Source organism: Myotis daubentonii, chromosome 11 (genome assembly GCF_963259705.1).
Source record: "Myotis daubentonii chromosome 11, mMyoDau2.1, whole genome shotgun sequence".
NCBI classification, from domain to species: Eukaryota; Metazoa; Chordata; class Mammalia; order Chiroptera; family Vespertilionidae; genus Myotis; species Myotis daubentonii.
In genome coordinates this window covers 19,650,972-19,713,236 of record NC_081850.1, presented here as the reverse complement: position 1 = coordinate 19,713,236, position 62,265 = coordinate 19,650,972, and the positions used below count along the sequence as shown (strand labels likewise).

The following is a 62,265-nucleotide window of genomic DNA, read 5'->3' as shown; positions in this document are numbered from 1 at the left end:
CACAATAATCAAAATTAATATCAGGTATATAAATGCTATAAAAACAAATGAATTCTCTCACCAGCCACTATGCCGGGGTCCAACCCCAGCGGGTCCAGGGGTCCCCAAAGGTGTGGACGGAGTCGGCGAAAAAGGAATGTCACAGAGGCAGCGTTCAGTTGATCATCATAGCCGGGTTCGCTTGTCAGGGTCTCCAGCCAGGTTCTGTAGCCATGTTCCCTCGCTAGGTTCTCCAGCCAGGTTCTGTCTGAGATCTCCAGCCAGGTTCGGTAGCCAGGTTCTAGTCAGGCTCTCCTGCCAATCTCCGCAGTCAGGTTCAGTCCAGGATCCCTTGCCATGTTCTCCCGCTAGGCTCTGTCTCTAGGCTCCGAGGCCAGTCCCTCTCCAGGATCCTCCAGCATGCTCTCTCCAGCGAAGTTCTTCTGTCCCTAGAGAACGTTCTGTGTAGGTTCTGTGCCTAGGCTCTGTCTCTCTTGGTCCTGTCTTCCAAGCCCTGTCTGAGTTCTGTCTCTTGCTGTCTTGTTCTGAGTTCTGTCTTCTGAATTCTGTCTCATGAGTTCTGTCTTGTTGATTCTAAGTTCTGTGTGTTTCTGTCTTGTTACAACTGTATTTATACCAGTTGATTCAATCCTATCAATCTCTATTACAAAGGTTAGGGCGTTTCTTATCTCCATTCCAGGGAGAAAAGATTATGTAGTTTAAGCATGATTGTTCGTAGTTAAAGGGATTAATTACCCGCCTGGCACTTAGTTGAGGGGTTTTATTCCCTCCCTAACTTCAGGGGAAAATCCCTACCTGGGGATTCAACCTTTCTCGGAGAGGTGACTTTGGTTAAAACACAGCGCCAAGAAGGTGAGCAAACATATTAAGAACCGTATGCCATATATGCCAGGTCCCTTGAAACAGCAAGGATGGACCGGCTCCCGGCAAATTCCCCCTTTTTTATTTTTTAAAAGCAAGCATTAAAAAGAAAAACCTGAAACGCTCTCATGTATCCATTTTAAGAGTAGGATTGGCGCTTTCTGCTATTACCTGAGTCCTGATCTATCACCCCAGGGAGAGCTTGCCAATCCTGCACTTTCCCGGGGTGGAAAGGCTGCAGTGGGGTTAAGGATAAGGCTCCTTGGGCCTACCTTCTCCCATGCCTCTACATTTACCTTTCCGGCACCTTTCCTTCCTCAGAAAAGCATGGACATATTTCTTGTATAAAATGTTCTGTCTGACTGGGAGTAACCTTAATTCCTCTGCTAACAAGCATATATGTTAAAAGATCAATACGGAGTCTTTTTTCTTTAGACTCAGTATGGCACATCTTCTTAATCTAAAGATCAATACAGAGTCTTCTTTCTTTGGACTCAGTATGGCACATCTTCTCAATCTAAGAATCAATACAGAGTCTTCTTTCTTTGGACTCAGTATGGCACATCTTCTCAATCTAAGTTCTGTACTATCCACCTTCTTACCCTACTTATCCTCTATAGGGGGGTCTGTAGCACCCTGGTGGAGTCCTATCCGTCCCGAGTGTGGGGGTTCTCAATGGGGGAGGGGGGCTTACCTAGGGGAATCCTGTTCCAGGGATTCCCAAAGGTGTGGACGGAGTCGGCGAAGACTATCCACCCTCTTCCTACGGTGGAGTCCTATCCGTCCCGAGTGTGGGGGGACTTACCTAAGGGAACCCTGTTCGGGCGCCATATGCCGGGGTCCAACCCCAGCGGGTCCAGGGGTCCCCAAAGGTGTGGACGGAGTCGGCGAAAAAGGAATGTCACAGAGGCAGCGTTCAGTTGATCATCATAGCCGGGTTCGCTTGTCAGGGTCTCCAGCCAGGTTCTGTAGCCATGTTCCCTCGCTAGGTTCTCCAGCCAGGTTCTGTCTGAGATCTCCAGCCAGGTTCGGTAGCCAGGTTCTAGTCAGGCTCTCCTGCCAATCTCCGCAGTCAGGTTCAGTCCAGGATCCCTTGCCATGTTCTCCCGCTAGGCTCTGTCTCTAGGCTCCGAGGCCAGTCCCTCTCCAGGATCCTCCGGCATGCTCTCTCCAGCGAAGTTCTTCTGTCCCTAGAGAACGTTCTGTGTAGGTTCTGTGCCTAGGCTCTGTCTCTCTTGGTCCTGTCTTCCAAGCCCTGTCTGAGTTCTGTCTCTTGCTGTCTTGTTCTGAGTTCTGTCTTCTGAATTCTGTCTCATGAGTTCTGTCTTGTTGATTCTGTTCTAAGTTCTGTGTGTTTCTGTCTTGTTACAACTGTATTTATACCAGTTGATTCAATCCTATCAATCTCTATTACAAAGGTTAGGGCGTTTCTTATCTCCATTCCAGGGAGAAAAGATTATGTAGTTTAAGCATGATTGTTCGTAGTTAAAGGGATTAATTACCCGCCTGGCACTTAGTTGAGGGGTTTTATTCCCTCCCTAACTTCAGGGGAAAATCCCTACCTGGGGATTCAACCTTTCTCGGAGAGGTGACTTTGGTTAAAACACAGCGCCAAGAAGGTGAGCAAACATATTAAGAACCGTATGCCATATATGCCAGGTCCCTTGAAACAGCAAGGATGGACCGGCTCCCGGCACCACTAGAGTGAAGAATGCCAGGAAATACAATGTAGAGCAGTAGATATGCTCTACAATTGACTGATAGACATCTAAGTGCAAATGTCCATTGTCAGTAGGATATATATTTGCCATTTATAAGAAATGCCGACTAATCCGCAACCAAGATGGCGGCATAGGTTAACGCCAGAGATTGCTGCCTCGAACAACCACTTCAAAAAACAACTAAAAGACGGAACGGACATCATCCAGAACCACAGGAATGCTGGCTGAGTGGAAATTCTACAACTAGGAGGAAAGGGAATATCATACCCAGACTCAGAGGAGGCGCAGTGCTGAAGTGAAATACTCAGGTGCGGAGTGCGCGCGAGCGGGCTGGCGGCGGAGGGCGCGATTGTTGTTTTCAATCGGGAGGGAGTTTCAGACTCTGAGCTCCAGATCCGGGTCTGTCTGGCTTCGGTCGGAACTCGAAGGCAGCTTTCTCTCCGAGGTTTGCAGCGGTTGCTGGGACTCTGTGAGGCAGAGCCCCTAGGGACGGAACTGAGAGCAGCCATGTAGATCCCCACCCTGTAGATCCCCAGGGACCCGCCCCGCCCAAGCCCTGTGCAGAGCCATTTGCCGGATAGCCTCAGGCAAACGCTAGATTAGCACCGCCCTAGAGATCCAGCACAGAAGCTCTCCCACTGCAGACACAGCTGACTCTCATAGCCAGTTAGCCTGGAGGTCAAATCAGCCCCGGTATTGCCGACAACAATCAAGGCTTAACTACAACAAGACTGCGCACAAAGACCACTAGGGGGTGCACCAAGAAAGCATAAAAAATGCGGAGACAAAGAAACAGGACAAAACTGTCAATGGAGGATATTGAGTTCAGAACCACACTTTTAAGGTCTCTTAATAACTGTCTAGAAGCCGCCGATAAATGTAGTGAGATTCTCAAGAAATCTAATGAGACCCTCGATGTTGTGATAAAGAACCAACTAGAAATTAAGCATACACGGACTGAAATAACGAATACTATACAGACTCCCAACAGCAGACCAGAGGAGCGCAAGAATCAAGGCAAAGATTTGAAATGGGAAGAAGCAAAAAACACCCCAACCAGAAAAGCAAATTGAAAAAAGAATCCGAAAATACGAAGATAGTGTAAGGAGCCTCCGGGACAGCTTCAAGCGTACCAACATCAGAATTATAGGGGTGCCAGAAGATGAGAAAGAGCAAGATATTGAAAACCTATTTGGAGAAATAATGACAGAAAACTTCCCCCACCTGGTGAAAGAAATAGACTTACAGGTCCAGGAAGCGCAGAGAACCCCAAACAAAAGGAATCCAAAGAGGACCACACCAAGACACATCATAATTAAAATGCCAAGAGCAAAAGACAAAGAGAGAATCTTAAAAGCAGCAAGAGAAAGAAACTCAGTTACCTACAAGGGAATGCCCATACGACTGTCAGCTGATTTCTCAACAGAAACTTTGCAGGCCAGAAGGGAATGGCAAGAAATATTCAAAGTGATGAATACCAAGAACCTACAACCAAGATTACTTTATCCAGAAAAGCTATCATTCAGAACTGAAGGTCAGATAAAGAGCTTCACAGATAAGGAAAAGCTAAAGGAGTTCATCACCACCAAACCAGTATTATATGAAATGCTGAAAGGTATCCTTTAAGAAGAGGAAGAGGAAGAAAAAGGTAAAGATACAAATTATGAACAACAAACATGCATCTATCAACAAGTGAATCTAAGAATCAAGTGAATAAATAATCTGGTGATCATAATAGAATCAGGGACATAGAAAGGGAATGGACTGACTATTCTTGGGGGGGAAAGGGGTGTGGGAGATGCAGGAAGAGACTGGACAAAAATCGTGCACCTATGGATGAGGACAGTGGGTGGGGAGTGAGGGCGGAGGGTGGGGCGGGAACTGGGAGGAGGGGAGTTATGGGGGGAAAAAAGAGGAACAAATGTAATAATCTGAACAATAAAGATTTAATTAAAAAAAAAAAAAAGAAAGAAAGCAAGACCCATGGTGTCCAAGGGAAAATGATATTCCTCACGGGGAAGACAGCCCCCTGGTGGCCAACTGTGACAAAGGCAGCCTCCAAGAGGAGGGCAGGCTTCTGGGAATTGGAGGGACCAGAGTTACTCCACTGCCAGCAAAAAACTTGTTTCAATTGTCAGAAAATTCTACTCTTTAAAATGATTTAAAAGGAATGTTCTCTACTTTTCCTCAGAACTTAAAGTCAATCAGTTCTATGGACACAGACCACACTGGCGATGTCATACAGAACAATATGCAATCCACTGGCATTTGAAGTGGAACTTGGAATCCATTACCACCACACCCTCTCTGCTCAGTGCTCTCATGCCACAGCCACTATGGTTCATAAGTCCCATGTCCTTTACTATCCTTGCCCTCTGTTAAAGGGCCCTTCCACACAAGCCGTTATCTCCACGCCTTAAGGTTTTGACCTTGGATTCGTGGTACCTTCCAAATAATTCATTGCTCCACACTGATACTGCATAATAGTGATATAAAAAGGTTTAATGCAAATAGGGAAATTGAGAAGTTTCAATGAGCCATTTCAAAGATCTGAGAACAGTGGTTAGACCACAGTTAGCATGCAATAAAATTTTATCAATTACTGTAAAATATTTATATAATTATTATTTAAATTAAGAGCACACTCTTTTAGGATCATCCAATTCCATTTCTCTCAAATCCAGATTTCTCAAGGCCATCTTCTCCGAAACTGAGTGGATTTATTAACTAGATCCAGCACCCAGACCAGGGTTAAGGTCCACTATGCAGCCAGGGAGGGTTCCGTTCCAGCAGTGGGGGTCGAGGTCTCAAGCTGTTGAGAGGTGGTGGCTGTGAGTCTTCCCTTCTGTCCTCAGAGCTGACCACATGTGGATTAAATAGCACAGTGATGGTGAACCTATGACATGCGTGTCAGAGGTGACACGTGCTGGGGTCCAACCCCAGCAGGTCCAGGGGTCCCCAAAGGTGTGGACAGAGTCGGTGAAGAAGGAATGACACAGAGACAGTGTTCAGTTGATCAGCAGCCTAGCCAGGATCTCTAGCCAAGTTCTGGTCAGGATCTCCAGCGAAGTTCAGGTTAAGATCTCCAGCCAGGTTCTGTGTCCATGTTCTCTTGCTAGGTTCTTCAGCCAGGTTCTGTAGCCATGTCCCCTCGCTAGGTTCTGTCCAGGTTCTCCAACCAGGTTCGGTCACCAGGTTCTAGTCAGGTTCTCTTGCCATGTTCTATCTAGGTTCCGTAGCCAGGTTCTGTCTCTAGGATCTATGGCCAGTTTCTGTCCTGGATCTTTTGCCATGTTCTCTCCCTAGGTTCTGTCTCTAGGTTCTGTGTCCTGTTGTCTTGTTACATCTGTATTTATACCAGTTGATTCCAATCCTATCAATCTCTATTCCAAAGGTTAGGGTGTTTCTTATCTCCATTCCAGGGAGGAAAGATTATGTAGCTTAAGTGTGATTGTTCGTAGTTAAAGTGATTAACTACCTGCCTGGCACTTAGTTAAGGGGTTTTATTCTCTCCCTAACTTCAGGGGAAGATCCCCACCTGGGGAAACAACCTTTCTCAGAGAGATGACCTTGGTTAAAACACATAGCACTAAGGGGAGCAAACATATTAAGAACAGTATGCCATATATGCCAGGTCCCTTGAAACATATGCTCTGCAGATGTTCCTTCCCTGCAGCGACTGTGTCAAGCAGCACGGATGGACCGGCTCCCAGTAGACACGCGAACTCATTTTTTTGGTTGATTTTTCTTTGTTATATGACATTTAAATATATAAAATAAATATCAAAAATATAAGTCTTTGTTTTACTATGGTTGCAAATATTAAAAAAATTTCTATATGTGGCACGGCACCAGAGTTAAGTTAGGGTTTTTCAAAATGCTGACACGCTGAGCTCAAAAGGTTCGCCATCACTGAAATAGCCGGAAATAACATGACTGGACACAGCCACGGAGGGTTCCGTTCCAGCAGTGGGGGTCAAGGTCTCAGGCTGTTGAGAGGTGGTGGCTGTGAGTCTCCCCTTCTGTCCTCAGAGCTGATCGCATGTGGATTAAATGACAGGAAATGACATGGCTGGTCACTGACCCAGAAGGTCCTCTTCTCTGAGCCTCTGGCAGAGGCAGCCCATCCCTGCCTTGGAGGAGCTCAGGGCTGGCTTCCCCCTCCCTCTGCCACAGCACCAGGGACCCTGTGTGGCTGCAGTCAATTCTGCCAACTGACGCTTTGTCCATTTGTCAGCAGAAGCCACTTCCCTTCTTTCACTTTTATGACATGCAGAATTCTATTAGTTTTAATTTTGCCCACAAACAACTGTCGATTTTGCTTTCTGGGTAAGTCGTAATGAGAAATAAAAAGTCGCAAGACGTGATAATTCTAGAGAAAAATGGTGAAGTCCCTTTGTCTTTCTTACTTCCCTTGATAGGAACCTCAGGATGAAGTGGAAATCATGTCAGAGGAGCCACACAGGCTGTGCCCAGGAAACACTATGTAATGAGGGTGTTGTTGTTTACATTTACAAGGAAGCATCAGGAATAATTACGGAAAGAAGGCGGTTCCTCCCTGACTTAGTCGCCTGAGCCTCACTGCCCTGCACCCTGAGCGTGAGACAGAGCGGGGGGAACAGAGAAGCCCAAGAGAAACGCAGACTGAAGGGACAGCTGAAGTTCACAAGCTTCTGTTCTACAAGTTTCTACTGAGAGACGTCACTGAATCTCCGTGCCCAGCTGACAAATCCTGAGCATAATGTGTTCAATAATTTAAATAGAGAATTTAATCATAGAAGCTGCACTTGCCAAATAAAAATTATTGGCCTCCTGAAGATCAATGATTGCAAATGGATACCTAATTCCCCCATCGACTTAGATAAAAAAACGTTTGCTGTCAGCGCTGACGGCTTGGGACATCACTGACACCTGGGTGCTGGCTCAGGAAAGGAGCAGGTCCCACAGAGAACAAGGGTCCTTCACACAAACCTTCCCGGGGGAGCAGGAGGATCCTGATGATTATTTTGCCACAAAAACACAAGCCCCTCCGCCTGGGGGAGGATTCTAAGGACCTCAGGATGCGGCGAACCTGTCCTCAAGGGGCGGAGTCCCAGAGAGTCTGGGTTGAGGACACTGTCATTTCAGAGGCAAAGGGTGACTAGAGCTGCTATCGGCCTCGTGAATGGGGTGGTGCTGGGAACATATTACTATCTTGTTATGAGACTCTCCACACCTACAGCCACCAGCAAAGAACCTGGATTCCTGCCGGGGGCATTGGCACAGCCTGAGGAGCACTGACAACCAGTTACAAATGCCGGAAAGAAATGGCAATGTCCAGAGTCCTGACCTAGTGGCCCTGGTGAAGCATAACCACAGGGCCCTGCAGGAATGGGTTCTAGAGGAGAAATGCCAGGAGCTGGTCCAGCCTTGCCGTTTCAAGGGACCTGGCATATATGGCATACTGTTCTTAATATGTTTGCTCAGCTTCTTGGCACTATGTGTTTTAACCAAGGTCACCTCTCTGAGAAATGTTGTTTCCCCAGGTAGGGATTTTCCCCTGAAGTTAGGGAGGAAATAAAACCCCTTAACTAAATGCCAGGCGGGTAATTAATCACTTTAACTAAGGACAATCATGCTTAAGCTACATAATCTTTACTCCCTGGAATGCAGATAAAAAACGCCCTAATCTTTGGAATAGAGATTGATAGAATTGGAATCAACTGGTATAAATACAGATGTAACAAGACAACAGAAAGACAGAACCTAGACACAGAACCTACACAGAACCTAGAGACAGAAGAACTTTGCTGGAGAGAACATGGCAAAAGATCCTGGACAGAAACTGGCCACAGAACCCAGAGACAGAACCTAGAGACAGAACCTGGCTACAGAACCTGGATAAAACATGGCAAGAGAACCTGACAAGAACCTGGTGACTGAACCTGGCTGGAGAACCTAGCGAAGCAACATGGCTACAGAACCTGGCTGGAGAACCTGGGGAACCTGGCTGGAGAACCTAGAAAGAGAACATGGAAACAGAACCTGGCTGGAGATCCTAACCAGAACTTGGCTAGAGATCCTGGCTAGGCTGCTGATCAACTGAACGATGTCTCCGTGTCATTCCTTCTTCGCCGACTCCGTCCACACCTTTGGGGACCCCTGGACCTGCTGTGGTTGGACCCCAGCAGAGAAACATCCTCAAAACGCAGTCACTAATCACCTCCGCCTCTGCAGAGAACACAACAGTAAATTACACTCAGTCCTTGGTTCTAAGGAGATTATTTACCACATGAGTCTGGCAAGTACCTGACAAAATACACAAGCCCACAGGAATGAGGGAGCCTGGCTCCCTGTGCAAAGTCAGCAGGGCACCAGGTTGCCCAGAGTCACGGTGCAATCTGTTTCTAAAGCAGAGAAGAGCTGTACTTATGCAATAAAAACATATGTATGTGCATGTGTGTAAGTATTTACACACCTACATAAACTCTGACTTTAGGACAAAGACCTTTTCATTTGATCAAGTATCCACGTGGACTGAAACATCTAAAGTTTGTGGGAATGTAAAATAGGAAATTAATATTGCAGATTGATGACATCTCCTTAGACCACCTAAGAGAAAACAAAAAAGGAAGGGAAAGTGGAAAGAAATGTTTAGAAAATGAAAACTGGTGTGTTCCCTATTTAAGGGCCATGCTTAGAAAGAAGGTCATTGCACAACTTTTGGCCCCAGGTTGTTCTCCAGACGCCCAGCTCAGCCAGGCCAGCAGCACCCTTGTTCGCCCATGGCCCTCCTGCTCTCTCTACTCACCGCCCTGGTGGTGTTCTGCGCTGGCCCCGGGGGAGCTCTGGGCTGTGACCTGCCTCAGGACCACGTCCTGCTCAGCAGGGAGAACTTAGAGCTTCTGAGCCAAATGAGCACAATCTCCCCTTTCTTCTGTCTGAAGGACAGAAAGGACTTCAGATTCCCCCAGGCAACGGTGGATGGCAGCCAGGTCCAGAAGGCCCAGGCCATCGCTGTCCTCCACGAGATGCTCCAGCAGGTCTCCAACCTCTTGGCCACAGAGAACTCCTCTCTCACCTGGAACAAGACCCTCGTGGACCAACTGCGCTCAGGACTCCACCGGCAGCTGGAAGACCTGGACACATGTTTGGTGGAGGAGATGGGAGAGGAAGGATCTGCCCTGGCCATGCAGCGCCCTACCCTGGCCTTGAGGAGGTACTTCCAGGGCATCCGTCTCTACCTGAAGGAGAAGAAATATAGTGACTGCGCCTGGGAGGTTGTCAGAGTGGAAATCATGAGACCCTTCTCCTCAATAACAGCCTTGCAAGAAAGGCTAAGAAATAAGGATGGAGACGTGGGATCCCCCTGAAAGGATTCTCACTGATGAATGTGCCGCCCCACCTTTGTCCGTCTGTCCTGGGTCATGTGCAAAGGCTGGTACATCTGCTCTAGTCACAGAATTTACTGACTTTTCCTCAGGAAATCTGTTGTCAGGGTTTTAAGTGAGAAAATGTTAGAAAATTCAGCTCCTGGGTCAACGGTCCCTGATAGGTTACTGCCTGAATGGTTATTTATTGTTATTTATGTATTTATTTATTCTTTCATCTTTTCATATTTCTGTATTTATATAACCAATATTTGCTCTTATCTTGTATTAAAATTGACAAAACATAACTTTTCTGTTATGAAATTTGCATTTTGTTTTATTCAATTCGTATTAAAAAACTTCTTGAGTTTTAAAATATGAAACCCTAAATCCGTATTTTCTTTTAATGTATCTCAAAATAGTACCCTTTTATTAAGTCCTTTAGAACAGTTCCTCCACTTCTCAGAAAGTGCCCATCCAAAGCTGGCAACGCATGGAACTGAGAAGAGTCCTGGTAAACTTGGAAGATGCTCAGGGATAATGTCAGAACCGATTTATATTCTGTCAGCAAGGAGAGGGTGGAACTATCTGGGAGGAGTCCGGTAGAGGGAAGTGGAAAAGATATATGGTATTGGTTGGCTGATACTGGCATCTGGTCCTCTTCCTACCAGCCTCCCCAGTCCTGCTGTACTGGATGTATTCACTCCCCTCCCTCCCCGCCCTCACTGCCTCTAGTTCTGTTGTGGTTTCCCCTTCAAGGTTTCTAAGCAGAAGAAAAGGCAAAGGGAGGGAGCAAACATTGAGTGGCTGCTCTATGTTCTTCAAAACTGCTGTAGACACTTCTGTCTCTAGGAGCGCGCTGACGTGTGCTTCTGGGCCCTGAGCAAATGCCAATGTCTCAGTGATGACATCGATGCTGAAGGGAAAGGAATCAGCCAAATTCACATAACTGCGTGTGCGTGTTGTGTGAATATCTCAGAGAGGAGGCAGAGATCAATGTGGGAGGATTTCGTGAATCTGTGCCTCAGATGATCTAGCCAATGCTTCAGTTTGCTTTTAAATAAATTGTGGGTACGATTTTAATATATCTTTATCCTTTATCTTTCTCTCCTCTACTACTCTACTTCATGGGCCAGTTTAGCAGAAGGAGAAAAACCTGGAAATTCTGGACTTTTCCCCCTGATTGCCGATCACCTTTCCAATGGTATGATCCTTGCTACTTGCTTTACAGATTTTTTTTTTAAATATATTTTATTGATTTTTTTACAGAGAGAAAGGGTGAGAGATAGAGAGTTAGAAACATCGATGAGAGAGAAACATCGATCAGCTGCCTCTTGCACATCTCCCACTGGGGATATGCCCGCAACCCAGGTACATGCCCTTGACCGGAATCGAACCTGGGACCCGTCAGTCTGCAGGCGGGAGCTCTATCCACTGAGCCAAACCAGTTTTGGCTGCTTTACAGATTTAATGGAAGTCAACTGTGTTGCTTTTAAGTTACAAAGAGGTTGTTCTGCCATTTTGGAGTTCTGCTGGGTTAAACTGTGACCATCTGGGCTGCTGCATTTATGGTTCTCTACCTCCAGGTACATTTTAAGTTGAAATTCAGGGTGGCCGGTGGTTGACCGAGCCAAGTTGACACAAAAAATTAACCATCACACAGACTGTCCTGGAGAGAGGATGTTCCGATGCTCAGCAGCCTCTTTGTTCCTGGGAAGAGGGAAATTCCTAGAATGTTAAGAGCTTAGATTATGGAGTCAGAACTTCTAGATCAGTGATGGTGAACCTTTTGAGCTCGGCGTGTCAGCATTTTGAAAAACCCTAACTTAACTCTGGTGCCGTGTCACATATAGAAAATTTTTGATATTTGCAACCATAGTAAAACAAAGATTTATATTTTTGATATTTATTGTATATATATATATAAATGCCATTTAAGAAAGAAAAATCACCCAAAAAAATGAGTTCGCATGTCACCTCTGACACGCGTGTCATAGGTTCGCCATCACTGTCCTAGATGCTCAAGGATTGTTAGGAACTTGGGAAAGCTAATCTCCCTGTGGCTTCGTCTTCTTCTTCATAAAAAAGAAATAATGAAAGGAACCACACCTGCCAATTTGTTAACTCCTGTACTAAAGTTAGAAGAACAGACTGACACATGAAGGTGCTTGAGAAACACCTGTTTTATACATGCACGTATTCAAAGACGTGTTCAAAGGAATGAAGTATGAATTCATATGCTTAGAATAGTGCCTAGACCTTAGGAGGTGCTCAGTAATGTCATTCTCATATTTATTATTTAAAGGGGTTTTCAGAGACAAAGGAAGGGAGACAGAGAACAACATCAGTGTGGGAGAGACATATACTGGTTGGGTTCTGCTTGCAGCTGACTAGGCCGGGACTGAACTGGCAACCTAGGTACATGCCCTTGAGCTGGAAGCAAACTCTTGACCTTTCCATGGGTGGGTCAACAGTAACCACTGAGAGACATAGCCCACTTCTATGTCATCTTGAGTAGTAATGATATTTCCCAGTAAATGACCCAAATTTGTAAATGAATTCACTAATCATAGGAAATGCACATTGAAAATGAGTAACATCCATTATTTTGCTAGAGAGTATTAGTAATTGGGTGTTCTTAGTTAAAGTGAGTCTTTTGTGAGTTGATTGGTGATTCCCATTCCTTGTTCCCAACTGATTACATCTGGGAAAAAATGAAACAATAATCATGTGGCTGATTTTGCAGAGCTGAAGGTTGGCCGTGGGACAGGAGTTACTCTCCTTCATCCCCCAGCCGGGGCAAGCAGCTTGTGCTCTCTCCCTACCCCTACTGTGCCCTTCATCCTCCCTTTTACTATACCTTTTGTTACATTGAATTTAGCTAAATTATCGTTTTCTTATTCCAAGGTCAGCCATTATGTTCTATTCAAGGCCTTCAAATGGTAGGTGAGGTGGACTCATATTAGGGAGAATGATAGCTTTCCTCAGTCCATGTACTTCATTGTCAGTCTCAGACCAAAACCCCCTCACAGACACATTCAGAAAGTTCAACCAAGTAGCTGGGCATCTCATGGGCCAATCCAATTGAAACACAAAACTAATCATCACAAGGATCTAAGATAAAATACTGTAGCGCCTAGTGGAGTTCTAAACCTGTGTCTCTATGACCCCAGATACTCTGTATGAATTGGGTTATGTCATTTCTCCCTGACATAAAGCCACGTGGGAACATTCTCTGCAACACCCCCTGAGTGATTTAAGTGCTTATTTATTTTTCACTTTCTTTTGTTTAAAAAATGTCTTCGGGTGACAAGGGTCCATAGGGTCATATAGGTTTCAGGTGTGGATTTGTTACAAGAGCTGTATATTGTACTGTACGCACACCACCCAAAGTCAAATCCTCTTCTGTCACTATAAGTCCCCCTTCACTCCCCTCCTCCCACACACTCCCCTCTGGCAACCAGCACACTACTGTTTGTGTCCATGAGATTAGTTTGACATCCCACATAGGACATCACATGGTGCTCAGCTTTTTCTGCCTCACTTATGTCATGTAGCATAATATTCTCAGGATCCATTCACGCTGTCCCAAATGGCAGTATTTCATCTTTTCTTATTAGTATTCCATGGCGTCTATGTTCCACGTCTTCTTTCACCAATTCTCTATTGAAGGACACCTTGGTGGTCTCCATGTATCGGCCACAGTGAATAATGCTGCAGTGAACAGAGGGGTGCATATATCTTTGTGAATCATGTTTTTGAGTGTTTTGGGGTATATACACAGGAGAGGGATTGTTGGCTCATATAGCAGGGAGCTCTAGTCTTCATTTTTTGGGGAAATCGCCAGACTGTTTTCCTTAGTGGCTGCACCTACATCCCAATGAATGTGGGCCCCCTGACCCACAGCTGCTCCAACACTTGTTGGTACTTGTCTTACTGGTAACAGCCATTCTACCTGATGTGACACGGTGGCTCACTGTAGCTTTGATTTGCGCTTCCCGAATTGCTAGTGACATTGACCATCTTTTCATATGTCTGTGGGATGTTTGTACGTCTTCTTGGGAGAGACGTCTAGTCAGCTTCTCTGCTCATGGTCAGGTTGGGTAGTTTGTTTAGTGTTGAGTTTTATGAGTTCTTTATAAAGTGTGGATGTTAAACCTTTGTTGGAGCTATTGTTTGCAAATATTATCTCCCATTCGTTGGTTACCTCCTTGTTTAGTTGTCAGTTTCTTTTGCTCTGCAGAAGCTTGTTAGTGTGATATAGTCCCATTCATTTATTTTTGCCTTCACTTCACTTGCCTTTGGAGTCAATTTCATAAAATGTTCTCTACAGCCAAGGCCTATACATTTAGTACCTATGCTTTCTTCTATAGATTTTATTTTTTCAGACCTTCTATCTATGTATTTAATCCCCTTTCAGTTAAGTTTTATTCATGGGGACACACTGTAACCCAGTTCCATTCTTTTGCATGTGGCTTTCCAACCATCCCAGACCATTTATTGAACAAGTTTTCTTTACTCTACTGCGTTATATACCAATAATCACTTCTCAGAAAGAAAAACTAAACAAACAATCCAATTTACCACAGTGCCCGAACAACTTAAGATTCCTAGGAATAAACATAACCAGGGAGATAAAAGTCTTACACTTAGAAAACTATTGAGCAAAGAGGAACGTATAAAAAAGTAGAAGAACCTACAGTGTTTATGGATTCATAGAATCAACATCATTAAAATGTCCATACTACCCAAAGAAATCTATAGATTCAATGCAATCCCTATTAAAATACCAACAGCATATTTCACAGATCTAGAAGAAATACTCCATAAATGGATATGGAACAAAAGAAAACCTCAAATAGCCGCAGCAATAGTGAGGAAGAACAAACTTGGAGGAAGCACAACACCGGATATCAAGTGTTACTGCAAAGCCACTGTAATCTTAACAGCCTGGCACCGGCACAAGAACAGGCATATAGATCACTGGAACAGAACAGAGACTCCAGAAGTAAACCCATGCGATTATGCAAAATTAATATTTGTCATGGAGGCAAGAGCATACAACAGAGGAAGACAGACTCTTCAATAAAAGGTGCTGGGGAAATTGTACGGCACTGAGTTACACCGAGATCAGGGCCTGGCACAGGAACCAGAGGAATCTCAGAGCCCACTCTGCAGAGAACCAGCTCTGAGGAAAGGTTCCTGACAAAACACTGCTGTTCTGTGAATGGGAACAATGAGCCAATAGTCCCCTCTGTCACCCTCAGAGGCAGACCACCTCTGGGGTATTATCTGAGGCTCAGGAAAACATAACCAAACAGGCCAGCAAGAGGCAGAGCGTGATGCTGGTAAGAAACAGGACATAGCTAGGTTTTCAGCCCTTGAAGATCACAACACTCATTCCAAAGCGCTTTCCTAGGTTACCAGAAGGGGAGAGTACTTCCCTCAAGCACAGAGTTTAAGAAGGACTCACATCTGTGTCATCAAGATACACAGTACTTCCAGGCAATACGGAAAAATGAATTAATGCAGCACATCCGTGGTGAACAAAATGTCAACATTATGATGACATGAAATGGCCTTCCACTTGCAAGTCCCTGAGAAGCTTTTGAAGGGATGGAAAACGATGCAAATATAATTTTAGCAAGTTCCATTCAGTCTACAAAATTCTAACCAAAGAAAAGGAAAGATATGACCTGCTAACTGTTCTCTCCAGCCTGTACACAGCACCAAGGTTTACTTTTAACGATTCATTCAAGGTCCAAACCTGTGATGACGTTTCAGTAAAGTGAAGTTAAAGAAAAAGGATTCACCATTGTCACGTGGTTACAAGAAACTTAACAAAAACAAGAAATCCATTTTATAAAAAATAATATCTTAAATAAAATACTGTTATTGATTTCTGAATAGAAGGTAAAGGGAGAGACAGATAGAAACATCCATGAGGCGAGAGAATCCTTGTTGGGCTGCCTTCTGCAAGCCTCACCCCGGGATCTAGCTTGCAACCAGGACCTGTGTCCAGACCAGAAATGAAACCAGGACTTCCTGGTTTCATAGGCTTAAGCTCCAGCGCTGAGCCAGGCAGACCAGGCTGAACACAAGTCATCCTGAAACTACTAAAGTGTCTGCTTCCATTCCAGACAAGACAGTAAAACTATATCAAATCCTTGTTTTGGTACAAATAAAATACACTTGAAATAAAGTGGAAGTTTCATACATGGAGTTTCATAATCTGAGTGGTAAAAATTAAAACATTTTAAATTTTCAGTTAATAGTTAATATTCGATATATAAGTATTTTAAAAATCCTAATAGAACGATGTCTAAGATTAAAATAGTTTAAGTTTTATGGGGATATTTAAATCAGTATTTAAATATTTTTAAAGTTTAAAAGAATGTGTTAATAGTTTCCACGTTTAAAATATATTAAAAAATTTACAGTGATATTTATTTAATACTAAACTATTTAACTATTTTAAAAGGTTAATTAACTGATGCTTGAATATAAAATATTTCTTAAACATTAGGCTTCATATTTATTTTTAATATTAAAGTACTTGAATATTTTGAGTAGCTTCTGGAAAAGGCGTTTCAATGCTCGCACTTTTCAGTGTATTTAACTTTACCCCATGGCTCCCTAAGGTTGTCACATTGAGACATCGGAGAAAAGCCCCAAAGCCGCTGCACAGCCGCCCTCCCGGGCCGGGCGCCCCACTCACCCCACAGCGTCCCCAGCGCGGAGCAGTCGCGCCCGTCTCCCCGCGTCCTGCTCTGAGTCTGTGGACATCCAGCGCAGCAAGCGCCCCGATTCTGTGCAAACCCCCCAACACGCTCTCACTGCAGCCTCTGACCCCCCAGCACACGGGTTCCGGTGAACATGGCCTCGCTGGAGCTTCCGTGCAAAAGGAGAGCCCCACACTCCTGGGGAAGCGCAGAGCAGGCCCGCGCCGGGGCTGGTTTCCTGGGCACAGTGTCCGCGGGAGGCGCAGGCAGAGCTGCTTCTTCAGCGGCGGCCGCGGCGCCCGAATGGAGGGTTTCGCCTTCACTATTAAAGCAGCACCAGGCGCTCCGCGGGGCGGCCAGCGCTTCTGCTCTCACACCGGCCTGACTGCACTTCCCCCAAAGCAGCTCCGCTCAAGGCCTCCTGCGCGCCCTCTGGCGGCCAGCGGGGGAAGCGCGCTTTCCCGGGATCCCAGGAAGGAAAGTGGCTGCTAATTGTGCCCGCGCCTCCCCCTGGCAGTAGTCCCTGCATCACGGGAACTCGCAATGGCCCAGATCCCTGTGTGGCTGGTGGCAGGGGTGATGCTCTGCTCCCTCCCTGCTGGTTCTCTAGGGGAGGACATACACTGGGTCCATACACGAGACAACGGGAGAGTCTTAATTCTTTTGTCACAACTACACAGGACGCCGCTTCACTTATGCCTGGCTGACAGAAACGACTTCAAATTCCCTTGGAATAGAGGGACAATCACCCAAATGCAGAAGACACAACGCACCTGCTTCCACCATCTGATGCTCCTGCAGATCTTCCACCTCTTCGGAGCACAGCGCAGCCTGGCTGCATGGGACCACACCCTCCTGTCTCGCCTACTGTCCAGCCTTCATCACAGCCTGGAGCGCCTGGAGCAGAGGGAAGGAGACATCCGGGCTTGTCCCAGTTTGGGAATTCTCGTCCCGAAGTACTTCCAAAGCATCCATAACTACCTGAGAAGGAAGAAATACAGCTCCTGTGCCTGGGAGGTCGTTAGAGTGGAAATCTCACTGCGCACTGGAATCATGTAACAATCCTCAAAGGAACGTAAACCAATTCAGAATGAATTTATATGGTGACTGACTCTCCCTCTTCGCTGGCATTGTTTGCTCAGCCCCAAAACAATCTCCACTCACATTTCTGCACCAGCTGAGAAACACCTGACACCGCAATCAAGGGGTTATTTTCAAGATATAGTGTACACCATGTACTTGCAAACTGATGTTTAGAGAGAGGTACATGATCTATTTTATTAAATAAACAACCTTATGACATAACTTTTTTACTGTTTAATTTTTGGGAACAGTTGGTGGTGGAGGGGGCTGGGGTATTTGCTGTTTCTGAACTATAAATTCCAATTTTTTTTAATGAAAATGTTCTTCAGGATAATGTTTAATTAAAGACATTTGCCAGTTAGGTTCACACTGGCTCTTGTAACTGATCAACAGAAAACTATCCTGACCTGGATCGTTATAGAACTTTATTTTGCGTTTGTGGAAGAGCACAGTCCAAGCATTTCGGATCAGAGGACTCATAAACTACTTTTGGCTTAAGTGTAAACAATGATTGTAGGTCATGGGCACCTTCTATTTGGAAACTTGGCCAACTCAACGTGTGTCGCCAAATTTTTCTGGGAACTTGATTCTATTCTACCCACTTGTACAGAGAGAGATTAAGGTAGATCACATGGGGTGTTTTCAAGGATAGGACTGTACAGGGCACTATCCCTTAGGCTCCCAGCAGCTGGTCTGAACCAATCTAGGTGATGCACTAACTGCAAAGGGTTGAGAAGTAGCCTCTGATCTGGTGATCATGGAACAGGAGACAGAGCACACCTAGGAACAGGAAGGAGATGAAAGTCAGCAGGGGCTGGAGAACTGGGCAGAACAGACACAGGTAAAGCCTGGACTGGAACAGGCAGGCCCTCAGGAGGGGAACACTGGGAAGGGCCTGCACTGAGACACCTGTTTCTGCAGATCCTTGTGGTTCAGAGGGGAGAAGATGGAAGTGGATGCTGAGAGCAGAGCTCTCCCACAGAGACGTGGCCAACAGCTGTGTCCCCAGCACAGGGGACACCCCCACAGCTGCTTGCTGGGAACTGGAGGGACCACGCTTACTCCAGTGCCAGCGACAAACGTTTCAATTGTCAGAAAAGTCTACTCTTTAAAGCTACTTAAAAGGAATGTTGTCTGCTTTTCCTTAGAACTTGAAGTCTGTCAGTTCTGTGGACTCAGACCACACTGGTGATGTCATACGGAGTAGACAGCAATCCACTGGCATTGAAGTGGAACTTGGAATCTGATGCCACCCCACCCTCCCTGCTCAGTGCTACCATGCTGTGGTCTCTCCTTGGTGCACAAATCCCATGTGCTTTACTATCCTTGTCATCTGTAAACAGGCCCTTCCCGACAATCAGTTATCTCAGGCTCCTTAAGGGTTTGCCCTTGGATTCGTGGTACCTTCCAAATAATTCACCGCTCCAGACTGATACTGCATGATAGTGGTATAAACAAGTTTAATGAACACAGGGACATTGAGAAGGTTCAAGTAGCCATTTCAAAGATCTTAGAACAGTGGTTAGACCATAGTGAGCATGCAATCAAATTTTATCATTTACTCTAAAATAGCAATATAATTATTATTCAAATTAGGAGCACACACTCTTAGGATCATCCAATTCCATTTCTCTCAAATCCAGACTTCTCAAGGACATCTTGTCAGTAGCTGAGTAGATTTATTAACTAGATGGAGCACCCAGGCCAGGGTTAACTATGTTTCTCTTTTATTAGATAGGATTACGCTCAGAATTTCTCAGCTGGGCACGGGAGATTCAGTGACGTCTCTCAAGAGAAACTTGTAGAACAGAAGCTGGTGAACTTCAGCTGTCCCTTCAGTCTGTGCGTTTCTCTTGGGCTTCTCTGTTCCCCCCGCTCTGTCTCACGCTCAGGGTGCAGGGCCGTGAGGCTATGCAGCCACTGTGCAGCCACGGAGGGTTCCGTTCCAGCAGTGGGGGTCAAGGTCTCAGGCTGTTGAGAGGTGGTGGCTGTGAGTCTCCCCTTCTGTCCTCAGAGCTGACCGCATGTGGATTAAATGACAGGAAATAACATGACTGGTCACTGACCCAGAAGGTCCTCTTCTTGAGCCTCTGGCAGAGGCAGCCCATCCCTGACTTGGAGGAGCTCAGGGCTGGCTTCCCCCTCCCTCTGCCACAGCACCAGGACGCTGTGTGGCTGCAGTCAATTCTGCCAACTGACACTTTGTCCTTTTGTCAGCAGAAGCCACTTCCCTTCTTTCACTTTTATGACATGCAGAATTCTATTAGTTTTAATTTTGCCCACAAACAACTATCCATTTTGCTTTCTGGGAAAGTTGAAATGAGAAATAAAAAGTCTCAAGTCGTGATAATTATAGAGAAAAATGGTGAAGTCCCTTTCTTTCTTACTTACTTCCCTTTATTTGAACCTCAGGATGAAGTGGAAAATCATGTGAGAGGAGCCACACAGGCTGTGCCCAGGAAACACTATGTAATGAGGGTGTTGTTGTTACATTTACAAGGAAGCATCAGGAATAATTGAGGAAAGAAGGCGGTTTCTCCCTGACTTAGTCGCCTGAGCCTCACGGCCCTGCTCCCTGAGCGTGAGACAGAGCGGGGGGAACAGAGAAGCCCAAGAGAAACGCACAGACTGAAGGGACAGCTGAAGTTCACCAGCTTCTGTTCTACAAGTTCCTATTGAGAGACGTCATCATGGAATCTCCTGTGGTCAGCTCAGAAATTCTGAGCGAAATCCTATCTAATAAAAGAGAAACATGGTAATTAGCCATATGTCCGCTACCCTTCCCATTGGCTAATTAGGATGATATGCAAATTAACTGCCAGCTAAGATGGAGGCTGGCAGCCAGGCTACTGACACGAACAGGAGGCTTGCTTGCTTCAGTGATGGAGGACTCCAACGTTCTCTGCCTGCCGCTGCTGGGCTCTGAGCTGCTAAGAAACATTGTTACAAATATAGAAGCTCAAGAAAACCCCAGAAACCTTTCAGTCCTCTTAGCTACAGCAGCGCCCTCCCTGAGTGTTTCCAGTAAGGGAGAAGTTTGAGGCAGGAACCGGCCTCGAAGCGTGGAGGCATATCTTTATAAAGTTTTAATACATTATATTAGAGGTCGTGGTGGTACTGTTTTACCCACAGTGTGTACAGGAATTGCTGCAAATTTACTTCTCGGTGGAAGCATGTTTCATTCCCAATATAAAATACCCATTCCACTAAATGAAATTTCAATTTCTAGACTTGATATAAACAGTGAAGTTGCTAAAACTATTAAAAAGGCCCAAACTCATTATTGATGAGTGCACCATGGCACTAGTCATGCTATAAATGCCATGGACAGATTACTAAGAGAAATTTGAATTTTGTATTTGGTGGGAAAGTTCTCCTTCTTGGAGGGGATTTTCGACAATGTCTCAGTATTGTACCGCATGCTATAAGATTGGCCATAGTACAAACAAGTTTAAAGTACTGCAATGTTTAGGGATGTTTCAGAAAGTTGTCTCTTATAACAAATATGAGATCAGAGGATTCTGCTTATAGTGGATGGTTAGTAAAACTTGGAGATGGGAAACTTGATAGAAGTTTTCATTTAGGAATGGTTATTATTGAAATCCCCTGTGAAATGATTTGTACTGGATCTATGATTGAAGCTGCCTTTGAAAATAATATATCTACAGATAATATTAAAAATATATCTAAACGTGCAATTCTTTGTCCAAAAAATGAGCATGTTCAAAAAGTAAATGAAGAAATTTTGGATATATTCGATGGAAATTTTCATACATAGTTGAGTGATGATTCCATTGATTCCACAGATGATGCTGAAAAGGAAAATTTTCACATCGAATTTCTTTTAAAAAATATATATTTTGTTGATTTTTTAAAAAATATATTTTATTGATTTTTTACAGAGAGGAAGGGAGAGAGATAGACAGTCAGAAACATCGATGGGAGAGAAACACCGATCAGCTGCCTCCTGCACATCTCCCACTGGGGATGTGCCTGCAACCCAGGCACATGCCCTCGACTGGAATCGAACCCGGGACCCCTCAGTCCGTAGGCCGACGCTCTATCCACTGAGCCAAACTGGTCTCGGCTATTTTGTTGATTTTTTACAGAGAGGAAGGGAGAGGGATAGAGAGTTAGAAATATGAATGTGAGAGAAACATCAATCAGCCGCCTCCTGCACACTCCCTACTGGGGATGTGCCTGCAACCAAGGTACATGCTGTTGACCGGAATCGAACTTGGGATCCTTGAGTCCGCAGGCCGACACTCTATCCACTGAGCCAAACCGGTTAGGGTGAATTTCTTAATAGTATTACTCCTTTGGAAATGCCGTGTCATAAATTAAAATTGAAAGTGGGTGCAATTAGCCTGCTATTGAGAAATCTTAATAGTAAATGGGGTCTTTGTAATGGTACCAGATTTATTATCAAAAGATTACCACCTAACATTATCAAAGCTGAAGTATTAACAGGATCTGCAGAGGGAGAGGTTGTTCTGATTCCAAGAATTGATTTGCCCCCATCAGACACTGGCCTCCCATTTAAACTGATTCAACGACAGTTTCCCATGATGCCAGCATTGGTGATGACTGTTAATAAATCACAAGGACAGACTCTAGACAGAGTAGGCATGTTCCTACCTGAACCCGTTTTTGCACATGGTCAGTTATATGTTGCTTTCTCTCGAGTTAGAAGACCATGTGACGTTAAAGTTCTAAATACTTCAGCACAAGGAAAATTAGTCAGGCACTCGCAAAGTATTTACACTCTTAATGTGGTGTACAGGGAGATATTAGAATAAGTTTAATCACTTTATCAGTCATTATTTGCATCACTGTTGTATTTATATCATGTTTTTATTGTTTTTATACCATGTTTTTGTTGTTTTCATATCATGTTTTTGTCGTTTTTATATCATGCCTCCGTCGTTGTTATATCCTTCTGTTACTGTTTATTAATAAATTTATATATTATTTTCATATACATTTTACTAATTTCATTTCATCTCTAACATATCTATTATACAGAAAGGGCAAATAGCAATATTAAAATATTTCCACTAATAAATTCCCTTTTAATGTGCACGAATTTCGTGCCCCGGGATAGTAGTGTGTTCAATAATTTAAATAGAGAATTTAATATTAAAGCTGCACTTGCCAAATAAAAATTATTGGCCTCCTGAAGATCAATGATTGCAAATGGATACCTAATTCCTTCACCTACTTAGACAAAATAAACATTTGCTGTCAGTATTGGTGGCTTGGGACACCACTGACACCTGGGTCCTGGCTCAGGGAAGGAGCAGGTCACCACAGAGAACAAGGGCCCTTCACACAAACCTTCCCAGGGGAGCAGGAGGATCCTGACTGATTCCTTTGCCACAAAGACACAAGCCCCTCCACCTGGGGAGGATTCTAAGGACCTCAGGATGGGGTGAGCCTGCCCTGGGGGGGGTGGTGGTGGTGTTCAAGAGAGTTAAAGTTGAGGACACTGTCACTCCAGAGGCAAAGGGTGCTTAGAGCTGCTATCGGCTTCGTGAATGGGGTGGTGCTGGGAACATATTACTATCTTGTTATGAGACTCTCCACACCTACAGCCACCAGCAAAGAACCTGGATTCCTGCCGGGGGTATTGGCACAGCCTGAGGAGCACTGACAACCAGTTACAAATGCTGGAAAGAAATGGCAATGTCTAGAGTCCTGACCTAGTGGCCCCCATGAAGCATAACCACAGGGCCCTGCAGGAATGGGTTCTAGAAGAGAAACATCCCCAAAACGCAGTCACTGTTAACCTCAGCCTCTACAGAGGACACAACAATTACACTCAGTTCTTGGTTCTAAGGAGATTATTTACCACATGAGTCTAGCAAGTACCTGACAAAATACACAAGCCCACACGGATGAGGGAGCATGACTCCCTGTGCAAAGTCAGCAGGGCACCAGGTTGCCCAGAGTTATGGCCCAATTCTGTTTCTAAAGCAGAGAAGAGCAATATTTATGCAATAAAAACATATGTATATGCATGTGTGTAAGTATATACAAACCCACCACAATTTCAGATTAGGACAAAGACCTTTTCATTTGACTAAGTATCCACATGGACTGAAACACCAAAAGTTTGTTGGGAAATTAAAATAGAAAATTAATGTTGCAGATTGATGACATCTTCTTAGACCACCTAAAAGAAAAAAAAAAAAGGAAGGGAAAGTGGAAAGAAATGTTTAGAAAATGAAAACGGGTGTGTTCCCTATTTAAGGGCCATGCTTAGAAAGAAGGTCATTGCAGAACTTTTGGCCCAAGGTTGTTCTCCAGACGCCCAGCTCAGCCAGGCCAGCAGCACCCTCGTTCGCCCATGGCCCTCCTGCTCTCTCTACTCACCGCCCTGGTGGTGTTCAGCGCTGGCCCCGGGGGAGCTCTGGGCTGTGACCTGCCTCAGGACCACGTCCTGCTCAGCAGGGAGAACTTAGAGCTTCTGAGCCAAATGAGCACAATCTCCCCTTTCTTCTGTCTGAAGGACAGAAAGGACTTCAGATTCCCCCGGGCAACGGTGGACGGCACCCAGGACCAGAAGGCCCAGGCCATCTCTGTCCTCCACGAGATGCTCCAGCAGGTCTCCAACCTCTTGTCCACAGAGAACTCCTCTGTCACCTGGAACACGACCCTCGTGGACCAACTGCGCTCAGGACTCCACCGGCAGCTGGAAGACCTGGACACGTGTTTGGTGGAGAAGATGGGAGAGGAAGGATCTGCGCTGGCCATGCAGGGCCCTACCCTGGCCTTGAGGAGGTACTTCCAGGGCATCCGTCTCTACCTGAAGGAGAAGAAATACAGTGACTGCGCCTGGGAGGTTGTCAGAGTGGAAATCATGAGACCCTTCTCCTCAATAACAGCCTTGCAAGAAAGGCTAAGAAATAAGGATGGAGACGTGGGATCCCCCTGAAAGGATCCTCACTGATGAATGTGCCGCCTCACCTTTGTCCGTCTGTCCTGGGTCTTGTGCAAAGGCTCTTACATCTGCTCTAGTCACAGAATTTATTGACTTTTCCTCAGGAAATCTGTTATCAGGGTATTAAGTGAGAAATTGTTAGAAAATTCAGCTCCTGGGTCAACGGTCCCTGATAGGTTACTGCCTGAATGGTTATTTATTGTTATTTATATATATATTTATTTATTTATTATTTATTCTTTCATGTTATCATATTTCTGTACTTATGTAACCAATATTTGCTCTTATCTTACATTAAAATTTATAAAACGTAACTTTTCTGTTATGAAATTTGCATTTTGTTTTATTTGATTCCTATCAAAGAAAACTTCTTGAGTTTTTTAATTTTGAAAACCTAAATCCTCATTTTTTTTAATCTACCTCAAAATAGTCCTCTTTTATTAAGTCCTTTAGAACAGTTCCTCCACTTCTCAGAAAGTGCCTATGCAAAGCTGGAAGCGCATGGAACTGAGAAGAGTCCTGGCAAATATGGAAGATGTTCAGGGCCTATGGCAGAATTGTAACTGATTTCTATTCCACCAACATGGAGAGGGTGGAACTATCTGGGAGGAGTCCGGTAGAGTGAAGTAGAAAAGATATATGGTATTGGTTGGCTGACACTGGCATCTGGTCCTCTTCCTACCAGCCTCCCCAGTCCTGCTGTACCGGATGTATTCACTCCCCTCCCTCCCGGCCCTCACTGCCTCTGGTTCTGTTGTGGTTTCCGCTTCCAGGTTTATGATCAGAAGAAAAGCCAAAGGGCGGGAGCAAACATTGAGTGGCTGCTCTATGTTCTTCAAAACAGCTGTAGACACTTCTGTCTCTAGGAGCGCGCTGACGTGTGCTTCTGGGCCCTGAGCAAATGCCAATGTCTCAGTGATGACATCGATGCTGAAGGGAAAGGAATCAGCCAAATTCACATAACCGCGTGTGCGTGTTGTGTGAATATCTCAGAGAGCAGGCAGAGATCAATGTGGGAGGATTTCTTGAATCTGTGCCTCAGAGGACTTAGCCAATGCTTCAGTTCACTTGCAAATAAACTGTGGATAATATTTTAACATATATCCATCATTTATCTTTCTCTCTTCTACGACTCTACTTCAGGACCAGCTTAGCCAAAGTAGAAAAACCTGGCAATTCTGGATTTTTTCCTTTCTTTGATTGTCTATCACCCTTCTAATGCCATGATTCTTCTTACTTGCTTTGCAGATTTAATGGAAGTCAACTGTGTTACTTTTAAGTTACAAATAGGTTGTTCGGCCATTTTGGAGATCTCCTGGGTTAAACTGTGACCATCTGGGCTGCTGCATTTATGCTTCCCTACCTCCAGGTACATTTTAAGCTGAAATTCAGGGTGGCCGGTGGTTGAACGAGCCAAGTTGACACATAAAATTAACCATCACACGGACTGTCCTGGAGAGAGGATGCTCCGATGCTCAGCAGCCTCTTTGTTCCTGGGAAGAGGGAAATTCCTAGAGTGTTAAGAGCTTAGACTATGGAGTCAGAACTCCTAGATCCTCAAGGATTGTTAGTAACTTGGGAAAGCTAATCTCCCTGAGGCTTCGTCTTCTTCTTCATAAAAAAGGGATAATGAAAGGAACCACACCTGCCAATCTGTTAACTCCTGTACTAAAGTTAGAAGAACAGACTGACACATGAAGGTGCTGGAGAAACACCTGTTTTATACATGCACATATTCAAAGACGTGTTCAAAGGAATGAACCATGAATTAATGTGCTCAGAATAGTGGCTAGACCTTAGGAGGTGCTCAGTAATGTCATTCTTATATTTATTATTTAAAGTGGTTTTCAGAGACAAAGGAAGGGTGACAGAGAACAACATCAATGTGAGAGAGACATATATTGGTTGAGTTCTGCTTGCAGCTGACTAGGCCGAGACTGAACTTGCAACCTAGGTACATGCCCTTGAGCTGGAAGGAAACCCTCGACCTTTCCACGGGTGGGTCAACACTAACCACTGAGAGACATAGCCCACTTCTATGTCATCTTGAGTCGTAATGGTATTTACTAGTCGATGACCCAAGTTGCTGAATGGATTCACTAATCATATGAAATGCACATTGAAAATTATTAACATCCATTATTTTGCTAGAGAGTATTAGTAATTGGGTGTTCTTAGTTAAAGTGAGTCTTTTGTGAGTTGATTGCTATGATTTCCATTCCTTGTTCCCAACTGATTACATCTGGGAAAATTAAACAATAATCATGTGGCTGGTTTTGCAGAGCTGAAGGTTGGCCATGAGACAAAAGTTACACTCCTTCATCCCCCAGCCGGGGCAAACAGCTTGTGCTCTCTCCCTACCCCTACTGTGCCCTTCATCCTTGCTTTTGCTACAAGTTTTGTTACATTGAATTTAGCTAAATTATCATTTTCTTATTCCAAGGTCAGCCATTATGTTCTATTCAAGGCCTTCAACTGGTAGGTGAGGTGGACTCATATGAGGGAGAACAATAGCTTTTCTCAGTCCATCTACTTAATTGTCAGTCTCAGACCAAAACCCCCTCACAGACACATTCAGAAAGTTCAACCAAGTAGCTGGGCACCTCATGGGCCAATCCAATTGAAACACAAAACTAATCATCACAAGGATCTAAGATAAAATACGGTAGGGGTAGTGGAGTTCTAAACCTGTGTCTCTATGACCCCAGATACTCTGTATGAATTGGGTTATGTCATTTCTCCCTGACATAAAGCCACGTGGGAACATTCTCTGCAACACCCAGTGAGTGATTTAAGGGTTTATTTTTCTCTTTCTTTTGTTTAAAAAATGTCTTGGGGTGACGCTGGTTCATAGGGTCATATAGGTTTCATGTGTTGAATTGTTACAAGAGCTGTATATTGCACTGTATGCACACCACCCAAAGTCAAATCCTCTTCTGTCACTATAAGTCCCTCTTCACTCCCAACCCTCCCCCACCATCCCTCTGGCCACCACCACACTACTGTTTGTGTCCATGAGTTTAGTTTGACATCCCACATATGACATCACATGGTGATCAGCTTGTCCTGCCTCACTTATGTCATGTCGCATAATATTCTCAGGATCCATCCACGCTGTCCCAAATGGCAGTATTTCATCTTTTCTTATTAGTATTCCATGGCGTCTATGTTCCACGTCTTCTTTCACCAATTCTCTATTGAAGGACACTTTTCTGGTTTCCATATGTTGGCCACAGTGAATAATGCTGCAGTGAACAGAGGGGTACATGTATCTTTGCGAATCATGTTTTTGAGTGTTTTCGGGTATATACACAGGAGAGGGATTGCTGGCTCATATGGCAGGGAGCTCTAGTCTTCATTTTTGGGGGAAATCGCCAGACTGTTTTCCATAGTGGCTGCACCTACATCCCAATGAATGAGGGTCCCCGTACCCACAGCTTCTCCAACACTTGTTAATACTTGTCTTACTGGTAACAGCCATTCTACCTGATGTGACGCGGTGGCTCACTGTAGCTTTGATTTGCGTTTCCCGAATTGCTAGTGACATTGACCATCTTTTCCTATGTCTGTGGGACGTTTGTACGTCTTCTTGGGAGAGACGTCTATTCAGCTTCTCTGCCCATGTTCTCGTTGGGTAGTTTGTTTAGTGTTGAGTTTTATGAGTTCTTTATATAGTTTGGACGTTAAACCTTTGTTGGAGCTATTGTTTGCAAATATTCTCTCCGGTTCCTATGTGGCCTCTTTGTTTAGTTGTCAGTTTCTTTCTTTTTTTTTAAAATATATTTTATTGATTTTTCACAGAGAGGAAGGGAGAGGGATAGAGAGTCAGAAACATCGATGAGAGAGAAACATCGATCAGCTGCCTCCTGCACACCCCCCACTGGAGATGTGCCCGCAACCAAGGTACATGACCTTGACCGGAATCGAACCTGGGACCCTTGACTGAGCCAAACCAATCAGGGCAGTTAGTTTCTTTTGCTGTGCAGAAGCTTATTAGTTTGACATAGTGCCATTTGTTTATTTTTGTCTTTACTTCACTTGCCTTTGGAGTCAAGTTCATAAAATGTTCTCTACAGCCAAGGCATATACATTTAGTACCTATGCTTTCTTCTATTGATTTTATTTTTTCAGACCTTCTATCTATATATTTGATCCCTTTTCAGTTAAGTTTTATTCATGGGGACAAACTGTAACCCAGTTCCATTGTTTTGCATGTGGCTTTCCAATCATCCCAGAACCATTTATTGAACAGGTTTTCTTTACTCTATGGCATTATATAGTAATAATCCATCCTCAGAAAGGAAAACTAACCCAACAATCCAATTTACCACAGTGCCCCAAAAACATAAGATACCTAGGAATAAACTTAACCAGGGAGATAAAAGCTTTACACTTAGAAAACTATTGAACCAAAGAGATAGAGGAAGGTATATAAAAAAGTGGAAGAACATACAGTGTTTATGGATTCATAGAATTAACATCATTAAAATGTCCATGCTACCCAAAGAAATCAATAGATTCAATGCAATCCTTATTAAAATACCAATAGCATATTTCACAGATCTAGAAGAAATGCTCCATAAATGGATATGGAACAAAAGAATACCTCAAATAGCCGCAGCAATAGTGAGGAGGAAGAACAAACTTGGAGTAATCACAATACCAGATATCAGGTGATGCTGCAAAGCCACTATAATCTTAACAGCCTGGCACCGGCACAATAACAGGCATATCGATCACTGGAACAGAACAGAGACCCCAGAAGTAAACCCATGCAATTATGCAAAATTAATATTTGTCATGGAGGCAAGAGCATACAACAGAGGAAGACAGACTCTTCAATAAAAGGTGCTGGGGAAATTGGATGGCACTGAGTTACACCGAGATCAGTGCCGGGCACAGGAACAAGAGGAATCTCAGAGCCCACTCTGCAGAGAACCAGCCCTGAGGAAAGGTTCCTGACAAAACACTGCTCTTCTGTGAGTGGGAACAATGAGCCAATAGTCCCCTCTGTCACCCTCAGAGGCAGACCACCTCTGGGGTGTTATCTGAGGCTCAGGAAACATAACCAAACAGGCAAGCAAGAGGCAGAGCGTGATGTTGCAAGAAATGGGACATACCTAGGTTTTCAGCCCTTGAAGATCACAACACTCATTCCAAAGCTCTTTCCTGGGTTAGCATAAGGGGAGAGTCCTTCCCTCAAGCACAGAGTTTAAGAAGGACTCACATCTGAGTCAGCAAGATACACCATACTTCCAGGCAATATGAAAAAATGAATTAATGCAAGACATGCATGGTGAACAAAATGTCAACATTTTAGAGACATGAAATGACCTTCCATTTGCAATTCCATTACAAAGACCCCATTTACTATTGAGATTTCTCAACAGCATGATGATTGCACCCACTTTCAATTTTAATTCCTGACACGGCATTCCCAAAGGAGTAATACTATTAAAATTTTCTTTTTCAGCATTATTTGTGGAATCAATGGAATCATCACTCAAATATGTGTGAAAATCTCCGAGTATATCCCAATTTCCTTAATTTTTGAACATGCTCATGTTTTGGACAAAGATTTGCACATTTAGATATATTTTCAATATTATCTATAGCACTGGTTCTCAGCCTTGGCTGCACATTAGAATCACCTGGGAATCTTTTAAAATCCTGATTCCTGGGCCTCATCTTCTGGAAATTGTTTGTTATGGGGTGGGGCCAGAACATTAGTAACAAAGAAACAGAATTAAAACTTTATTGCGGGGAGCCGCTACAGTGCTTTGGACAGGTTCAAGCCTTGGATTGATGGCAGGGCACAGTCCTCTCATTGCCACATGCAAGTCCCAGCTTGGAGGGTAGAGCTCTTCCAGCACAATTATAGCCAACAGCTGTAGTTGCACGCTTGAACCTATGGTCCCAACATGTGGCCCCATGTGCCTGAGTGAGGTAGGCTTGATAGAGTTCAGGTGCATGTAGTTGAGTTAGGATTGAAACCCAGGAGAATGTTGTAAACATCTTGGTCACGCCCTTACTTTGCCTTGTAGCATCTACTTCTATAAAAACCATGGGTGGTGTTCACATCCAGACGAACTGCGGTGACCAAGTGGAAGGAAGTCAGTCCTGCAGGGGTTGTCTTGGCAACGGCTGCGCCCTCCCCCGAGCTGTTTCCTGTAAGGGCGGGGTTTGAGGCAGGAACCTGCCCTGGGAGCATGGAGGCAAATCTTTATAAAGTGTGCCGCGCCAGCACAGCCAAGGATGAACCTGAGTGGGGACAGCTCAAAGGCTTAGAAAAGACAGACAAGCCGAAACCGGTTTGGCTCAGTGGATAGAGCGTCAGCCTGCGGATTGAAAGGTCCCAGGTTCAATTCCGGTCAAGGGCATGTACCTGGGTTGCGGGCACATCACCAGTAGGAGATGTGCAGGAGGCAGCTGATCGATGTTTCTCTCTCATCGATGTTTCTAACTCTCTATCGCTCTCCCTTCCTCTCTGTAAAAAATCAATAAAATATATTAAGAAAGAAAAAAAAGAAAAGACAGACAAGAGAATGAAAGGCGGGTCTCGATGGGACGCTGATTCTCTGAGAGACAGCGACCACACCCACAGCCATGCCTTTATTTTATGTCAGGTTCACCCCTGGCCATGCTGGCTCCTGGCACACTTTAGAAAAATCTGCCTCCATGCTCCCAGGGCGGGTCCTGCCACAAACCACGCCCTTACAGGAAACAGCTCTGGGAAACAGCTTGGGGGAGGGCACAACCGTTGCCAAGGCAACCCATGCAGGACTGACTTCCTTCTGCTTGGTTGTGGAGGTTCTTCTGGATATTATGAACACCACCCATGGTTTTTATATAAGTAGATATTATCTTAAATAAAATACTTTCATTGATTTCTGAGCAGAAGGTAAAGGGAGAGACATATAGAAACATCAATGATGAGAGAGAATCCTTGATGGGCTCCCTCCTGCAAGCCCCACCAGGGGATTTAGCTTGCAAGTAGGACCTGTGCTCAGACCAGAAATGAAACCAGGACTTCCCTGTTTCAAAGGCTGAAGCTTCAGCGCTGAGCCAGGCAGGCCAGGCTGAACATAAGTCCTCCTGACAATACTAAACAGTGTTTGCTTCCATTCCAGCCAAGACAGTAAAATTACATTAAATCCTTGTTTGGGTACAAATAAAATACAGTTGAAATAAACTGGAAGTTTCATACATGGACTTTTTATAGTCTGAATGGTAAAAATTAAAACATTTTAAATTTTCAGTTAATAGTTAATATTCGACATATAAGTATTTTTAAAATCCTAATAGAATGATGTCTTAAGATTAAAATAGTTTAAATATTACGTGGATATTTAAATCAATATTTAAATATTTTTTAAAGTTTAAGAGAATGAGTTGTTTCTACGTTTAAAAAATATTTAAAAATTTACAGCGATATTTATTTAATACTAAACTAACTATTTTAAAAGTTTAAGTGATGTTTTTAATATAAAATATTTCTTAAATATTAGGCTTCATATTTATATTTAATATTGAAGTACTTTAATATTTTGAGTAGCTTCAGGAAGAGCCGTGTCAATGCTCGCACTTTCCAGTGTTTTTAACTTTACCCCATGGCTCCCTCAGGTTGTCACCTTGAAACATCGCACAAAAGCCCCAAAACTCCAAAACCCGTGCAGAGCCGCTCCTCCCGGGCCGGGCGCCCCACTCACCCCACAGCGTCCCCAGCGCGGAGCAGGCGCGCCCGTCCTTCCCGCGTCCGGCTCTGAGTCTGGGGGCACCTCGCGCACAAAGCGCCCCGATTCTGTGCAAACCCCCCAACACGCTCTCCTTCCAGCCTCTGACCCCCCAGCACACGGGTTCCCGGTGAAAATGGCCTCGCTGGAGCTTCCGTGCAAAAGGAGAGCCCCACACTCCTGGGGAAGCGCAGAGCAGGCCCGCGCCGGGGCTGGTTTCCTGGGCACAGTGTCCGCGGGAGGCGCAGGCAGAGCTGCTTCTTCAGCGGCGGCCGCGGCGCCCGAATGGAGGGTTTCGCCTTCACTATTAAAGCAGCACCAGGCGCTCCGCCGGGCCGGCCAGCGCTTCTGCTCTCACACCAGACTGAAAAGGAAGGTTCACAGCTCATCTTTTCTCAAAGGCAACGTCACAAAAGGCCTCCTGCGCGCCCTCTGGCGGCAAGCGGGAGAAGCGCGCTTTCTAAGGATCCCAGGAAGGAAAGTGGCTGCTAACTGTGCCCGCGCCTCCCCCTGGCGGTAGTCCCTTGAATCACTGGAATTGGCAATGGCCCAGATCTCTGTGTGGCTGGTGGCAGGGGTGATGCTCTGCTCCATCCCTGCTGGTTCTCTTGAGAACATACATTGGATCCAAACACCAGATAACTGGAGAGTCTTGGTTCTCTTGTCTGAACTGGAAAGGACCCCCCCTTACTTTTGCCTGGCTGACAGAAATGACTTCAAATTCCCTTTGAATTTGGAGACCATGATGCAAATGAACAAGACACAACGCACCTGTTTCCACCATGTGATGATCGCGCAGATCTTGAACGTCTTCGTAACAAAGCGCAGCTTTGCTGAGTGGGACCACACCCGCCTCTCTAAAGTCATCTCCAGCCTTCATCACAGCCTGGAGGACCTGGAGAACCAAGCGAAGAAGGAAAAAAATAATTTGGCTTGTCCCAATGTGGGAATTCTCACACGGAGGTACTTCTGGAGAATCCGAACGTACCTGAAGGAGAAGAAATACAGCTCCTGTGCCTGGGAGGTCGTTTTAGTGGAAGTGATGGCACGTGTTATAAACATGTAACAATCCTTAAAGAAAAGTCAACAGATTCAGAATAAATTTATATGGCGACTGACTCTCTTCAACTGCATTGTTTATTAAGCCCCAAAACAGTCTCCACTTACATTTCTGCACCATCTGAGAAATACCTGAAACGAACATCAAGGGGTTATTATAAAAATGTATTGTACATCATAAATGTACAAAATTATGTTTAGATAGAGGTAATGATCTGCTTTCTTAAATAAACAATTTTATGACATAACTGGAGGACCACTGCACGAAATTCATGCACTGGTCAGGTCCCTCGAGGCTGCCGACAGCTGGCCAGGTACCTCCGCCTTTGGGGCCTCCTTCCCTTCCCCAGGCACATGCTGCTGCTGGATTGAGGCGGGTGAGGGGGTGGGGGATTGGGAGGTCCCCCTCTTTTCCCCCAGTCAGCTCCAACCCCTGGTCAAACTCTCAGATGAACTCAGTCAAGGGGACAATTTGCATACTACACTTTTATTACATAGGATATTTTTACTGTTTAATTTTTTGGGACAGTGGTGGTGGAGGTGGTAGGGGCTATTTGCTGTTTCTAAACTGCAAATTTCAATTTTTTTTTTTAAATCGAAAGGCTCATCAGGATAATCTTTGGTAAAGACATTTGCCAGTTAAGTTCACACTGGCTCTTGTAACTGATCAACAGAAAGTATCTAGACTTGGATCGTTATAGAACTTTATTTTGTGTTTGTGTAAGAGCACAATGCGAGCATTTCTGATCAGAGGACTCTTAAGTTTGCCTCTTATGTAAACAAGGATTGTAGGCCATGAGTACCTTCTATTTGGAAACTTTCTTTACCAACTCAACATGTATAGCCAAATTTCTCTGGGACCTCAATTCTATTCTACCCAGGTGTACAGAGAGAAATTAGGGTAGATAGATCACATGGGGTGTTTTCAAGGACAGGACTGTACAGGGCACTATCACTTAGGCTCCCAGCAGCTGGTCTGAACCAATCTAGGTGATGCACTAACTGCAAAGGGTTGAGAAGTAGCCTCTGATCTGGTGATCATGGAACAGGAGACAGAGCACACCTAGGAACAGGAAGGAGATGAAAGTCAGCAGGGGCTGGAGAACTGGGCAGAACAGACACAGGTAAAGCCTGGACTGGAACAGGCAGGCCCTCAGGAGGGGAACACTGGGAAGGGCCTGCACTGAGTCACCTGTTTCTGAGAAAGCTGAAGTGACCGTCTTACAGATTTTAGAGCAGTGGTTGGTCCATAGTTAGCATGTAATAGAAGTTTGTGTTATCATTTAAAAATCAGTATAATTATTACTTAGATTAAGAGCAAACTATTTTAGGATCATGCGATTCCATTTCTCTCAAACCCAGGTTTCTCAAGGACATCTCCTCAGTAGCTGAGTGGATTTATTAACTAGATCCAGCACCCAGACCAGGGTTAATGTCCACTACACAGGAACGGAGGGTTACGTTTCCAGCAGTGGGGGTCAAGGTCTCAGGCTGTTGAGAGGTGGTGGCTGTGAGTCTCCCCTTCTGTCCTCAGAGCTGATCGCATGTGGATTAAATGACAGGAAATGACATGGCTGGTCACTGACCCAGAAGGTCCTCTTCTCTGAGCCTCTGGCAGAGGCAGCCCATCCCTGCCTTGGAGGAGCTCAGGGCTGCCTTCCCCCTCCCTCTGCCTCAGCACCAGGGCCCCTGTGTGGCTGCAGTCAATTCTGCCAACTGACACTTTGTCCGTTTGTCAGCAGAAGCCACTTCCCTCCTTTCACTTTTATGACATGCAGAATTCTATTAGTTTTAATTTTGCCCACAAACAACTGTCGATTTTGCTTTCTGGGAATGTTGAAAAAAGAAAGAGTCTGAAGTCATGATAATTGTAGAGGAAAATGGTGAAGTCCCTTTGTCTTTTTTAAAAAATATATTTTATTTTATTTTTACAGAGAGGAAGGGAGAGGGATAGAGAGTTAGAAACATCCATGAGAGAGAAACATCCATCAGCTGCTTCCTGCACACCCCCCACTGCAACCAAGGTACATGGCCTTGACTGGAATCAAACCCAGACCCTTCGGTCCACAGGCTGACGCTCTATCCACTGAGCCAAACCGGTCAGGGCCCTTTGTCTGTCTTTACTTCTCATTGTTTGTACTAACCACAGAGTGAAGTAGAAAGCAATGTGTGATGGCCCAGCTCGCCTGGCTCAGTGGGTGAGGCTCAATCTATGAACCAGGAAGTGATGGTTTGATTCCAGGTCAGGACACATGCCTGGGTAGTGGGCTTGATGCCTAGTAAGGGGTTTGCAGGAGGCAGCCCATCAATGATTCTCTCTCATCATTCATGTTTCTGCATCTCTCTTCCTCACCCTTCCTCTCTAAAATCAATACAAATATATATTTTAAATTAATATATATATTATTTAAAAAGTAATGGAAGAGGAGCAAGACATACTGTGCCCTGGAAACCACTGTAATGACTATGTTGTTATTTACATTTAAAATGAAGCATCATAAATAAGTAAAGGAAAGAAGGCTGTTTCTCCCTGACTTGTAGCCTGAGCCTCACTGCCCTGCACCCTGAGCATGAGACAGAGCGGGATGAACAGAGGCCCCAGTAGAAACACACAGATTAAATGAACAGCTGAAGTTCACCAGCTTCTGTTCTACAAGTTTCCACTAAGAATCTCCTGTGCCCACCTCGGAAATTTTGAGCATAATATGTTCAATAATTTAAGTGTAGACTTGAACAACAATAGCTGCACTAGCACAGCATAAAAGGAAACCAGACCACCAACTTCCACTAGACACAAAAATAAACTCAAAATGGATAAAAGACTTAAATGTGAAACATAACCATAAAACTCCTAGAAGAAACCATAGGCAGCAAAACTGCAGACACCTCTGAGAGCAATATGCTTGTGGCTACATCTCCGAGGGCAAAGGACACTAAGGAGAAAATAAACAAATGCGAATACATCAAAATAAAGAGCTCTGCGCAGCAAAAGGAACCATCAACGCAATGAAAAGGGAGCCCCGTGTGTGGGAGAACGTATTTGCCCGTGACACATCTGATAAAGGGTTACCACCCAAAGTCTATAAGGAACTCCTATAACTTAATAAAAGGAAGACAAACAATCAAATAAAAAAAGGGGTAAGGGAACTAAATAGACACTTCTCCAAAGCGGACACACAGATGGCTGAGGGATATATGAAAAGATGCTCATACTCACTGATCATTAGAGAGATGCAAATTGAAACAACAATGAGATATCACCTCACACCTGTCAGAATGCCTATTATCAACTAATGACAAGTGCTGAGGAGGATGTGGAGAAAATGGAACCCTAGTGCACTGCTGGTGGGAATGCAGACTCGTGGAATCATTATGGAAAATAGTATGGAGTTACCTCCAAAAAATTAAAAATGGAACTGCCATTTTACCCAGTGCTCCCACTTCTAGGAATATATCCTAAGAGAAACCCAAAACACCAATCAGAAAGAATGTATGCACCCCTGTGTTCACAGCAGCACAATTTACAATAGCTCAGGTCTGGAACCAGCCCAAGAGCCCCAAAATAGATGAGTGGATAGAAAAGCCCACTGAAGATAAATGATTGCAATCGCATAAGTAATGCTTCCACCTACTCAGACAGAACTAACGTTGGCTGTCAGCGTTCAGGGCTGTGGGCACCACTGACACCTGGGTCCTGGCTCAGGAGGGGAGCAGGTCACCACCGAGGACAAGGGGCCTTCACACAAACACTCCCGGGGGAAGGGCAAGCGTCCTGACAGGTTCTTTTGTCAGCAAAGACACAAGCCCCTCCACCTGGGGAGAATTCTATGGACCTCAGGATGGGGTGAGCCTGCCTTCGGGGGGGAGTCAAGGAGAGTTTGGGCTGAGGACACTGTCACTCCAGAATAAAGCGTTATTAGAGCTGATATCGTCCGTGGTGCTGGGAACATATTACTATCTTGTTATTGGAATCTCCACACCTACACCTACCAGCTAACAACCAGGATTCCTGCTGGGGGTGTTGGCACAGCCTGAGGAGAATTAATGGCCAGTTCCAAAGCTGGAAAGAAATGGCAATGTCTATAGAAGTCCTGACCTAGTGGCACCCTTGAAGCATAACCACATAGCACTGCAGGAATGGGTTCTAGAGGAGAAACACCCCCTAAACTCATTTACTAAAAACCTCATACCGGTTGTGCATAAAACAGTAAACAAAACTCAGTCCTTGGTTCTAAAGAGTTTATTTATCAACCATGGTCTGGTAAGTACCTGACAAAACACACAAACCAACAGAGATGTTAGAGCATGACGCCCGTGTTGCCCAGAGTCAAGTCAAACTTTTATTTCTAATACAAAGAAGAGCAATATTTATGTAATATATCTAAATACATGAGTATGTACATGGGTGAGTATTTACATACCTACCTACACTTTGACTTTTATTTTATTTTTATTTTTTTAAAATATATTTTATTGATTTTTTACAGAGAGGAAGGGAGAGAGATAGAGAGTTAGAAACATCGATGAGAGAGAAACATCGATCAGCTGCCTCCTGCACATCTCCTACTGGGGATATGCCCGCAACCCAGGTACATGCCCTTGACCGGAATCGAACCTGGGACCTTTCAGTCCACAGGCCGACGCTTTATCCACTGAGCCAAACCGGTTTCGGCCACTTTGACTTTTAAACAAAGACGTTTCTCATTTGACTGATAGATATCCACTTAGATGGCAATGATCAGTAGTGTAGATTGATGACATTTTCTCAGACCACTAGATTAAATGAAAACAAAAAAGGAAGGGAAAGTGGAAAGAAATGTTTAGAAAATGAAAACGGGTGTGTTCCCTATTTAAGGGCCATGCTTAGAAAGAAGGTCATTGCAGAACTTTTGGCCCAAGGTTGTTCACCAGACGCCCAGCTCAGCCAGGCCAGCAGCACCCTTGTTCGCCCATGGCCCTCCTGCTCTCTCTACTCACTGCCCTGGTGGTGTTCAGCGCTGGCCCCGGGGGAGCTCTGGGCTGTGACCTGCCTCAGGACCACGTCCTGCTCAGCAGGGAGAACTTAGAGCTTCTGAGCCAAATGAGCACAATCTCCCCTTTCTTCTGTCTGAAGGACAGAAAGGACTTCAGATTCCCCTGGGCAACGGTGGATGGCACCCAGGTCCAGAAGGCCCAGGCCATCGCTGTCCTCCACGAGATGCTCCAGCAGGTCTCCAACCTCTTGGCCACAGAGAACTCCTCTCTCACCTGGAACAAGACCCTCGTGGACCAACTGCGCTCAGGACTCCATCAGCAGCTGGAAGACCTGGACACGTGTTTGGTGGAGGAGATGGGAGAGGAAGGATCTGCCCTGGCCATGCAGGGCCCTACCCTGGCCTTGAAGAGGTACTTCCAGGGCATCCGTCTCTACCTGAAGGAGAAGAAATACAGTGACTGCGCCTGGGAGGTTGTCAGAGTGGAAATCATGAGATCCTTCTCCTCAATAACAGCCTTGCAAGAAAGGCTCAGAAATAAGGATGGAGACGTGGGATCCCCCTGAAAGGATCCTCACTGATGAACGTGCCGCATCACCTTTGCCCATCTGTCCTGCGTCATGTGCAAAGGCTCCTATATCTGCTTTAGTTACCGATTTTAGGTTTTATTCAGCAAGTCTTTTCTCAGTCCCTAATAGTTAATGCTGTGATGTTATTTTTTTATCTATGTATCTATTTATTTATTGTTTCTTCATATATTATTTATTTCATGTTATCTTATTGATATATTTATATAACCAATATTTGCCATTATCTTGTATTCAAATTTACAAAACATGTTTCCTTTTTTGTCATCCAACTTGCATTTTGCTTTATTTATGAAATTCTTATCAAAATAACTTCCTGAGTTCTTTTGTTTTGAAAACCTAAACCCGTAATTTTTCTACATAGATCAATTTCAACATACTCCTTGTCTATTCAGTCCTATAGAATAGTCCCACCACTTATCAGAAAATGCCTACCAAAAGCTGGAAACACATGGAATTGTGAAGGGCCCTGGAAAATACGGGAGACATTCAGTCCTAATGTCTGAGTTGTAACGGATTCATATTCCGTCATCAAGGAGCAGTGGGTAGAAACATCTGAGAGTGGAATGGGAAAGATATACGGTCTTTGTTGGCAGGAAATAAGATCTTTAAGGTACGTGTGGAAACATCTGAGAAGTGAGATGTGGAGGTTCGTGCTCTTTTTCCCACACACGTAACTCTGTGGAATGGGACTGTGCCTCCAGCTTGACCCTTTTCCCAGCGTTGTTTATGGGTTAAAGAAGTGGTTCTGCAGCCAGAGCATTGGGCTGGATCCTAACTCTAATTTAACAGCAGCGGGACCTTGATAATCAAGGTAAACTCTCATGGTCCTGGGTTTCCTCCCCTTTAATGAAGGGACAATCACAGTAGTTTTTCTTGGGTTTTTGCCAGGTTGAACGGAGCAAATACACACAAAAAGCATAAAGCGGTGCCTGGCAAACATGATCAGGACAGAGGGGGGGCCCTCCGGCAGGAGCCCGGTGCGCTGGAGGGAGGGCCTAGAAGCAACACTGGGGAGGCTGCCAGGCCCTGGCCTTAACCGGTCTTGTTCCTGTGTTTTCACGTATTAGTGTCACAGTACATTCAATGAGTGAATATTCCATGTGCTGTTTGCTGAATATACGTGCAATTTCTGTGCATTATCCTTCTAAAAGTGTTCCTGGGAATTAGTAGAAATAGTTGGTCGATTTTTGGACCTCCCAAAGCTGGGCGGTGATGGGGTCCAGGCTGATTGTTCGAAGGCAAAAAGGGAAACTCATCTAGTATTTGGAGTTAAAACTGCAGTAAAGCAATATGAACATCCCTCTTCTCGTTGATGGTCTTTACTATTTTCCACATAGAACCTTTGAGCTCACAACACACATACACTGTAAACATGCCAGAAATGTCTTGGGTGCATCTGTATGTTATAGATGCCACACACACATATGACATGCTCATTGGTTGTGTTTTGAAAGGAGTTGGGACCATGGAACTCAATCCAGTGGCCATGAAGTGTGGTGGCATCTGCTAGGCTGGATGGCAGTGGCCTTTGTTGACCTTCCAGTTTGGTCCCCTTTTGTCAAGAACCCTTTGGGAGTTTCCAGGACTGGGACAGGCCTAGAATTCTGGGGGCACAGGCTTCCTCTCTGCTCAGTTGCCTTGGGCAGCGCTGTGCTAAAGATGGAGAATTTTGCCAGGTTTATTCTGCTTCTAACTTGGTTTCATTTTTATAGAGTTGGAACTCTATAGAAATATTTGGGAATTACTGCATTCGGAGATGCCCATGTGTAGCAATTTTCTTTTTAAAAAGAACAACAGTCAGGCTAGGGAACCAAATGTTCAGCCCCCAATAGATTGAATCTTGCTTTTCCTTCTCTTCTTCCCACTATTCCAAACCAATGCTTAGAAAGAGACATCAGGAATGGGAATTCTCAGGAGAGATGAGACAACCATCCATCTGTGAAAACTGTAAGGTCAGGGCATGGGGCAGACTCCAGGGCTTTATTTGAAAACTCATAGACCACAATCTTGGCTGTGGTAGAAGATTCCAGCATAAAAATCCCAACAAATGATTTCGGGCCATGGAATGGCTTATTAAGAGAGTTCAGGTCACCTGCGGGCCGGAGTCCCGCCACCATCCCCCACCCACTTTCCCATCTCCAGGCCTCTGGGCCAGGCCTCTTTCTTGTGTTGGATCTGACGCATAAAGAGCCACGCTGAGTCCCTGAAATGCTCTGATCAGACACGACTGGATTTGCCCTCAGGGAGCAGAATCCTCTGGGATGGAGCATCCGTGTCATTGAGAATCTCAGAGTCTGTGCCGCTCTCAGGAAAGGACCACGGTCTGAAATATCAATAGAGGACCACGTGCACAAAACCCTTGTATTTGACTGTAGCAAACAAACTTCAATTGAAAATGTTTGGATCAACTTTAAAACTGAATGATGTGGAAATACAAGAGGTATCCATGGATCAATGGAGAAAGTCACATGATTATTAATCATGTTTGTTGCTTCTTGAGAATGCGAACAGCAGCTATTGCACTCTTTGTGGGTCTCTCGGCAGCCATCCAGACGCAGGAAGGACACGGAGCTCCAACAGGTCAGGTTCTGCTCTTCAACCCTGGGCTCCCCCAGCTTTGATCTTATTTCTCTTTTCCATAAAGTCCCAGGGCAGAGCTGCTGACAGACATGTCACCTCCTGGAGCAGGTCCTTCTCAGTGGTGCTGACAGGACAGACTCACAGCAGGAAAGCAAAGGAATCAGAACCTGGGCCCTCCCTCTGGATCCACGCTCTGCTCCTCCACCTGGAAGAAGCGATGAAGGAGCCATGGGCTTTCCCTGTAGGTGACAGTGTGAGATGTGATGCAAGAATGATTAGTTTGGTGGCAAAATTATGAGGTAATATCTTTGGACAAGTTAAATCCTCTAAGTTTCAGACTCCTCGAGAGAGAGAACCTGACCCACAAACCTCCTGGCGTTGTCATGATCACCTGGGACAATGTGTGTGAAAACACCTTTATATGGAATAGCTCTGTGGATCTCACTATTATTGCCATGCATCTTTTGACCTTGAATTTTAATTCCTGGGCATAGTCTTGAAAGAGTCTATTCCTAATGGAACCTTTCACTCAGCCTCCTACAGACTCCCTGCTCCTCCTGCCACTTGACACACCCAGGCTCCCCTGTTCCCAGTTGGGAGAGCTCACCCAGAAGGCACTTCACAGAAATAGATTACAAACTTTTATGCTACTCATCCATATGAGATGAAATTTTGGAAAAGTTAGTAACACTCTGCAATGAAAAACCGTGACGGTATATGTAGTGGAATGCTTAATACAAAATCTTGCCTTAAAACAATTGATGGGAAAAAGATGTTGTAAGGTGACATAAGACAGTCACTAGGACATAAGATATTGCCAAGCCCTAATCGGTTTGGCTCAGTAGACAGAGCATCGGCCGGCGGACCGAAGGGTCCTGGGTTCAATTGCCAACAAGGGCATGTACCTTGGTTGCAGGCTCAATCCCCAGTAGAGGTTGTACAGGTGGCAACTGATGAATGTCTCTCTCGCATCGATGTTTTTAACTCTCTATCCCACTACCTTCCTCTCTGTAAAAAAAAAAAAAAAAAAAATCAACAAAATATATTAAGAACCTGCTTAAAATAGTTAATATCCCAAAAAACATGCTTTGGGGTAGGAACCTCTTCTACCCTTCAGTATCTACCATATATACAGGAGGTATATATGTTCTTAAACTTAAAAAAAAAAAGATATTGCCAAATACAGCTATTCTTTCCATTGAAAATAACATAAGCAGGGAAATAGTAATTTTGAAAATATTACTGATGAGTTTGCTTCCCTTAAAGCCAGGAAATCACAATAAAGTTTGGTTTTGGCATAAATAAATTATTTGAAATTAATGTGAATTTTAATGCTTACTTTTAATCTTTAAGATACATTTTTTATCACTTTAACATTGTGGTGAAATTAGCCATTAAAATGGAAACAATTATATATTACACACACACACACACACACACACACACACACACACACACACTCATCCATATGTCCATAGCTACTTTAGGTCTCAGCCATGTCCCCAAGTCATGCTATGGAGGTTCCTAATATTTCCAGGGTTCCTGTCCATATTGCAGACGTTTTCCCCTTTCTCTGAATTCTATAGCAGCCTCAACTAAGACATCTAGAATACACTAGTTGAGACTGTGCCTAAATATTTCAAGTTGAAATCAGACATGACAGAGAGGAAACTGTCATGTACAATTACTCTGAACTCCTGTCTTTCAAAGAAGACCTGATATCTGTGCTCACAGGTAAGAAACACCGATGCAGCATCAAAGACAAGGGGAATGACGGCCCCATGTAAAAGGCAGCGAGTATTCATGAGAGAAAGCAAACAGCAAGAAGCAGAATGAGACTAGAAGAAAGACTATGCTAGTGTTTGGTTTCCCACAGCGTTTTGGCCCAAATACATTATTTTTAAAATATATATTTTGTTGATTTCAGAGAGGAGGGGAGAGGGAAAGGGAGAGGGAGAGGGAGGGGAAGGGAGAGGGAGGGAAGGAGAGAGAGAGAGAGAGAGAAACATCACTGATGAGAGAGAATCACTGATCGGCTGGCTCCTGCACGCCACGTAGCAGGCATCTATGGAGCCCGCAAGCCCGGCATGTGCCCTTGACTGGAATTGAACCCGGGACACTTCAGTCTGCAGGCTGATGCTCTAGCCACTGGGCTAAACCAGCCAGGGAGGCCCAAATACATTTTTAAAGTAATTTTTGTACTTCAGTTTTGAAAAAACTTTTGATGCCATTTAATGACTTGTTCCCTACCATGGCCTGGTCTATAGACTTGCTTCAACCATTCCTTTAAGCTGTTAGAAAGGGGCAGGGAAAGAAGCCATTTACTGGACTTCATGGAGCAACATCAGTGAATTTCAGCATCAGGAGAGTCAAAATGTTCTCCTTTAATTCCTGAGCTTTCCTGTCACCTTGTCCCTGAAGAAGAAGAGCCTACTTGATTCCTGGGCCTAAACTATTTTTATTTATTTTCCTATCACTCTTGAGTAGGCCAGGTAGAGAAACTATTTAACCTGCTCAGGGAATAACATGCTTAAGTCAGGAGGTCCTCTTGCCTGGTTTCCTAGGAGACCTTCACTCTTTCATGGGAAATCTTCACTTTCTGACAAAATCTGCCTGTGGCCCCTGAATTGAAAGGACATCAGATTTTCAATTCCTCTTCTGAAAACCTGAGACAACTTTAGTCGTGGCCACACAGGAAATCATAAAAATTAAATAAAACAATATTTGCAAGCCACAGGCTGAGAATCTGAACAGAGAGCATGACTGCTGCCTTTCGTGTTGATGTGCCACACAGTCATCCGCACGGTCCACACTGAGCCAAGCCAAGGGCCGCTTTGATGGCATCTTCCCTAACACCCTGGGGTGCACCTGCTGAGCTCCCCCGGGAAATGGCAACTCTAGGGGAGGGGCTGTTTGTGGACTGGGAAGGAACAGAGCTCCAGTTGCCCCCTTTAGATCAATGCCTGGCACAGGAATGAGAGGAATCTCAGAGCCCACTCTGCAGAGAACCAGCTCTGAGGAAAGGTTCCTGACAAAACACTGCTGTTCTGTGGGTGGGAACAATGAGCTCAATAGTCCCCTCTTTCACCCTCAGAGGCGGACCACCTCTGGGGGTGTTATCTGAGGCTCAGGAAACATAAACATCAGGCAAGCAAGAGGCAGAGCGTGATGCTGGTAAGAAATGGGACATAGCTAGGATTTCAGCCCTTGAAGATCACAACACTCATTCCAAAGCTCTTTCCTGGGTTAGCAGAAGGGGAGAGTCCTTCCCTCAAACACAGAGTTTAAGAAGGACTCACATCTGAGTCATCAAGATACACAATACTTCCAGGCAATATGAAAAAATGAATTAATGCAGCACATCCGTGGTAAACAAATGTCAACATTTTAGAGACATGAAATGGCCTTCCACTTGCAAGTCCTGAGAGGCTTAAGAAGGGAGGGGAAACGGTGCAAATATAATTTTAGCAAGTTCCATTCAGTCTACAAAATTCTAACCAAAGAAAAGGAAAAGATCTGACCTGCTAACTGTTCTCTCCAGCCTGTATACAGCACCAAGTTTTACTTTTAACGATTCATTCAGGGTGCAAACCTGTGATGACGTTTCAGTAAAGTGAAGTTAAAGAAAAATGATTCACCATTGTCACGTGGTTACAAGAAACTGTACTACATGGCAAAACTCTCAACTGAATTTTATAAAAATTTTAATTTTTATAAAAATAATGTCTTAAATAAAACACTTTTATTGATTTCAGAGAGGAAGGTAGAGGGAGATACAGATGGGAACATCCATGATGAGAGAGAATCATTGATCGGCTGCCTCCTGCAAGCCCCGTCCGGGATCTAGCTTGCAACCAGGACCTGTGCCCAGACCAGAAATGAAACCAGGACTTCCCGGTTTCATAGGCTCCAGTGCTGAGCCAGGCAGGCCAGGCTGAACACAAGTCATCCTGACAATAGTAAACAGTGTTTGCTTCCATTCCAGCCAAGACAGTAAAATTATATTAAATCCTTGTTTGGGTACAAATAAAATACAGTTGAAATAAAGTGGAAGTTTCATACATGCAGTTTTTATAGTCTGAATGGTAAAAATTAAAACTTTTTAAATTTTCAGTTAATATTTACTTAGTCAATACATAAATATTTTTAAAATTCTAACAGAATCATGTTTTAATGTTAAAAATTTTTAAATTTTATGTGGATATTTAAATCAGTATTTAAATATTTTTTAAAGTTTAACAGAACGTGTTTAAATATTTTAAAATTGGATAAATATCGCTGTAAAATTTTAAATATTTTAAACGTAAAAACCATTAACACGTTTTAAAAATTGTAAAATATATTTAAAATTTTATAGCGATGTTTATCCAATCCTAAAATATTTAAATATTTCAAAAGTTCAATTAAACGATGCTTCAATATAAAATATTTTTAATATTAAGCTTCATGTCTACATTTGATATTAAAATATTTTAATATTTTGAGTAGCTTCAGGAAAAGGCGTTTCAATGCTCGCACTCTCCAGTGTTTTTAACTTTACCCCATGGCTCCCTCAAGTTGTCTCGTTGAAACATCGCACAAAAGCCCCAAAGCCGCTGCACAGCCGCCCTCCCGGGCCGGGCGCCCCACTCACCCCACAGCGTCCCCAGCGCGGAGCAGTCGCGCCCGTCCTTCCCGCGTCCAGCTCTGAGTCTGGGGGAACCTCGCGCACAAAGCGCCCCGATTCTGTGCAAACCCCCCAACACGCTCTCCTTCCAGCCTCTGACCCCCCAGCACACGGGTTCCCGGTGAACATGGCCTCGCTGGAGCTTCCGTGCAAAAGGAGAGCCCCACACTCCTGGGGAAGCGCAGAGCAGGCCCGGGCCGGGGCTGGTTTCCTGGGCACAGTGTCCGCGGGAGGCGCAGGCAGAGCTGCTTCGCCTTCACTATTAAAGCAGCACCAGGCGCTCCGCGGGGCCGGCCAGCGCTTCTGCTCTCACACCAGACTGAAAAGGAACGTTCACAGCTCATCTTTTCGCAAAGGCAACGTCACAAAAGGCCTCCTGCGCGCCCTCTGGGAGCCAGCTGGAGCATCGCCCTTTCTAGGGATCTCAAGGGAAGTTGCTGCTAATTGTGTCGCCGAATAACCCTGGCGGTAGTCTTTTACAAAACCAAGCCCTTCCCCCAAAAGCAGCCTTCACCAAAATGCACCCATGTTCAAGCACCCTTTTCCAAAACGCAGCCCTTCACAGAACACAGCCTGTGCCAAAAAAAGCAGCCTTTCCCCGAAAAGTAGTCTTAACCAAAACTCACCCATTTTCAAGCACTGTTTTCCAAAACCTAGCCCTTCACAAAACACAGCCTGTGCCAAAAAGGAGCCTCTCCCCAAAAGTCGTCTTTACCAAAACGCACCGATATTCAAGCAGCGTTTTTCAAAACGCAGAATGCACTCAGAGCGCACTATAAAAGCGGCTGAAAGTCGATCGGTAGGGCTCAGACTGCTCTGCTACTGAGACCAGACTGATGGGGAAGGAAGGCTCCAGAAAAGGCCACCTGCTCCCCCTTGCGGCCAGCCAGAGAATCGCGCTTTCCAGGGCACCCAAGAAGGTGAGTTGCTGCTCATCCTGCCTGAGGTTCCCCCTGGAACTCTCAATGGCCCAGATCGCTCTGTGGCTGGTGGCAGGGGCGATGCTCTGCTGCATCCCTGCTGCTTCTCTTGAGGAGGACGGACTTTCTGTCCATAGAGGAGACAACCTGAGAATCTTCAATCTTTTGAGGCAACTGCAAAGGACGCCGCTTGACTTATGCCTGGCTGGCAGAAAGGACTTCAAATTTCCTTGGAATAAAGGGACAATCACCCAAATGCAGAAGACACAACGCACCTGCTTCCACCATCTGATGCTCCTGCAGATCTTCCACCTCTTCAGAGCACAGCGCAGCCTGGCTGCATGGGACCACACCCTCCTGTCTCACCTACTGTCCAGCCTTCATCACAGCCTGGAGCGCCTGGAGCAGAGGGAAAGAGATATCCGGGCTTGTCCCAGTTGGGGAATTCTCGTCCGGAAGTACTTCCAAAGCATCCGTAACTACCTGAGACAGAAGAAATACAGCTCCTGTGCCTGGGAGGTCGTTAGAGTGGAAGTGACAGGCCGCCTTCTGAGCCTGTAGCCATCCTCAGAGGAAAGTCAACAAATGCAGAAGGACATCCTTCTGGTGACTCTGGCTCTTCACCTGCATCCTTTGCTCAGCCCCAAAGCGATCTCCACTCACATTTCTGCACCAGCGGAGACACACCGGACACCGGAGTCCAGGGGCTATTTTAAGGGTATCTTGTACACCGCGAGTATACAAAATGATGTTTAGAGAGAGGTACAGGGTCTTTTTTATTAAATAAACAATTTTATAACATAATTGTGTGTGTGTTTAATTTGGGGGAGGGTGGTGGTGGAGGAGGTAGGCGCTGGTGGCTGTTTCCAAACCAAACATTCCAATAAAAATGCACCCTTTTCCAAAACGCATCCTTTCCCCAAAACGCACCCTTTTAATAATGCACCCTTTTTCCAAATGCAGCCTTGGCCAAAAAGCTCCCTTTATCAAAATGGACACTTTTTCAAAACGAAGCCTATCCCCCAAACTCTCCCTTTTTAAAAACGCAGCCTTTCCCCAAAATGCAGCCTTTTTCAAAATGCAACCTTTCCCCAAAACGCACCCATTTGCAAAACACATCCTTTCCCCAAAACGCACCCTTTTTCAAAACGCAACCTTTCCCCAAAACGCACCCTTTTTTAAAACGCAGCCTATCACCAAAACGCACGCTTTTCCCAAAAGGAACCTTTTTCTAAACGTAACCTTTCCCCAAAGGGACCCTTTTTCAAAACGCAACGTTTCCCCAAAACGCACCCTTTTTCAAAACGCAGCTTTTCCCCAAAACACACCCTTTTTCAAAACGCAACATTTCCCCAAAACGCACCCTTTTTTAAAACGCAGCCTATCCCCAAAACGCACCCTCTTTCAAAAAGCAACCTTTGTACAAAACGCACCCATTTGCAAAACGCAGCCTTTCCCCAAAACGCACCCTTTTTCAAAATACAGCTTTTCCCCAAAACACACCCTTTTTTAAAACGCAGCCTTTCCCCAAAAGGAACCCCTTTTCAAAACGCAATATTTCTACAAAACGCACCCATTTGAAAAACGCAGCCTTTCCCCAAATCGCACCCTTTTTTAAAGCGCAAATTTTCCCCAAAACGAACCCTTTTTCAAAACGCAGCTTTTCCCAAAAACACATCCTTTTCCAAAAGGCAACCTTTCCCCAAAACGCACCCTTTTTCAAAACGCAGCCTATCCCTGAAACGCACCCTTTCCCCAAAACGAACCTTTTTCAAAATGCAACCTTTCCCCAAAAGGCACCCTTTTTCAAAACGCAAAGTTTCCCCAAAACGCACGCTTTTTCAAAACGCAGCTTTTCCCCAAAACGCACCCCTTTTCAAAACGCAACCTTTCCCCAAAACGCACACTTTTTCAAAAGCAATTTTCCCCAAAACGCACCAATCTGCAAAAAGCAGCCTTTCTGCAAAACGCACCCTTTTCCAAAACACAGCCTATTCCCAAAACGAATGCATTTTCACAAGGCAGCCTATCCCCAAAACGCACCCTCTTTCAAAAGGAAACCTTTGTTCAAAACGCACCCATTTGCAAAACGCAGCCTATCCCCAAAAGGCACCCTTTTTCAAAACGCAGCCCCTCCAAAATGGCAGTGTGTTCCAAAGCCCAGCCTGTCTCCAAAGGCAGCCTAACCCAAAAGGAAGCCTTTCTCAACATGCAGCCATTCCCCTACCAAAGACTTTCCCAAAACATAGCCTTTTCCGAATAACAGCTTTTCTCAAAAAGCAGCCATTCCCTAAACCCACCCTTTCCCCAAAAGGCAGCTTTAACCAAAGGAAGCCTCGCCCCAAAACGCACCCCCTTTCAAAAGGCAGCCTTTCCCCTAAAGGCAGCTTTTCCCAAATCGCAGACTCACAAAAGTCCACCTGACCGCCTGCCTGTGACTCATTCTCCCTCAGCCATGACTGCTGAAGGGCCCCTGGTTCATTCACTAGAAAAGCAGCAGAAAGTTGCTTGGTGTGTCCTTGGCCACTTTCCTACTCTGAGATCAGCCTGATACAGAGAGAACTGCCAAGTATGCATTTCCCCAAAGGCAGTGTCTCCCCTATAATATGGCCATTTCACAACGCAGCCCTTTCCAAAGCGCAGCCTTTTCCAAAACGCAGCCCTCCCCAAGGGGAAGCGTGTCCCAAACCCAGCCTTTCCCAAAGTGGAGCCTTTCTCAAAACGAAGCCTTTCTCAACATGCATCCCTTCCCCATACCGCAGACTTTACCCAAACCCAGCCTTTTCCAAACTACAGCTTTTCTCAAAGCGCAGCCTTTTCTAAAACGCAACCTTTGCCCAAAACGCACCCTTTTCAAAATGCAGCCCCTCCAAAATGGCATTGTGTCCCAAAACCCAGCCTTTCTCCAATGGCAGCCTATCCCCATGATAGCCTTATCCAAAAGGCAAACTTTCCCCAAATGCAGCCTTTCCCAAATCGCAGGCTTTCCCCCCAAGCTGCCTTTCCCAAAACGCACCCTTTTAGAAAATGCAGCCCTTCGCAAGTGGCAGCGTGTTCCAACCCCAGCCTTTCCCAAAGTGCAGTCTTTCTCAAAACCAAGCCTTTCTCAACATGCAGCCCTGACCCACTCCGCAGACTTTACCCAAACGCAGCCTTTTCCAAACTACAGCTTTTCTCAAAAGAGCAGCCTTTCCCCCAAACGCACCCTCTTTCAAAACACAGCCTTTCCCCAAAACGCACCTTTTTCAAATTGCACCCTTTTTCAAAACGCAGCCTTTCCCCAAAAGACATCCTTTTTCTAAAAGCAGCCTTTCTCTAAACACACCTGTTCTCCTATGGCAGTCTCCTCCTCAACACAGCCCTTGCCAAACGGCAGCCTGTCCACAAACCCAGCCTTTCCCCAAAAACTGCCTTTACCAAATGCACCCTTTCCCTAAACGCAGCCCTTCACAAAACACAGCCTGTCCCCAAAAGCAGCCTTTCCCAAAACGCAGAAAAGGCCACCTGCCAGCTCCTTGTACCTAGGTTCAGCGCCTCTCACAAAACGCACGCTATTCCAAACACACCCATTCCCCAGGCGCAGACTTTCCCAAGAGAATACTCCCCATACAGTGTTTCCCAAAGTGCAGCCTTTCCCCAAAGGCAGGCAGCCTTTTGCAAAACGCAGCTGATTCCCATTTGGAGCCTGGCCCAAACGCAGCTTTTCTTAAAATGCAGCCCATTCCCCATCTTAGCCTTTTCCCAAAAGCAGCCCTTCCCAAATGGCAGCCTGTCCCAAACCCAGATTTTTCCCCCAAACGCAGCCTTTCTCAACATGCAGCCCTTCCCAGACTGCAGACTTTACCAAAACGCAGTCCTTTTCCAAGCACCCGTCCTCAAAATGCAGTCCTTCGCAGATGGCAGCAGCCTGTCCCAAAACCCAGTCATTCCCCAAAGGCAGCCCTTACCAAAATGCACCCTTTTTTTCAAAACGCAGCCTTTCCCCAAACCCAGCCTTTCTCCAAAACGCAGTCCTTTCTCCAAAACGCAGTCCTTGGAAAATCGCAGCCTTTCCAAAACACAGCCCTTCTCCAAACGCAGCCTTTCCCAAAATAAGGTCCTTGCAAAAACGCGGCACTTTGAAAATCCAGCCTTTCCCCCAAAGTTGCCTTTACCAAAGCGCACCCCTTTTTCAAAAGGCAGTCCTTCCCAAACACAGCCTGTGCCCCAAAGGAGCCTCTCCCCCAAAAGTCTTCTTTACCAAAACGCACCGATGTTCAAATTCAAGCACCCTTTCTCACAATGCAGAGCGCACTACAAAAGCAGCAGACAGTCGCTCGGTAGGGCTCAGACTGCTCTGCTACTCTGAGACCAGACTGATGGGAAAGGAAGGCTCCCAAGACTGCTCTTCAGAAAGGCAGCATCAGAAAAGGCCACCTGCTCCCCCTTGCGGCCAGCCAGAGAATCGCGCTTTCCAGGGCACCCAAGAAGATGAGTTGCTGCTCATCCTGCCTGAGGTTCCCCCTGGAACTCTCAATGGCCCAGATCGCTCTGTGGCTGGTGGCAGGGGCGATGCTCTGCTGCATCCCTGCTGCTTCTCTTGAGGAGGACGGACTTTCTGTCCATAGAGGAGACAACCTGAGAATCTTCAATCTTTTGAGGCAACTGCAAAGGACGCCGCTTCACTTATGCCTGGCTGACAGAAACGACTTCAAATTTCCTTGGAATAAAGGGACAATCACCCAAACGCAGAAGACACAACGCACCTGCTTCCACCATCTGATGCTCCTGCAGATCTTCCACCTCTTCAGAGCACAGCGCAGCCTGGCTGCATGGGACCACACCCTCCTGTCTCACCTACTGTCCAGCCTTGATCACAGCCTGGAGCGCCTGGAGCAGAGGGAAGGAGACATCCGGGCTTGTCCCAGTTGGGGAATTCTTGTCCGGAAGTACTTCCAAAGCATCCATAACTACCTGAGACAGAAGAAATACAGCTCCTGTGCCTGGGAGGTCGTTAGAGTGGAAGTGACAGGCCGCCTTCTGAGCCTGTAGCCATCCTCAGAGGAAAGTCAACAAATGCAGAAGGACATCCTTCTGGTGACTCTGGCTCTTCACCTGCATCCTTTGCTCAGCCCCAAAGCGATCTCCACTCACATTTCTGCACCAGCGGAGACACACCCGACACCGGAGTCCAGGGGCTATTTTAAGGATATCTTGTACACCGCGAGTATACAAAATGATGTTTAGAGAGAGGCACATGGTCTATTTAATTAAATCAACAATTTTATGACATAATCGTTTGTGTTGTTAATTTGGGGGGAGGGTGGTGGTGGAGTAGGTAGGGGCTGGTGGCTGTTTCCAAACCGAACATTCCAATTTTTTATTAATGGAAAGGTTCTTCAGGATACTGTTTCGTTAAAGACATTTGCCAGTTAAGGTCACGCTGGCTCTTGTAACTGATCCACAGAAAACTATCCAGACCGTGGTCATTATAGAACTTTACTGTTCATCCGTCTGAGAGCACAAGGCAAGCTCTCCTGGTCAGAGTGCTCTTCTGATTGGCTCTCCTGTGAGCGGTGACTGATGGCCATGGGCACCTTCTCCTTGGACACTGTGCCATATTCAACATGTGTGACCAAATTTCCCCGGGAACTGCAGTCCGCTCCACACAGGTGCACAGAGGGAGGCAGGCTTTCTCTAAATGTGTCTTTTACTCTATCACAGCCCTTTCCTAAACGCAGCCCTTCCCAAATGGCAGCCTGTGTCCAAACCCAGCCCTTCCCCAAAGGCAGCTTTCCCCCAAAGGAAGCCTTTCTCAACCTGCAGCCCTTCCCATCACACAGACTTTCCCAAAACACAGCCTTTCCCAACTACAGCTTTCCTCAAAACGCACCCTTTCCCCCCACCCCGAAGAAGCACTTCCCAAAAGGCACCCTTTTTCAAAACGCAGCCCCTCCAAAATGGCAGTGTGTCCCAAAACCCAGCCTGTCTCCAAAGGCAGCCTAACCCAAAAGGAAGCCTTTCCCAACATGCAGCCATTCTCCTACCAAAGACTTTTCCAAAAGGCAGCCTTTTCCAAATTACAGCTTTTCTCAAAACGCAGCCATTCCCCAAAGCCCAGCCTTTCCCCTAAAGGCAGCTTTTCCCAAAACGCACACTCACAGAAGTCCACCTGACCGCCTGCCTGTGACTCATTCTCCCTCAGCCATGACTGCTGAAGGGCCCTGGTTCATTCACTAGAAAAGCAGCAGAAAGTTGCTTGGTGTGTCCTTGACCACTTTCCTACTCTGAGATCAGCCTGATACAGAGAGAAGGCTGCCAAGTGCATTTCCCCAAAGGCAGTGTCTCCCCTACAGTATAGCCATTTCACAACGCAGCCCTTTCCAAAGTGCAGCCCTTTCCGAAGCGCAGCCTTTTCCAAAACGCAGTCTTTCCCCCAAAGCGGCCCTTCCCAAAACACACCCTTTTCCAAAATGCAGCCCTTTCCAAGGGGAAGGGTGTCCCAAACCCAGCCTTTTCCAAACTACAGCTTTTCTCAAAAAAACAGCCTTTTCTAAAACACAACCTTTGCCCAAAAAGCACTCTTTTTCAAAACGCAGCCCCTCCAAAATGGCATTGTGTCCCAAAGCCCAGCCTTTCTCCAATGGCAGCCTATCCCCATGATAGCTTTATCCAAAAGGCAAACTTTCCCCAAATGCAGCCTTTCCCAAAATGCAGCCTCAGAAAAGTCCCTCTGACCGCCTTCTGTGACTCCTTCTTCCCCAACCATTGCTGCTGAATGTGAAACAGGAAATTTAGGGGTAAAATACTACAGGTTTAGGAAATTTTAAAATTTTTGGAAATTAAAGGGACCGTGTTGGAAGCAGAGGGCTGCAGAGCAGCAGAAGGTATATTTCCATATGATAGGGGAGCTGAAAAGCTGCAACAGGTACATTTCCATAGAATGAGGGAGCTGGGAACAGCAAAAGGTCTATATTTACAAAATAAAAAGAGGGAAGCCCTTCATCCAGAAGGAGAAGAAAGCCCAGGGGGAACAGGAAAACAATAAGGAAGGGGGGGACCTCACATGTCCCTGTGAGGTTCAACGTTTGAGCCCAGGAGTTACTATGGTAACCATCCCAAGGGCACAGTGACCAATCAGAGGGGCTATCAAAGCACCAGGATCTGCAGACTTTATAAGCCTTAGGGAAAGGGAACTCAGTGGGACCTTTTCCCCTCCACACCTGGGAGTCTGTACTTGCTCTTTAATAAATCTCCACCTTTTCTATACCACTTTTGGTCCGTGGATTCATTCTTCGATTCTGGCGGACAAAGAATCCGGGTTCCAGTCCAAAAACTCCGTTTCAAACGGAAGTTGGTTCATTCAGTAGAAAAGCAGCAGAACATTGCTTGGTGTGTCCTTGACCACTTTCCTACTCTGAGATCAGCCTGATACAGAGAGAAGGCTGCCAAGTGCATTTCCCTAAAAGCAGGGTCTCCCCTATAATATAGCCATTTCACAACGCAGCCCTTTCCAAAGTGCAGCCTTTCCCAAAATGCAGGCTTACCCCCAAAGCGGCCTTTCCCAAAACGCACCCTTTTTCAAGCACCTGCAGCAGAGAAAAGAGGAAAATGGGGCTTGTCCCAATTTGGGAATTCTCATCTGGAAGTACTTCCAAAGCATCCAAATTTCTCTGGGAACTCCAGTCTATTCTACCCAGTTGTAGAAGGAAATTAGGGTAGATCACATGGAGTATTTTTAAGGCCAGGAGTGCACAAGGCAATATCACTTAGGCTCCATTAGTTGGTCTGCACCTCTTCTCTGGTGATGCACTTAAGTGCCAAGAAATTGAGAAATTGACTCTAACCTGCTAATCAATGGAACAGGGCATAACTTTATTGAATAAAACTACTCTTTATCCTATTTGCACTAAAGATTTTTTGGTGAAAAAAAAATAACCAATGTTCTTGTTAATCAAGATCAAGAAGAACACTGCAAGTGATTGCAGAAATTAAGACCTGGGGAGAAGGCATGGGTGTCGATGGTTAGAGTTCCCAGCATCATTGACCTTTTGAAAGAAGCATTCAGGTTGATTCCCAGGAGTAAGACGAAAGTTGGAAAATGGCCACATATGTTTAGTTGAGGTCTCAAGGCACATGGAAAATTCCAAGTTGTTTCTTCACCACCTGAGGGAAATAAGTATGAGTGGGCAACACCTTGCAGGTTCTTAAGGGAAATAATAATGAATGGGTCTTCCTTTATGACCAGGCCCAGGATTCTCATCCTGATATTCTAAATACCGAAAATATATATTGGAGAAAATATCCCACAACCAAATGAGCTATTTTGTAAAATAGCAGCTCACACCATATTCAATCATAATTTCCCTTGTAGAACCATGAAGTATTTACAAAATAACTTTAGCTCTATTGTGCTCTCCTAGACATGAGTTACATGAACATAGATATGAGTTATATGTTGATATTATTCTTTCTCATATTACCATGATTATCCTTTCCATGAATATTGACTGAGCTCCTGATATGATAGGGACTGGACTAGATAGGAAACAAGGTTGGCTAAAGTGATTTCTTTCTCCTTGGGTATTTCACCGAATCTGGGCGATCTTTTAGGAGGAAATAGTTCCTGTCATAGCTTAGTTCATTTGGGCTACTTTAACAAAAGAGCAAAGACTGAGCAGCTTGTAAAAACAGAACTCTTTTTTTTTTTTTTTTTTTAGAGAGAGGAGGGGAGAGGGATAGTTAGAAACATTGATGAGAGAGAAACATCGATCAGCTGCCTCTTGCACGCCCCCTACTGGGGATGTGCCCACAACCAAGGTACATGCCCTTGGCCGGAATCGAACCTGGGACCCTTGAGTCCGCAGGCCGACGCTCTATCCACTGAGCCAAACCGGTTAGGGCAAAAAACAGAACTCTTTTGCTCACAGTTGTAGAGGCTGAAATTCACATCAGGTGTCAGCATGGTTAGTTTCTGATGAGAGCCTGCATCTGGTCGCACACCTCTGACTTCCCCCTTTATCCTCCCACGGCAGAAGTCTGAGGGATCCATCACAGGCCTCTTCTATGAGGGCACTAACTCCATTCATGAGGTTCTCCACATTCATGCTCTAAGTATTTCCAAAAGGCCCCACCACATTATACCACCACTTTGGGGGTTAAGACTTTAACATATGAATTTCATGGGGACACAAACTTTCAGACTATAGCAGGTCCTAAGCTTTAAGCCTATGTACCAGACATCTAGAAGAGAGAATAGAGCCATGCTTAGAAAATATAGAAGGATGAGCAGGTTTGGAGTTAAATAAAAGCAGACAAAAGACTCGGGACCTAAACTATTGCTTTGTGACCCAAAGAAATGCTCTAATTATTGCATGCCAAATGTTGGAATTCAAAGTAAAATGGAACCACTACCCCACAGAAATGTATGGAGAAAACAGGAAGCAAACGATCACTCATCATTCTTTGTGAGGGGGTTGCCAAAGAATCTCAGCATAAAGGTAGGTAATTGCCACTTCAGGAAAGATGCACCAGAAAGCCATGTGGTCCATTGTCTCATTGCTATGAGCTGTATGAATCAGAGAGAGCTCGAGTTTAGGTTTGTGGCTCTGTATCTGACACCGGGCCAGTTGTTTTTCTAGTGACAAAGTGGAGAGCCAATTAGAGATGACAGCATACATGTGAGTTTACTATAACGCTAGGCTAGTGGTCAGCAAACCGCGGCCCCTTGAGTGTGGCTCTTTCACAAAATACCACGTGCGGGCGTGCACGTACAGTGCGATTAAAACTTCGTGGCCACACTGAAGGGGCCAAAGAGCCGCATGTGGCTCGCGAGCCGCGGTTTGCCGACCACGGCGCTAGGCAAAGGCTGAAAATTACGCTGCTGCTCTTGCAACTTGAATGTCCCAAGTCCTGTTCTCTGGTATCTTTGAATTTTTGGGGGGAGGGAAAAACACAAAAGAACAATAATTAAAATTAATATCAGTGATGTTACATGCTATATTGAGGAGAAGGAAAAGCAAATTAACTCTCTCACCAGCTGCTAGAGTGAAGAATGCCAGGAAAGACAATGTAAAGCAGTAGATATGCTCTACAGTTGCTTGGTTGACATCCAAATGCAAATGTCCACTGTCAGTTGGGTATGTGAGTTTGCAATTTACTAGGAATTCAATGGGTGGAGTTACATGTGTGGCCATTGTAAGCCAGGAACGTAGGTGGTCATGTGGGGAGGCAGTGTGGAGTGAGTAAGAGGCTTCAACTTGATTCTGAGGCCCTTCCATGTTTAATGGGGAGGAAGAGAAGAGCTACAAAGCAAACAGAAGTATGTTGGCCACACATTAGCAGGCTAACAAGAGTGAAAAGGGATGAGAGTGTATTTAAGAAAATAAATCTGCTTCGAAGAACACCAGTCCATTTATGGAAAGCTTGGACTGAAACTACGCACTACATCATGAAAATAAGTGGCATTGGGGACCTTGATGGTTGGTGGAGTTAACAAACAGTCTCATATTAAAGTAGCTGGAAGTGTAAGTAAGAGAAGAGATGTTAGTGACTCTGAAGTGGAGAAGGAGATGGTGTGGGATCTGGGAAAGAATCTGAGTTAGTTTTACTCTGAAGAGTTTTCCCTTTTAGGCAGTATACTAGAGGCCCGGTGCACGACATTCATGCAGGGGGGTCCCTCAGCCTGGCCTGCACCCTCTCACAGTCTGGGAGCCCTCAGGGGATGTTCCTCGGGGGATGTTTGCCTGCTGGCTTAGGCTCACTCCCCAAGGGGCAGGCAGACATCCCTCGAGGGGTCCTTAACACTGCCGTGGAGGTGAGAGAGGCTCCAACCACCTCCGTTGCACTCCCGAGCCATGAGCCTGGCTTCTGGCTGAGCAGCACTCCCCCTGTGGGAGCACTGACCACCAGGGGCAGCTCCTGCATTGAGTGTCTGCCCCCTGGTGGTCATTGCATGTCATAGTGACCGGTTGTTCTGCACTTTGGTCGATTTACATATTAGCCTTTTATTATATAGGATATTTGTAATAAATGATTTCATGTAATCAATGTACTAGTAAATCATATTAATGTATTTTAGATTATATTTAAATCACTTCTTTATTATCTACAATGATAATTTATCATGTCTTAGTAATACTACTTTGCATATAATACTACTTTAGCAGCTGGTAAGAGAATTCACTTGTTAATTTGTTAGTCAGGAATAGATAACTAATTCAGTTCCTCATCTAAGTATCTAACGACTGCTAATAATATAATGATTCCAGGAATTATTAAGTTACTAATTGACTTCATTGTGACACTGTTTGCTACAGCAGCTTTTTAACACATTCCATTTTCTGGTAGAGCTGGATAAGGTAAGGGTTTCTTAATATGCTCAGTAATTTTTCCTAATGTTATGAATATTTCCTAATGTTATGAATACTTAAGGTAAAATAATAATGGTCAAAATCAGCTGATAACAGCCCTAGTTGGTTTGGCTCAGTGGATAGAGAGTTGGCCTGTGGACCAAAGGGCCCCAGGTTCAACTCCAGTCAAGTGCACGCACCTCAGTTGCAGGCACCTCCCTGGCCTGGGCCCCCACTGGTGGAGGCACGTGCAGTAGGCAAGGCTCTCTCACATCAGTAATTCTCTCTCTCTTTGATGTGTTCCTCTCACATTAATATCACATCAATATTTCTCTCTGCCTTTCCCTCTCTCTTCCACTCTCTCTAAAAATCAATGGAAAAATATCCTTGGGTGAGGATTAAAAAAAAATATTTTTTTAAATTAGCTGAAAACAGAAAATAAACAATGGAAATCCACAGAGCAAAACAAGTTGTGTATAATTCAGGAGTATAAACAGATTGAGCAATTATAGCAGAAATCCAGAATACAAAAGAAAAAAAAGTATACCCAAAACCCATGATATAGAATTTTTGGTTGAAATTCCATTCTGCTTGAACATTTGTGTGATGTTGAGCAACCCACTTTATCTTCCCAAGCCTCAGTTTTCCCATACATTATCAAACAAGTTCAAGACATTTACATTTTTTGTGACTATTAAATGAACTTACTCATTTTAAGGCACTTAGCATCAGATCTTCCATAGAAAAGAAACTTTAAATAGGATAGGTATTTTCCTGTTTTTCTTCAGACAGCTATATATGAGGATGTTATTTCTCTCTCTCTAAAACACCTTAGGACCTGTATCAGCTCAGTAACTGGCCCACAAAGGAGGCTGCCGAAAAACGGAATTCTGTCGTCAATTCTAGAGAAGGCTGAAAAACTGCTGCTCATTTAAAAGAGGTGACTTATTTTTTTCAGTGATGAAATGATGATGTGTATTAATTTCTGAGAAAGGGGAGTAAATGCCTGGATAACGGAGAGAAGAACATGAGGTTTAATGATTCTGGCCGCTGGCACAGGCCTTCCTTCCCTCCCTCCCAGCATTCCAGAACACATGCCCACATCCCACTAGTGTACCTTCCTCTCCAGGTAGAAATCCCCACAGCACCCTGTCATCCGCTCTCGTGACCTCTCCACCCAATCACACCACTGCTTCCTGGTCCCTGTGGTTGCAGCTGCAAGGTTTCCCTACAGAGCAGAACGTCACAAGTTGAAAGCAAAAGTTGACTAACATTTCAAGGTTTTGCAGAAACATCTGCAAGTGGCTTTCGTCAGTGTCCATTGAATATGATGTAAGTGTACCTGTAGCTAAACAGAAACAGAAAGCAAGATCCAGGGTGTCCGTGGGAAAATTATACCCCTCTCAGGAAGACAGCCCCCTGGTGGCCACATGCTACAGGGCAGCCTCCAAGAGGAGGGCGGGCTTCTGCTCTAGACAGAAAGCCTCCACTTCCTGGGGAAGTTAGAAATTTGTTTACATTTTGAAATAACCAACAATGTCTTTTGTAAATTAGCTATTTCTTATGAACTTATACTGCTACTCCCAGTCTCCTCTCTTTCAAAAATCTAATCTTACTGTCATTTCTTTTTTTTCCATCAAAATATTTTTAAGGCCTTTGGTATGAGAGGAGATTTGACATTGATTTCTTCTTAGATTGGTAGCTAGTCATCCTAGAACCATTTATTGAAAAGTTCTTACCACCATGTTAATTGTTATGCCCAGATTTCAAGATCCCCAATAGACCACACCAGGGAGCCAGCCATGTCCGATGCAAAAGCAAAGAGTCTTTTATTATTATAGACCCGGGTCTGGCTTCCAGCCTCCACCAACAAAACGGCGACATGAGAGTGCCAACCCCGTGGGAAAAGGGGGTTTTAATAGGGGGGTGGAGTGAGGGGAGGAGAGATGACTGTGGGCCCTGCCGATTGGCCAGGCGCAAGTCGGGTCTTGTCACACAGGATGTGGTCACATCCATGGTGCGCACGTTCCTTGATTGTCATTGGTTAGTTTAAAGAAGTCCTGGGTGTGGCTAGCAGAGTAGCAGAGTCTTGGGCTTCCGGGAAGAAGCCTTTGCCAAGCACATGACCAAGGTAAGATGGAGGGTGTAGCCCTCGCCCCTTCATTCCCCCCTTTGTCTTGGAACTTCTGGCTCAATCATGAGACGGACTGCATTTCTATTCCACCGTTGCTAGGGGCCCGTACTGGGCACATAGAACTATCAATTGAACTATCCCTATATGCTTAACAAATGGTCCAGTGGAAGGGAAAGAAAGCATTTTAGCTTTAACAATTTCTATTGAAATAGGATTTTTCTTCTTAAAATTCCTCCATGGCTATTAAAAAGCCAAATCAAGATTAATTTATCTACTGTCCTGATGTTTGCATAAACACAACAAGAATGGTAACTGACTACCTTTGCTGGAATTTCATGGTTGAATTTTAATGTGCCCTGTAGGGCCAGGAAGCCAAACCATCCAGCTGCCATCAGGCCTGCCTGCAGTATCTGCTGAATTAGGTGAATCCCTCACCTGTAGCAACTCCACCTGAGCCCACGCTCTAGGCTTTAAGGCCCATCTCAGTAGCCCTCCTACTCGTTGCGGCCCAGAGTGTGTGGGGGTTCCGCAGGGATGCAGAGGCATCCTTATTGCTCCCCTTCTACTCTGACCAACCGCCAGTGATGGTAGGGCATGGGCCTGACGCTCCAGTGCCAGCCATCTTCAGGGCTCCCAGTCAGGATACCAGGCTTTCTTTGTGGCATTCTTACTGGCTTTAAGTCTTTAGAGCTCAGACAGGGCTCTTTAAAACATGATACTCCAGTCAAAGTTTTCCGTTAATAAAACCACTATTAGGAACCAATCTTATTGAATATATGCAAAGAAATGTATTGCCATGACTTATTTAGCATTGCCAGATTTCGGAGGAATTACATAAGGAGAAAAACATGCTGATCTACTCTAAGATTTTCTGACTTTCCTTGCCAATTTCTTTTCATGGATTTTTCAGAGTTATAACAAAACAGTAATCATTGGCATTAAACTTTCTTTCTATGCATAACCATGCCTTAGACCTTCTATTCTAAACAGGCCTTTTCCAGCTTACTACCCCTGACATGGGCATGGTCACACAGGCCTGCAAGCAGTACACAGGCTGCCAACTGTCAACTGTCTCTCAACAGTGACCAAAACCTGATGGGCACCCTTCCCTGCCCAGTTGGGCACCTGCCCTCTTGGCAGCTAGACACCCTTTACTTTTGGGGGTCACTCCACACAGTCCCCTTCCAGGACAGCCAACATACATTCAAACCTGCAAAAGAATCAAAGGTCAATATAACATATCAATACAATGAAACATAATATTGGCATCATGGCCGCTTCAGGCAGCCAAATCTTCTGCTACTACACATGTGATCCTATAAATTGTCCTTGTCTCTTTGGAGCCATGTCCATGAAGATGCAGGCATTATCTAAGTCTATTACACAGTATTGTGGGGGCTTCTGGTGGCAGGAGTGATCGCGAGCAATGTTACCAGCATCAGGCAGGTCGAGCACGCCGTAGCTTGAGCTTGAACGGGTTGCGTTGATCTCGATCAATGTTCCATTTGGTGACGAAGTCTTCCAGGATCACGGATGGGTCCGCTGACCTGACATGAGTGTGATGGACCCAGGTCGTGATGCTGTCTACCTTGAGAGCGGTG

The 62,265-nt window shown here is 45.0% G+C and overlaps 8 protein-coding genes and 2 long non-coding RNA genes across 10 annotated transcripts in view; 7 read left to right on the top strand and 3 right to left on the bottom strand.

Moving 5' to 3' along the window:
- Positions 1 to 5,066: 5,066 nt before the first annotated feature.
- On the bottom strand, positions 5,067 to 6,533 carry LOC132211871 (uncharacterized). The gene is made up of 2 exons (XR_009447583.1): positions 6,309 to 6,533; positions 5,067 to 5,508 (listed from the first exon to the last, which is right to left on the bottom strand). It is a non-coding gene; the product is annotated as an uncharacterized LOC132211871 (long non-coding RNA).
- Positions 6,534 to 9,346: 2,813 nt separating this feature from the next.
- LOC132211866 (interferon omega-2-like) lies at positions 9,347 to 9,977 on the top strand. Its single transcript, XM_059656539.1, has one exon. The coding sequence runs from the start codon at positions 9,347 to 9,349 to the stop codon at positions 9,932 to 9,934; it is 588 nt and encodes a 195-aa protein (XP_059512522.1). The 3' UTR covers positions 9,935 to 9,977.
- A 3,218-nt stretch (positions 9,978 to 13,195) lies between these two features.
- Positions 13,196 to 46,526, bottom strand: LOC132211861 (uncharacterized). Its single transcript, XM_059656535.1, has 4 exons — positions 46,248 to 46,526; positions 45,136 to 45,206; positions 27,755 to 27,924; positions 13,196 to 13,645 (listed from the first exon to the last, which is right to left on the bottom strand). Exons 1-4 carry the CDS (start codon positions 46,407 to 46,409, stop codon positions 13,584 to 13,586), a joined length of 465 nt encoding a protein of 154 aa, XP_059512518.1. The 5' UTR covers positions 46,410 to 46,526; the 3' UTR covers positions 13,196 to 13,583.
- Positions 17,086 to 17,714, top strand: LOC132211869 (interferon omega-1-like). The gene has a single exon (XM_059656543.1). It carries the CDS (start codon positions 17,197 to 17,199, stop codon positions 17,710 to 17,712), a length of 516 nt encoding a protein of 171 aa, XP_059512526.1. The 5' UTR covers positions 17,086 to 17,196; the 3' UTR covers positions 17,713 to 17,714.
- On the top strand, positions 24,054 to 24,673 carry LOC132211862 (interferon omega-2-like). The gene has a single exon (XM_059656536.1). The coding sequence runs from the start codon at positions 24,086 to 24,088 to the stop codon at positions 24,671 to 24,673; it is 588 nt and encodes a 195-aa protein (XP_059512519.1). The 5' UTR covers positions 24,054 to 24,085.
- Positions 32,957 to 33,478, top strand: LOC132211867 (interferon omega-1-like). The gene has a single exon (XM_059656540.1). It carries the CDS (start codon positions 32,957 to 32,959, stop codon positions 33,476 to 33,478), a length of 522 nt encoding a protein of 173 aa, XP_059512523.1.
- LOC132211863 (interferon omega-2-like) lies at positions 38,423 to 39,010 on the top strand. Its single transcript, XM_059656537.1, has one exon. It carries the CDS (start codon positions 38,423 to 38,425, stop codon positions 39,008 to 39,010), a length of 588 nt encoding a protein of 195 aa, XP_059512520.1.
- Positions 46,527 to 47,245: 719 nt separating the features above from the next.
- LOC132211870 (interferon omega-1-like) lies at positions 47,246 to 47,761 on the top strand. Its single transcript, XM_059656544.1, has one exon. It carries the CDS (start codon positions 47,246 to 47,248, stop codon positions 47,759 to 47,761), a length of 516 nt encoding a protein of 171 aa, XP_059512527.1.
- A 3,954-nt stretch (positions 47,762 to 51,715) lies between these two features.
- Positions 51,716 to 52,231, top strand: LOC132211868 (interferon tau-like). The gene has a single exon (XM_059656541.1). The coding sequence runs from the start codon at positions 51,716 to 51,718 to the stop codon at positions 52,229 to 52,231; it is 516 nt and encodes a 171-aa protein (XP_059512524.1).
- A 9,448-nt stretch (positions 52,232 to 61,679) lies between these two features.
- Positions 61,680 to 62,265, bottom strand: part of LOC132211860 (uncharacterized) — a 919-nt gene continuing 333 nt past the window's right edge. Inside the window, exons 1-2 of the long non-coding RNA XR_009447581.1 lie at positions 62,178 to 62,265; positions 61,680 to 62,132 (exon numbers count right to left, since the gene is read on the bottom strand). The exon at positions 62,178 to 62,265 is cut by the window's right edge and continues 333 nt beyond it. This is a non-coding gene — a long non-coding RNA (uncharacterized LOC132211860). The remainder of the gene's footprint in view (positions 62,133 to 62,177) is intronic.

Coding starts and splice junctions, on each gene's coding strand:
- LOC132211869 (XM_059656543.1), top strand. CDS start 17,197: ATGGCCCAGATCCCTGTGTGGCTGGTGGCAGGGGTGATGCTCTGCTCC.
- LOC132211862 (XM_059656536.1), top strand. CDS start 24,086: ATGGCCCTCCTGCTCTCTCTACTCACCGCCCTGGTGGTGTTCAGCGCT.
- LOC132211866 (XM_059656539.1), top strand. CDS start 9,347: ATGGCCCTCCTGCTCTCTCTACTCACCGCCCTGGTGGTGTTCTGCGCT.
- LOC132211867 (XM_059656540.1), top strand. CDS start 32,957: ATGGCCCAGATCTCTGTGTGGCTGGTGGCAGGGGTGATGCTCTGCTCC.
- LOC132211863 (XM_059656537.1), top strand. CDS start 38,423: ATGGCCCTCCTGCTCTCTCTACTCACTGCCCTGGTGGTGTTCAGCGCT.
- LOC132211870 (XM_059656544.1), top strand. CDS start 47,246: ATGGCCCAGATCGCTCTGTGGCTGGTGGCAGGGGCGATGCTCTGCTGC.
- LOC132211868 (XM_059656541.1), top strand. CDS start 51,716: ATGGCCCAGATCGCTCTGTGGCTGGTGGCAGGGGCGATGCTCTGCTGC.
- LOC132211861 (XM_059656535.1), bottom strand. CDS start 46,409: ATGTTCACCGGGAACCCGTGTGCTGGGGGGTCAGAGGCTGGAAGGAGA. Junction 45,207..46,247: donor CGCGCTGGGGACGCTGTGGG/GTGAGTGGGGCG, acceptor ACGTCATCACAG/GTTTGCACCCTGAATGAATC. Junction 13,646..27,754: donor TATTATGCGACATGACATAA/GTGAGGCAGGAC, acceptor TGTTCACTGCAG/CATTATTCACTGTGGCCGAT.